General features: G+C 39.8%; 2 protein-coding genes across 2 annotated transcripts; both read right to left on the reverse strand.

The window, feature by feature from the left end:
* Nucleotides 1–8,118: 8,118 nt before the first annotated feature.
* On the reverse strand, nt 8,119–26,341 carry LOC139465094 (arrestin domain-containing protein 3-like). The gene is made up of 7 exons (XM_071246790.1): nt 25,999–26,341; nt 24,727–24,873; nt 20,902–21,128; nt 20,615–20,797; nt 10,299–10,481; nt 9,851–10,034; nt 8,119–8,657 (listed from the first exon to the last, which is right to left on the reverse strand). The coding sequence occupies exons 1-7, from the start codon at nt 26,114–26,116 to the stop codon at nt 8,506–8,508; spliced, it is 1,194 nt and encodes a 397-aa protein (XP_071102891.1). The 5' UTR covers nt 26,117–26,341; the 3' UTR covers nt 8,119–8,505.
* Nucleotides 26,342–33,720: 7,379 nt separating this feature from the next.
* LOC139465104 (arrestin domain-containing protein 3-like) lies at nt 33,721–56,922 on the reverse strand. Its single transcript, XM_071246798.1, has 7 exons — nt 56,716–56,922; nt 49,683–49,829; nt 41,464–41,690; nt 39,853–40,035; nt 38,900–39,082; nt 35,780–35,963; nt 33,721–34,008 (listed from the first exon to the last, which is right to left on the reverse strand). Exons 1-7 carry the CDS (start codon nt 56,831–56,833, stop codon nt 33,860–33,862), a joined length of 1,191 nt encoding a protein of 396 aa, XP_071102899.1. The 5' UTR covers nt 56,834–56,922; the 3' UTR covers nt 33,721–33,859.
* Nucleotides 56,923–72,089: the final 15,167 nt, after the last annotated feature.

Below are 72,089 nucleotides of genomic sequence, written 5' to 3' on the forward strand. Positions count from 1 at the left end.
TGGTAGAAGTGCGTAATCGAACCGCACAGCATTGGCCTTTGACTGGCTGTGGTGCCAAACAAACACATTCATGTACTTGAACTGAATGTTCATCTTAAATTGTTATGGGCAATCACAGAACAGGATGTCATTTGATAAGAATAAAGTGATAATAGGATTACCAGAAAACGGGGTGTAACACCCAAGCCAATAAGCTTAGCTCAGTAACACCAGAGTAAGTCAGTACAAGATTGAAAACTGCCCCATAATTAGGTATGACAGGCTAGTCGGGTAGTGCTACATGTATATGTGAAAACAAAGTTATGAAAATGAAGAGCAATACATTTGAAAGTTACCAATAAACGTGCATAAGTGTTATCTCGTCACTGCAAAAATAATGAGTGTTTGTCTTTAGTATTAACATTCAAATACGTGATGTCTCTATCAGCGATATTGTCTACGTTCCACCGGTGAGTAAGCGTTAGCCTTACTATCTCGTAGTATAAATATTTGCAAGAAATTGTATTTCTGAAGAAATCACAATTCAGTTTTTACGATGCATCACGTTTGCACTAGCGCTTGATAACATACTTGTGTTTGAGTGTTTCAGGAGTTTTAATTGCTGCTCTTGATATTGTTGACTAAACTTTGATACTTTGAACAATATAAGGTTATATGAGAGGATGACTTTAGAACGGTAACATGCGTTAATGTATATCTGATATATACACTCTTCACAAAAAGAAACGCACAGGTAGTATCTTGTCCACTGAACCTGACCACACAAATAAACGGTATATAAATTGTATATATGCTGTTGGAAAATGTTGATATTCGATATTCGACAAAAACGGCGCGTCAAAACGCAGCCAGTGTCGATTTGCAACGTCTTAAACGGCATTGTTTTCACACTTGATAAAAAATGTCATGGAGGTAAACAGTAAAGCAAAATGCACGTGCAAGGTTTGGCATTTGTAACTCGTGGTAGTGGCTATGAAAAGGGCAAGCATAAGCCAATAATTTGTCATTTAATTGTCAACATTTCTTTAGTTCGAAAATGCCGAGACTCAGCGCTGCCGATCGGAACATCGCCATAGGACGTATCCAAAGAGGGGAATCGCAGTCTTCTGTTGCACGCTACTTCAACGTCCACCATAGCACCTTTTGCCGCCTTTGTGAATGATAACCAGACGACCAAGAGTTACCACCCCTGCACCGGATCGCTACATTCGACTGTTCCACCTACGTCATCGCAATGCCGCAGCTACGGAGACTGCAGGATGCACCCCTTGTTTGAGGAGGATATCGGACCAGACTGTCAGGAACCATCTTCGCGAGGCTGGAATCTGGCCCAGAAGACCAGTTATCGTCCCTGTTGTGCAACAGATCCATCGACAGCGACGCTTGGGTTGGTGCAATACTTTACAGCCTTCATAATGCCAACATCAACGTCTAGCACTGGTCGTCGAGATCTCCAGATCTCAATCCAATCGAACACCTGTGGGATGAACTCGATGGGCGTGTACGTCAACGTCAGACACTCCCACAACTGGCCAACGCGTTACAATCAGAGTGGCGCAGATTTCCGCAGGACAGAATTCGTCCACTTATCCAGTCTGTGCCGAGGAGATGCAGAGCCGTGATTGCTGTCCGGGGCCGTCACACGAGATACTGAGTTCAGCGTGCCCTTATGGCCCCCTTATGTGACATGACAATAAACAGTTTTCAATGCTTTTGTACAACGACAACATGTGACTATCGAGCTCCAAAATTTCATATCATATTTGTATCTATGATATTGAATTAAATATATTGACTGTATTAGGTACAATAAATTTCCTCCAAATCTACCTGTGCGTTTCCTTTTTTGGAGAGTGTATATATGACATAAATAGAACACTGAGTAGTACGTCCAGAGTAGTGTTTAGGCAACATTTAATAATTAAATTCAACACATACCCTTTTGAATATTTTTTCCTGACTTAAAAGTAACACAATCGTGCGGAATAGATTGTATAATTCTGGTCCACTTCCATATGACTATAGAGCTTACAATAAGCTTTCCGTTCCGTTTGGATCAGTTTGGGTGGAGCCAAGATATCCATAGAATAGGTTTATCTCGGAATATCCCATATCACTGGGGCTCCTCTTCAATTTTAATGAAGTTACTTGATTCTATTACAATTATACAGTATTAGGGACTACGCATTTGAAACTAATCTGTTTACAGTAACAGAACAATGCTTAAATGTCATGTACAGATGAGAAAGTGGAATCGCGTCAATTAGGCGGACGAACTTTAAAACTATTAAGAAACATTAAAATAAGCAATATCGGAAAAATATATATGCATATAATATCTGACAATGTACACCAAAATCACATTCTACAAAAAATAAGTTTTAAAAACCGGTTGATATTCGTTTGTGTATTTGACGATTAAGTAAGTAAGTAAGTAAGTAAGTAAGTAAGTAAGTAAGTAAGTAAGTAAGTAAGTATATAATCCTTTTCCTATTCTCCTGAGCCTTGCGCTTTCCTAACTATTTTGACTAAAATTATTACCGTTATCATTGTATTAGTTAATCGGAAATGCGAGCCGATCAAGTACGTGCCATCAATTTTCAGCATTTCTTAAGCTCTTCGAGTACAGCGTCAAACTCGGGCTTGTAATCTAACACGGGAGAACTGACCAATGAAATCTGAGAAGTAGAAATACCGGTAGACGCTGTTGCTTGACAGTGTCAATCAAGAAAGGGAGGAGCTTGATGATATCGTTCTCTCCCAGTAAATTCCGATGTCAAATAACGACGTTATTTAGGCGGATAAACGATGGTTTGAAAACGTCCAAATAACGTCGTTTTTCCGTCCAATGACCATATTCGGAAAAAACCCGACGTTTTCGTGTTTGCAGTGTCTGTTCTTTAGAATGTACTTCCTCGTTAGTGAATTATTTTACGTTAGATTGTGCGGAATCATGTAACATCAAATGACAACTATCCATGTATATTTTCGTGGGAACTAACTTGCAAGCTTCGTCTTTGTATATGTGTCTAACACCACTAGTCGACAGAGGCGCTCACACGCCAGGGTGCTTTGAAGAAACATATATTTTATGTCCGTTTCAATGTGTTCATGGAAAGTGTAGTGGAAACATGAAATTGTTGATAAATGTTGATTCAGATATTTCTTTTGGTTTATAGGACCGATACGACACTTTACATCGGGTGTAATTAGAAATGTCAACACTCAGGGTCGGGGTTTATCCTTAACAAAGACAATGAAGGTCACGAACATTCAATTACAGATGTACCTTGAGGGGGCACCTGTTGGATTCTGCTGACACATTAACATCGCTTTCCCCATGAAGACCGTTTTGGTACAGTCACCGTAACTGCTGGCCGCTTCCGTCTGGACTTCCACCATCGGATGGTGGCTTTTTGGTGACTCGGAAAGAGAGACACGCAGATCAGCAGAGCCGACGAAGGCGAACGTCCTGCACAACCAACCAACCATGACCCAAAGCACATGACTTCAGTTCAAATCATGAACACCCCTTGACTGTACCACAATGACGTCCGTTGGCCATCAATCATTTTCCAATACAGCTCCTATCGTATATAACGATCGTCCATTTAGCATAAATGACTTTGACAATATGGACAGATTCAAATGTGCTGATCAGTAATCACATGATTACACCCCACCTGACTTGTAAGCTCGTGATTCTTCGGTCTTTGTGGGAAGGGGAATTTATAAACCTTTTTTATTGTTTATTTGTTTACTGCCGTGAACAGAAGTTTTGAAGTCTTGTTTGAGTTTTTCAGCTAAGAAGAGCATTTTATGGATAATAAATTCAAGTTTGTAATAGATTGTGTTTGTTTACTCATTTTGGCCAGATGTTGTCAACGTATTAATATATACTTGATGCTATATAAAGTGGATACTCTGTTGATAGGTAAACATCATTTATCATCCAAGTGTTCGTTCCAGCGATGCCCCCTGACTCTAACAGTCATCACACAAGCTCAATAACGGAGATATAATACGTTATGATTCGTAATGATTGATGATCTACCTGGAGCATGTAACTTGCCTGCATTTTGCACCAAACGATGATAATTTATATAATCACATATATATGTAATATTCATGTATATCGTAAATTAGTTATAATAGATAGTGCCGAGGGTATTGGTTCCCAAGTAGCCTAGATGCCAAAATTTGTAAGTGTCCATTTTCGCCCTTCTTACGTTTCTAATTTAGGATTGACAGCACCATACCCGTGCTCGTGGGTTTCACCAAACTAGTATATGATAAACTATGACCCGAATGATAATGGGCATTACTGCTATACCAAACTGACAGGCCGTAATATAACAGAAATACTTTTCAAAAGGTTGTTAAGCTGAACTCACTCACTTACCAAATATACTATATGTTTTTCACGGTTGAACATTTAAGCGGCATACGAAGACGACATCGCTTTTGTTACCATTTTGCAATCATTGGTAAATGACTAAGCGACTAAACCCTTTCCATGATCATAAGGAATCCAATCTATAAGCAGAGCTTACTGTGTGATTTCCACTATAGATTGGATTCCTTATGATCATGTACTGTGTTTTCGGGCGCCTAAGAAGTCTCTCTCATTACGTGTCCAATAACAATCGCAATGTATTAAAATTAAGTCTTACCTTTGAGAAAAAATTTTTTAAGTGGATATGAATACACAATGACATTTAGAAAGTGGTCAAATGTAACTGATGTTATATTTGGGATAACACTTTCTTAGTAAAGTACAGATTCTCGTATGTTTTTGGGTTGAGTACCCCTCTGACAAGTGTACTCAAGGGGTACTCAAAGTACGTGATCTAGACTACCAGTTGTCGGACTTTTATTTTTGTGGAAGCCTCGGTGGATGAGTGGGTTAGATCGCTGACTTTGTGTGCTGGCGATTAGGTGCCTCACTCTGGCACGTGTGGGTTCGAATCCCGGATGGGACTCAACCTAAAAAAGTACGAGAATCTGTACTTTACTAAGAAAGTGTTATCCCAAATATAACATCGGTTTCAAGTGGAAAGTCAAATGACAACATCTTGTCAATTAAATCATGATAATGCCTCCCCAAGCAAGACGGTTCAATCTGGCGCCATCTTGTTACCGTCACCTGATTTCGAGCCCCTCCATGTCAGTCAAGTTAAAAGCAGATGCACAACATGATCAGTCACATGACATTACACACAGGAAGTTTACAAACAGCCGATACGTCATCGGTGCATACGAGTGTTCTGATGCAAAATTATCATCAGCTCAAGTTTGATTAAAATGTACATAAGTGAAAAAGTAAGTTTGGAGTTATGTTTTCAATACTTATTGAATATCTTACCTCGTAGAGCTTAATTCGTAAAGAAACTTCAGCAACAAGTGGTGGACACTTCAGTGAGCCTTGAAGCGTCTACTTTGATTACGTCATTAAGCGCATGGTGACGTATCGTTTAAGGGCTCGAAAACATGTTACGTGGCGATACATCATTATCAACTGATGACGATATCAGGTCTTCGTGAAAAGGATTTTTCTGACAAATATACACTCCTAACAGGACGTATTCGTGATAATTAGGAAAAGTTTCGAGATTTAATACTCTCAACTTAATAGTAAATTGTATTTTACCAAAACTCACAAAACACGACAGACACCCTCTGGAAGAGAGTATTTCGCCTTGCTCTGAAATGATATCGGTTTTCGTTTCAATTAAGACAGGAATGAACAAAGTGTCAGCTACATGTTAGATAGCCACATGCAGTAACTGTTTCGTCTTCCTTGCATAACAGTGTTACACTAAAGCAACTGCTCGTAAAAAAACCTTTAATGTTAAATACTTATATTTCGTCGAAGATATGGTATAATCATAGCTCACTCTTTCATGCTTTCACTCTTTTATAAAACATTCGATACTCGGAAACGGAACCGACATACATATACACGTACACCGGTCTGTCTCACACGTAGCCGTCTTCAAAGCAGCTAATTCAATCTCATTCTCGTATCTCAAAGTGCTGGTGTGACATTGTTCAAAAAATGTGCCGATTGTATTGATATTCTGTTCTTAGCTCGTAATCCTATACTCATTTATCTTTGATGATTACTTCAAAATATCTTATTCGTCGAGCTAGTATATTTATACTAGTCATGCATACTCTCCAGATTTAGTTTGTTGACTGAACTTCCCATTTTTCTTTCAGATAACAAGCGCATTTACTGAGAAATGAACCCAAGCTTCCATCGAATGTATTGATTTTCTCACTTTTGCCAATTCAACTGAGAAAAATGTCTTGTGATTAATAAGCATTCGTGACAAACGTGGTCTATTTGTGCTTACGTTCGAGCGATAACTTTTGTTATAATAATTCACGATAATATGAACAACATAATTATTAACATAGTGAGTGAATGATTTTGGTTTTACGCCGCTTATAGCAATATTCCAGCAATATCACGGCGGGGAACACCAGAAATGGGCTTCACACATATTAACATAGAGAATCCATTAAGCCTGAATTCAACCTTGTCATATTGTCGAAAACCGTACGATCAGTTTGGTTTTGATTACGAAATCAATCCATGAACGTGTCCAGATATTTTTTCTTTACATTTTCACACACACGCACGCACGCACGCATGCACATGCTATTTCCCACTGATTATATGTGGCGGTGGAGGTGTTCCTTTTTGAGAACAAATCAAAGTGATATACAGACAGATGCATTGCCATCTGGCAACAGTGAAAGAAAATGTTTTTTCATCATACGATGTGCAGAATGAGTTTGTAACATCCGAAAAATATGTAAAACATATGTATGTATTAAGGGTTAATATGGAAACAATATTTGTACCTCAACTTGCACTTCGCATAAACAATCAGGTGTGAAAACACATCCAGTGCAAACATGTTTCTGGTATCCGATAATCCATCCACCAGAAGAATGCTTGATTCTGATTTGTCCAAATAACATTAAAATCCGGTATCTAATCCCATAAATACATCCCAAGTATTCAGGTTTTTCATTCTCAAAGAGAAATGATTTAGACAGTTTCGGTTGCCCATCATCAAACAAACCACCAGTTAACGTGACATTACAGATGTCCTTTTCTACATACTAGTAATGGTTTGGCGTGAAAAATAGAACTTTAATACCTTAATGTTTCTACTCACTCACGGCCTCAATTTCTACAAAAACAACAAAGCATAATGATTACTCACCGTAATAGGCAGGACTTGAAAAAACAAGAGATGAGTAATGTTGCTTTTAACCACTCTGCTCTACTGTTATTAATGTGTGTTGGAAAAATTGTAACTCACTCCTCTGTAGAACAGACAAATCTATTTTCATAATTGGATGTTCACTCAGACAATCTTACTTTTAACTTTACAAAGAGTAGTTGCTAGTAATTCATAAACATATCATATTCATAAAGTAAGTAGTGAGTAATAAGAAAAATGAGCGTATTCAATAATAATAATAATGCACAAAGGACATGATTGTGTAAAGCACATAAGATATACATATGCACAGAAACAAAAATAATCAAATGAAACTGTCAGGTTGTTATATTGAACATATATAGGGCCTACCACCTACCATCCCAGACACTCAGAAATTATGCAACACGTGGTGTAAATGGTATAAAACTATTTGCATACATATGAAAAATATAACTTCGTAATAAATATGTGTAAAATGGTAGCATTAGTGGTAGCATGCAAAGTAGTAGTGGATTCTCAGATCTTTGGCATTTGGTGCGTTGCTCGTGACACCAACCAGTGGTGTGTGGTCCAAATCCACTTACATTATTCTGTTTAAACACATTCCCTTTCAAGCTCTACGTTCCTCAAAACGCATTCGGATAACATGATACTAATCAATATCTACTCGATGTCACCTACCATATGGGAATGTGGTCAATGGTTTGCAAGGTAAACAAGCTTTCATTGTTGATGATATAGAAGTCACAGATGTCTTAAAATGATACAATGTAAGACTAAAGTTCAAATGAAGTCTGTCTATCGCAATCATATATATGAGAAAGTAAGACAGACATAATTGTATAATAAGAATCAACATAATTATACTGTATCATTACTGTGTTAAAATACTTATTAACCTAAGTCGCACGTGGTTGTGCTTTCGCATTAAAATCGTATGACAAATTAGTCCAATGGACATGTAAGTTCTACACCATCAGATGACATTGTTCCACTGTAATCGTTGTATAGTGTGACATATCAGAGCGTTTTCCGTAAAGTTTTCGTCTTCCGAAAATCATCAATAAACATCCTCATAGTTATCCCGAGGTCAAAACTGCCATCCCTTCACAAGTTGCGTCATTATTTACACTGTATTCAGTAAAGTGCGAAGCAAATTAACAAAAGAACAGAAATGACACAAAACTAAGGTAACCATATGGGCCAAGAAGGTCTGCGGCTGCCAACTGAATATTGTTCGATGTTGCTGAAGAGAGTGATGCTACTGTGGAGGTGCTGAAGGTTGAGTCATGTTTCCCCAGTTGTAATAGGTGTACATTGGTGTGTAGTTGGTATCTCCCTGGGTATGCTCGTTCTCATAGTCATCCTGGATGGTAACTGTGCCAAACGTGCATTCGGCATAGGATGGTTGAGCTACACGTTCAAACAAAATTATATTTTTCACAGGAGTAACATCATATTTACAAGTGAAAATTTAAAACCATTTATAAAAGATAAAATGTCCTATAGCATGCGTTAGAAGAATTGCAATGGTTATTAACATGAGTAGCGTGAGTTATAGGGAAGAATGGCGGAGCGGAGTAAAGCGGTCGTTGTGAAACAGAGCGACTGGGGAAAGATAAAACAAAGTTGCAAAGAGGATTGGAGCGGAAAGAGCGATTGGAGAGAAAAGCAACCGGAGATGAGAAGAGAAACGGGATCAGGAGGGGAGAAATATGTCAGGCATTGAGAAGACCATATGAGGGGAGAAGCGCATCAGTCACACAGAAGAGCAGAGCATGTGACTGGAGAAGCGCATCAGTCACAGAGAAGAGCATATGACGGGAGAAGCGCATCAGTCACAGAGAAGAGCATATGATGGGAGAAGCATGTCAGTCATTGAGAAGTGAATATGACAGGAGAAGCGCATCAGTCACAGAGAGCAGCATAGGGGACAAGTGCGTCAATCATTGAGAAGACAGCTCGATGGAGGAAGTGCAGTCATTGAGAAGAGCATATGAGGGGAGAAGCATGCCAGTCATTGAGAAGAGCATATGAGGGGAGAAGCATGTCAGTCATTGAGAAGAGCATATATATGAGGGGAGAAGCATGTCAGTCATTGAGAAGAGCATATGAGGGGAGAAGCGCACCCGTCACAGAGAAGAGCATATGAGAGGAGAAGCGCATCAGTAACAGGGGGGAGCATAGGGGACAAGCGCATCAGTCATTGAGAAGACAGCTCGATGGAGGAAGTGCAGTCATTGAAAAGAGCATATGAGGGGAGAAGCATGTCAGTCACAGAGAAGAGCATATGAGGGGGGAAGCGCATCAGTCACAGAGAGGAGCGTGGGAAGAAGACAGCTCGATTGAGGCTCGATGTAGGAAGTGCAGTCATTGAGAAGAGCTCGAGAGGGGAGAAGCTTGTTAGGCACTGAAAAGAGCAGTATGGCGGGAGAAGGGCGGCCAAAGCGGAAAAGAAAGACCGGAGCTGTGAAGAATGGCCTGATTTATTGGCGACTGACGCAGAGAAGAGTGACTCGCAAGTTGAGAAATGATGACGGATTGTGAACAGTGGATGTTTTAACTTTTAGGAAGTAGAAAGATGACAGGAAGAAAGTGAAACTCACGCATTCCCTCAATAGGTGGGGCATCAGCCTGCGCACCTTCTTGGAAAAGGTGATCCTGGTCAGAACCTTGGATCTGAGGCGAAGACCCAATCTGTTCGAGTGTGGACTTGAGTGGTATTGATCCAATGAGCACTTTCAGGGGTATTTCTAACTTCAACGCGGGACCAGCAGGTTCCACACAAAACTGAAATCGGTTAGAATACTTACGAAAATAAAACATTCTCTAATATATAAATGTAATGAAAGATAGCACAATTGTAAGTTTATTTGGAATTGATAGAAAACATCTTCCAAAAAAGGTTTATCTGCTTTATCTGCTTTGCATCATCTGCAATGATGTATAACACTTTCATTACATTTTTACCCGTGATATTCTACTAGGAAGACAGTTTCTTCAAACAGATGAAGATGAAGCGCCAATGGGTGACGTCAGTTTGCTAACACATACCTTCACATAGTAATCAATGACGATTATACTGCAGCCATTTAATTTGGATGGTGGAACTGGTGGTATCGGTAGCAGATCTCCGGTCCATATATCTGATTCTCCAGGAAGGATTTCACCGTGGGATATTTCGCCTAATTTCTTAGTGTTGGTTCGTGATTTTTTTGGTGCATGATAAGTCACAACCTAAAACATGGAATGTAGTTTCAGAAGCTAATGCTACGAGAACATTAATTAAAACACGGAACTACATATTATGTCAAAATTACAAGGGGTGGTGAAATGTCTCTGCGTGTTAGGTAGGGAGAAATTATACGGTTTCAAGGTTTTACAGTTGTACACAAAATGTATATAATAAAAAGGCTATTCCATGTGTCTCGTCTCATGTTTCTCTCATCAAGTGACGTAGAGAAGGAGAAAGCCACTCGTGAAAATATCTCCTTATCACCAGTTACTCATGATCAGATTTTCCAAGGTGATGCAACATTACAGGATGATATATTTTTTTCTTATTTTTTCAAAACTGCATGGTACACATGATCCGCTACCTAAATTAAAAATGTTCTATTTATTTTAATATATTTAACACTTACGTTAACGTTGACACTAGTCGGGGGGATTTGGATATCCAACACTGTGTTATCCCCAGTCATAGTAAAACGTCTTTAATTAGTTGTGTTCTATTAGTATAACAATAATTAACACGTCCCATTTTAATTCTGGAAACCCAAAAGTCCAGAATCCTACGGTCTTTTCCCAGTATCGGTCAAAGAGCGAAGATTGGTCCATGGGCAGGCCCATGGGCGAGAATATTTTCATTAACACCAAACTCATGTTTTTGTTTCTCAAATACTTAACTTGTATTCCATCAAGTATCATGACACAAAATTTAACTCATTTTAACTTAATTCAACGATTTTAGAGCGATATTGAAATATTTCGCCCATGGGCGACAAAAAGGTTTGGCCCATGGGCAAGCATATTTTCCTTTGCTCAACTGTTTTAGTTTCGCAAGTACATCAAGGGATTATAAGCATGAAACATGTTTCAACTCATTTTAACTTAATTCAACTAAGTTTTGGCGTTATTAAAATATTTCGCCCATGTTTTGTCAGTCCCTTTAAAGAATTAACTAATTGTTTACAAAGTATATTGTATCATGTGAAACACACTTTGTATCATTACATTACTATTCTAAAAGGGCCTTTGGTTTGATGTTTCTCGTGCAGAAATTTTACAAATTTCACCTTTTTTACTTATTGCAACGATCTTTAATGAACCTGGCCTTATCTCTCAAAACATTTTGACAGTTTATCATACAAATTCATGTGCGTGTACACCAATTTATTGGCATTATTTTTCAACAAATTAAAGTTTAGTTTGTTTCTTTTTCACTACCCTTTTTATGTCTCGTTAGTACATCACATTGGGAAATTAAGTGACAATAGATAATTAGGCAATATACAGGTACACGTGCGCGTATTTTAATGGGGAAAAACCCGATTCGTCTTTCATTGCATAACGTCTAGCTGAATATCTCACATTCTAACTAAATCTCGAAATAATTATTTCATTATATGCGGTGCGATGTTTAGAGGCGATTGAGTGAATATTATGACACTAAAGCAACTTTTTAAATGCATTGTCACTTTTGGTATGAAAATGGTAACAGTTCAGAAAAAAACAGCCTTCTTATGATAATTTTCATATTCTCATTAGTACGTTGTATCTAATTACAGTGTCGGCATTATTCACAGGTGATTCTACAATACCTGCTCTCAGTCAATTACGATCTACCACACCACGCGCGAATAAACAGTTATGCAGGTGTTGCTGTGGGCAAAACCTAGCCTGTATATGTATATTTTTTTGTTCGATACATATATTACATATTTTCGTTAATATGTGGATATATTAAGCACAAAGACAAAAAAAAGTTTATGAAAGATGAATTAGTGCCTTGATATATTCAACGAGATGTGTATCATCGTTTAATGGGTCATTCAATAAAAGTACGTTTGGAGGAGATATCAAAGGAGCCGCCCAATATACACAGTGTCGTCCGGTGAACTACCACCCCACTCTGTCCGTAAGAGTTATGTAATTGGTACACAAATATATTTGATGCGGTGTCAGTGTGGAAGGAGTTTGAATTACGTCCGCCACTGGCCACAGAGGTAATAATCAAAGTCATGTAACAATAAACAAGATCAATGCCTTACTAATTACCTAGTGACGCACGTAACAACGACTGTCAATCTGTCTGCTACAGCTACCATACCATCATCCCTGTCACAACTGGCATATCAACGGCTTATTCAAAATATTAATTGTAAAAACGTCGTTGAGAGATTACCGTATGTCCTATACAGTCCTCATATTTGATAAAAAAAAGAGTAAATACGTCAACTGGGAATTCAACTGGATGTTACCTTCCTTATATCAGCTGACAGCCCTGTTTGTGAAAATATGTACTAGACATAAGATTTATAGACTAATAAAATCAATTGTAAGACCGCATGGACCATAAACCGAATTAAATATGTCTTGGTATCATCTCTTGTGTATTAGATGATGGTAATGACCTGGCATTCCATATACTAATTGAACAGAGTTCACCTGTACATGTCCACATTAGTGAGACAGACTGTAACCAAAAATACAATGAGCTGTAGCTCCCAATCCCTTATAACAACGACAACAACAACCAGGGTGAGGGCACAGTATGGTTAAACCGTGTCCACCAGACAATCTCAGGTGGCTAACGCCATATCTCCCATCAAGTCAGTTCTATTTTTCAGCGGATAATTATTTTTTTACAATTTGAATAAAAGTGATTAAACAAATCATATTTAACAAACATACACATTACCAAATACAAAACTTTATAACCCTTTCTAGACTTCGTTCCAATTAACCTGGATCATATAACTCTCTCGCGAAGGTCGTATACGACTTTAAAGTGAATACATCTACAGTGTACAAGTAACGTTTAACTGTATCATATATACTCATGATAGGCAATTAATTCCTAATTCGAATGAGTACATTCTGGGGCTAAATCTGCAAAATATTTCATTATACAATGCAAACGATAGAAACGTAGCGGATGATAAAAGAGACAATGACTTAATAATCTGCAATGTATCATTTGTTCTCGTTTAATCTATTGTACATATTGAAGTGATTGTAAAGTTTCAAGGCGTACTTAAATGTTGTGGTATTATGAATGAATTTAGAATATCAATAGCGAAAAACAGTCACCATATGGGATGTACATGTAGGGATGCCTACTTTCTCCACTGTTATTCAACCTGTACATCAATGACCTCATAACTACGCTGAATGCCTTAGAAGTTGGTGTATCTGTTGACGATGAATGCATTTGTGTTCTGGCTTACGCTGACGACATCATTCTTCTGGCTGAGAGTGAACAGGACTTAAATATACTTCTTAACGGGCTTGGGCAGTGGTGTGCGACAAACAAGATGTCAATTAATCCCAACAAATCGAAGATTGTGCATTTTCGGAGCCAGGCAGTGACAAGAACGGATAGTTTATTCCAGTGTAGCGGCAATAATTTGGAAATAGTGGAGAGTTACTGTTACCTCGGTTTGTTACTAACAGAACATCTGGACTACACTCGGATGGGGAATGCCGGGACTTCTCATATCAAAGAGCAAGATTCTAGGAGGGATGGAGTACAAAACATTTACCAAGCTGTATGACTCCATGGTGTGGGCAACAATAGACTATGGAGCTGCGATATGGGGAGCTCATCACATTCCAGCTATCAGCACCATACAGGGCCATGAAGTATTTTATGGGGGTGAGGAAGTCAACCCCAAACAGCGCTGTATCAGGGGACATGGGATGGGAGCCACCGGTTGTACGGCTATGGAGAAGTGTAGTAAGGTATTACAAGCGATCATGCGACGTGAATCCGGACAGACTTATATTTAAAGTGTTCAAGTGGGCAGACTCAGCGGTGTCATTAGGCACACGTAACTGGAATCTCCGTGTCCACAAGAAACTACGAAGTTTACAGTTAGACCATTTTATCCCTATTGGAAACACTTTTTATATACACTTTTTAACGAGTACGGTTGGAGAGAAGATAAAGCAGAACTTCATACAGGAATGGAGTAAGTCAGTCAGACAGGAGGAAAGTAGACATGGAACAGGAAAGAACAAGCTCCGACTTTATCGACATTTTAAGACAAGTTTTGAAGTTGAACGGTATTTACAGTTTCCCCTACCCCGGTCTCACCGCCGTGCTATAGCTCTATTCCGCTGTGGTGTTGCCCCGCTCCGTGTTGAGACAGGTCGCTACAATGATATACCATTGAATGAACGGGTGTGTTTTAACTGTCATGAATGCGTGGAGGATGAAAGCCATGTTTTATTTCATTGTCCTTTATATAAAAACATTACTGATAGCCTTTTAACTACATGTGCGAATCTCTGTGCTACTTTTCAAGTTTTATCTGATGTTGATAAGTTCTCTTTTATTATGTCCAATGATGATTTGTTTTTTCTAACGGCCAAAACCTGCAAACTTTTACTCGAAAAACGCAAGAATATTTTATATAATGATTTACCTTCGTGATATATTTTACCACTTATAAATTCTAGTCTTGTATTTATTTTTATGTGACCTCGTCTCTCATAACTCATACTGAGTGGTTCTGTACTTTTATCTATGTTCTATGTATATATGTATGTAGTATGTTGTACAGAAGTGAGACGTAAATAAACAATTGTCTGTCTGTCTGTCTGTCTGTCTGTCTGTCTGTCTAACTTGTCTTCCAGCACCTAATCATCGGACAGACCAGTCAAATGTGACCAGTGTACCTCCTTACCTCCTAATTACTGAGCTGCCCAATACTGTCATACTGTGGACAGAATAAGCTGCTACAACTCGTTGAGTGATAGAGATTAACCAGATTATGATTGTGTTTGTAAGTTGCTTTTGATCTGTGTCGGGTTGCAGTTGTTTTATTAGGCAAGACCAGGGATATTTTTTTCAATGAAACCTTTCAACCGTTGAGTTTGTTTTGCATTCATTTCATTAAATACATTGTTAGGTAGAATAATAACACGTTATATAGATTAAACATCTCCCTAACTGAGTATAATCTCACATGTACTGTAAGTACCATATTATATTACTTTGAGGAGACATTGAGTGGGCATTGTATGCTATCGGAATGACTTTAGCAAATCCCTGCGTCAATGGACCCGTGAAGATCCGGGTTAGAACAGATCTTCAGAAAAACATTCTTGGCGTAAAAGGGCGACAGCGCTTGTCGTAAGAGGCCACTACCGAGATCGGGTGGTCAGGTTCGCTGACCTGGTTGATGCATGTCACCGTATCCCAATTGCGTGGATCGATGCACGTGATGTCAATCACTGGATGGTCTGGCCCAGACTCGATTATTTACAGACCGCCGTAATATAGCTGAAATATTGCTAAGTGCGGCGTTAAACAACTAACAAACAAACAAAACTTTGACGAATTCACAACAATCACTATGACGAGGTATGCATATCTTGCAATCAACCTGAATGCAGTTACTGGAATGTCAAACCCGGGCTTGGTTAAAACAAGAATTGCAGTTAGATCCGCTACATGTTGTAGATCTCCTGTAGTCAAGAGATGCAATACCGAGGCAGCAATGTCAATTTATGAGGGACAGACAACGACTCCAACATATATAAACAGAGCAGCCAAAGATAAAAATGAAATCATATCATGTACGAAAATAGAAATCATATCAACACAAATAGAGAAAGTGTATGAGTACTAAAACTTGCAATAGATATGTGTACCCTACGTACACACATGAGTCCCATTCGACAGTCTACAACACCCGAATAACTGTCAAACAAGTTTGGGTACCCCTTGTGTTCAGGCAAGTTATTTAATTCAATAATGCATGCATGTTTATGTGGCTACATCTTATTGCTCATGTTCCCAAGTATTATAAAACTCTTTAATGTCTCTCCTTCCTAATCTAACGCTAAAACATTTCAGGTCATTACCATCATCTAATACACAAGAGATGATACCAAGACATATTTAATTCGGTTTATGGTCCAAACAGGGCTGTCAGCTGATATAAGGAAGGTAACATCCAGTTGAATTCCCAGTTGACGTATTTACTCTTTTTTTTTATCAAATAAGCGGGGCAACACCACAGCGGAATAGAGCTATAGCACGGCGGTGAGACCGGGGTAGGGGAAACTGTAAATACCGTTCAACTTCAAAACTTGTCTTAAAATGTCGATAAAGTCGGAGCTTGTTCTTTCCTGTTCCATGTCTACTTTCCTCCTGTCTGACTGACTTACTCCATTCCTGTATGAAGTTCTGCTTTATCTTCTCTCCAACCGTACTCGTTAAAAAGTGTATATAAAAAGTGTTTCCAATAGGGATAAAATGGTCTAACTGTAAACTTCGTAGTTTCTTGTGGACACGGAGATTCCAGTTACGTGTGCCTAATGACACCGCTGAGTCTGCCCACTTGAACACTTTAAATATAAGTCTGTCCGGATTCACGTCGCATGATCGCTTGTAATACCTTACTACACTTCTCCATAGCCGTACAACCGGTGGCTCCCATCCCATGTCCCCTGATACAGCGCTGTTTGGGGTTGACTTCCTCACCCCCATAAAATACTTCATGGCCCTGTATGGTGCTGATAGCTGGAATGTGATGAGCTCCCCATATCGCAGCTCCATAGTCTATTGTTGCCCACACCATGGAGTCATACAGCTTGGTAAATGTTTTGTACTCCATCCCTCCTAGAATCTTGCTCTTTGATATGAGAAGTCCCGGCATTCCCCATCCGAGTGTAGTCCAGATGTTCTGTTAGTAACAAACCGAGGTAACAGTAACTCTCCACTATTTCCAAATTATTGCCGCTACACTGGAATAAACTATCCGTTCTTGTCACTGCCTGGCTCCGAAAATGCACAATCTTCGATTTGTTGGGATTAATTGACATCTTGTTTGTCGCACACCACTGCCCAAGCCCGTTAAGAAGTATATTTAAGTCCTGTTCACTCTCAGCCAGAAGAATGATGTCGTCAGCGTAAGCCAGAACACAAATGCATTCATCGTCAACAGATACACCAACTTCTAAGGCATTCAGCGTAGTTATGAGGTCATTGATGTACAGGTTGAATAACAGTGGAGAAAGTAGGCATCCCTACATGTACATCCCATATGGTGACTGTTTTTCGCTATTGATATTCTAAATTCATTCATAATACCACAACATTTAAGTACGCCTTGAAACTTTACAATCACTTCAATATGTACAATAGATTAAACGAGAACAAATGATACATTGCAGATTATTAAGTCATTGTCTCTTTTATCATCCGCTACGTTTCTATCGTTTGCATTGTATAATGAAATATTTTGCAGATTTAGCCCCAGAATGTACTCATTCGAATTAGGAATTAATTGCCTATCATGAGTATATATGATACAGTTAAACGTTACTTGTACACTGTAGATGTATTCACTTTAAAGTCGTATACGACCTTCGCGAGAGAGTTATATGATCCAGGTTAATTGGAACGAAGTCTAGAAAGGGTTATAAAGTTTTGTATTTGGTAATGTGTATGTTTGTTAAATATGATTTGTTTAATCACTTTTATTCAAATTGTAAAAAAATAATTATCCGCTGAAAAATAGAACTGACTTGATGGGAGATATGGCGTTAGCCACCTGAGATTGTCTGGTGGACACGGTTTAACCATACTGTGCCCTCACCCTGGTTGTTGTTGTCGTTGTTATAAGGGATTGGGAGCTACAGCTCATTGTATTTTTGGTTACAGTCTGTCTCACTAATGTGGACATGTACAGGTGAACTCTGTTCAATTAGTATATGGAATGCCAGGTCATTACCATCATCTAATACACAAGAGATGATACCAAGACATATTTAATTCGGTTTATGGTCCATGCGGTCTTACAATTGATTTTATTAGTCTATAAATCTTATGTCTAGTACATATTTTCACAAACAGGGCTGTCAGCTGATATAAGGAAGGTAACATCCAGTTGAATTCCCAGTTGACGTATTTACTCTTTTTTTTATCAAATATGAGGACTGTATAGGACATACGGTAATCTCTCAACGACGTTTTTACAATTAATATTTTGAATAAGCCGTTGATATGCCAGTTGTGACAGGGATGATGGTATGGTAGCTGTAGCAGACAGATTGACAGTCGTTGTTACGTGCGTCACTAGGTAATTAGTAAGGCATTGATCTTGTTTATCGTTACATGACTTTGACTATTACCTCTGTGGCCAGTGGCGGACGTAATTCAAACTCCTTCCACACTGACACCGCATCAAATATATTTGTGTACCAATTACATAACTCTTACGGACAGAGTGGGGTGGTAGTTCACCGGACGACACTGTGTATATTGGGCGGCTCCTTTGATATCTCCTCCAAACGTACTTTTATTGAATGACCCATTAAACGATGATACACATCTCGTTGAATATATCAAGGCACTAATTCATCTTTCATAAACTTTTTTTTGTCTTTGTGCTTAATATATCCACATATTAACGAAAATATGTAATATATGTATCGAACAAAAAAATATACATATACAGGCTAGGTTTTGCCCACAGCAACACCTGCATAACTGTTTATTCGCGCGTGGTGTGGTAGATCGTAATTGACTGAGAGCAGGTATTGTAGAATCACCTGTGAATAATGCCGACACTGTAATTAGATACAACGTACTAATGAGAATTATCATAAGAAGGCTGTTTTTTTCTGAACTGTTACCATTTTCATACCAAAAGTGACAATGCATTTAAAAAGTTGCTTTAGTGTCATAATATTCACTCAATCGCCTCTAAACATCGCACCGCATATAATGAAATAATTATTTCGAGATTTAGTTAGAATGTGAGATATTCAGCTAGACGTTATGCAATGAAAGACGAATCGGGTTTTTCCCCATTAAAATACGCGCACGTGTACCTGTATATTGCCTAATTATCTATTGTCACTTAATTTCCCAATGTGATGTACTAACGAGACATAAAAAAGGTAGTGAAAAAGAAACAAACTAAACTTTAATTTGTTGAAAAATAATGCCAATAAATTGGTGTACACGCACATGAATTTGTATGATAAACTATCAAAATGTTTTGAGAGATAAGGCCAGGTTCATTAAAGATCGTTGCAATATGTAAAAGGTGAAATTTGTAAAACTTCTGCACGGGAAACATCAAACCAAAGGCCCTTTTAAAATAGTAATGTAATGATATAATACAAAGTGTGTTTCACATGATACAATATACTTTGTAAACAATTAGTTAATTCTTTAAAGGGACTGACAAAACATGGGCGAAATATTTTAATAACGCCAAAACTTAGTTGAATTAAGTTAAAATGAGTTGAATCATGTTTCATGCTTATAATCCCTTGATGTACTTGCGAAACTAAAACAGTTGAGCAAAGGAAAATATGCTCGCCCATGGGCCAAACCTTTTTCACGCCCATGGGCGAAATATTTCAATATCGCTTTAAAATCGTTGAATTAAGTTAAAATGAGTTAAATTTTGTGTCATGATACTTGATGGAATACAAGTTAAGTATTTGCGAAACAAAAACATGAGTTTTGTGTAAAGGAAAATATTCTCGCCCATGGGCCAAGCCTTTTTCATGCCCATGGGCGAAATATTTCAATATCGCTTTAAAATCGTTGAATCAAGTTAAAATGAGTTAAATTTTGTGTCATGATACTTGATGGAATACAAGTTAACTATTTACGAAACAAAAACATGAGTTTTGTGTAAAGGAACATATTCTCACCCATGGGCCTGCCCATGGGCCAAGCCTTTTTCTCGCCCATGGGCGAAATATTTCAATATCGCTTTAAAATCGTTGAATTAAGTTAAATGAGTTAGATTTTGTGTCATGATACTTGATGGAATACAAGTTAAGTATTTGCGAAACAAAAACATGAGTTTTGTGTAAAGGAAAATATTCTCGCCCATGGGCCAGTCTTCGAGATGGTGTAAATATTGAGTTTTTAAACTTTTTGTTTTCATTTTTTCTTCCTTAGTATGTTCCCATGTAAACAGCATGCTTATTTTTGTAAATACCTTTGTCTGAGACTGGGAAAAGACCGTAGAGTTTCTGGACTTTTGGGTTTCCAGAATTAAAATGGGACGTGTTAATTGGTACTGGAAAACTGTATATAAGGTTATATTGTTAAGGCTCTTATCAAATGAAACATATTCAGATATAAAATGTATTAATTTCTTACAGACCATGTATAGTTCAGCGAATGATCTCTTCATTTTTCTGTTACTGCGGTTGATAATCTCAGCTTTGATAGGAATAGATTCCCCTGGAACAAAGCCACATCGGTCAATTTGAAACCTACAGCTGATAGGACCGGATGTACAGCACAGACAGCAGAGTGTCTCTTGGACTTCTCCTCGCAGACCCTGCTGCAAAGAATAATCACACGATGTATGTATTTCTGGGGATATCACTATTCTACACATGTGAATAATAATAATAATTGAATAATGACCTAGTTAACATCACCTACCATAGCTTCAGGTTCAGCGTTGAGGTCGAGTAGATTGACAACTGTAAATGCCCTTTTCGTTGTGTCGTCGAACTTCCATGGCTTCAGAATGGTGCCTTTGAGCCAATAGCGTACCCTCCCCACCGTACCTTCAAATGAGGAGGGTAGGTTGGGTGGTAGTTGGTACTGAAAGGGGTACGTGTAACGCCCCGCGGGCAGTGTAGGGGTATCACCATCTCCTCCCGTCGCTGAAATGACAATGCTAACTTTAATCGAAGAAGATTCACCAGAAGCAACAATTTCATCTTGTAATAATTGTTTAATTTGAAGTTTACACGATATACGTTTGTTCCATTGGAAGAGAGGCTGGTCACATGACCGCGAAACTGACGTTCATTAGCATATGTACGACACAATTTGACGTTCATACCATACTCATTGGAGTATGGACCTTCTATGGAGTGAGGGTCTATCATTGTATAAAGTCTTCTCAAGCAACAATGTTCACTCAAAGAAGGTTCATACTCCAATGAACTCACACAGAGTGAAAGTCAATTCTTAAATGTACTGTGCAGCTGAAAACGCCCGAGGCTTATCATCAATGTTCCTACCTTCACGAGTACCAAGTGTTATATGAAATGACATTCCGTCATAATCCTCAAGTTTTAACATAAGCATATATTCTACATTACGAATAACACGTGCACGCTATACAAGAACTATTGGCGGTATAGGCAATGAAGACGGTGTAACCAGTGACTAAATAGTGTGACATCACTGTGAATATTCTCAACAAGATTCGCTTTTTAAATTACAAAACACCACTTTGTACAATATCTTATATTATTAAATGCAGATTTTGAAGACATACTTAGTACATTAATGTAAGTAGCATATTGGTTGGACAAGAACTCTTTATGAGTGAGTGTGTATTGTTTGACACCGCTTTTAGCAATATCACGGCGGGGGACACCAGAAACGGGCTTCACACATTGTACCAATGTGGAGAATCAAACCCAGGCCTTCGGCGTGACGAGCGAACGCTTTAACCACTAGGCTACCCCATCGCCCCTGTTACTGTGAGTGTTGCTGTGAGTGTTACTATGTTGCTGTAAGTGTTACTGTGAGTGTTGCTCTGAGTGTTACTGTGTTGCTAAAAGTGTTACTGTGAGTGTTTCTGCGAGTGTTACTGTGTTGCTGTAAGTTCTGCTGTGAGTGTTACTGTGTTGCTGTAAAGTGTTATTGTGTTGCTGTAAGTGCTACTGTAAGTGTTACTGTGTTACTGTAAGTTCTGCTGTGAGTGTTACTGTGTTTCTGTAAGTGTTACTGTGTTGCTGTAAGTGCTGCTGTGAGTGTTACTGTGTTGCCGTGAGTGTTACTGTGAGTGTTGCTGTGAGTGTTACTGTGTGTGTTGCTGTAAGTGTTACTGTGTTGGTGTACATGTTGCCGTGAGTGTTGCCGTGAGTGTTACTGAGTTGTTGTAAGTGTTACTGTGACTGTTGCTGAGAGTATTACTGTGTTTCTGTAAGTGTTGCAGTGAGTGTAACTGTGTTGCCGTGAGTGTAACTGTGTTGCCGCGAGTGTTACTGTGTTGCCGTGAGTGTTACTGTGTTACTGTTAGTGTTGCTGCGAGTGTTACTGTGTTGCTGTAAGTGTTACTGTGTTGGTGTACATGTTGCTGTTAGTGTTGTCGTGAGTGTTACTGTGAGTGTTGCCGTGAGTGTTACTGTGTTGCTGTGAGTGTTACTGTGTTACTGTGAGTGTTGCTGCGAGTGTTACTGTGTTGCTGTAAGTGTTACTGTGTTGGTGTACATGTTGCTGTTAGTGTTGCCGTGAGTGTTATTGTGAGTATTGCTGCGAGTGTTACTGTGTTGCTGTAAGTGTTACTGTGTTGGTGTACATGTTGCTGTTAGTGTTGCCGTGAGTGTTACTGGTAGTGTTGCTGTGAGTGTTACTGTGTTGGTGTAAGTGTTGCTGTGTTGGTGTGAGTGTTGCTGTGAGTGTTACTGTGTTGGTGTAAGTGTTGCCGTGAGTGTTGCCGTGAGTGTTACTGTGTTGGTGTACATGTTGCTGTGAGTGTTGCTGTAAGAGTTACTGTGTGTGTTGCTGCGAGTGTTACTGTGTTGGTGTAAGTGTTACTGTGTTGCTGTGAGTGTTGCTGCGAGTGTTACTGTGTTGCTGTAAGTGTTGCCGTGAGTGTTGCCGTGAGTGTTACTGTGTTGCTGTAAGTGTTATTGTAAGTTTTACTGTGAGTGTTACAAGCACAGGTGGCCCAATCGTCTTCGTCACTCGATTCGCTGTGCAGAGTTGCGTCCCTTGATCGTGGGTTCGAATCGCGGTTCGCCCATATTATGTTTCTAGGTTTGTCAGCACCATACCCGTGCTCGTGGGTTTCACCGAAGTGGTAAACGTCTGTGACCTGCATCACTTCGGGCTTTCCTCCCACAGAAAGATGACGCGCCGCGCTATAACTGGAATACTGTTTAATGCTCACTCACTCAATTTCATAAGGTATCAGTGTTGTCCATGTACTTATATATGATGCATGAATGTAACTGCTACCAATCTCCACACAAACTATCCTGGTGAAATAGCCTCATTATATGCTGCAGAATCAAAACTGGGTCAAATTCCAATGTGCAATTTATCACTTCTCGACTGTCCTCCTGCGTTAAGTTGTTATCATCGCTGAACCGCCGACTGGATACAGAATGCATGTAATATACACATGTAATATACAGTAGCTTCTCGCAGACCACACTTGATATTTGTTTGTTCTACCTCAACCTGTCAAAATACATATGGGTTGCTGTTGTAATAGACACATATCTTCATCTATTATTGATGAAGAGCTTGGCACAAAAACATGAATGTCATTAGTTATGGTGTCTTTAGTTGCCCTTTACAGTGTCAAATAAGGTTAGCAAAAAAATATTGGACCAGGCGTGAGCATGTAGTATTTAGTATATAACGCACTTAATGTGAACGTTTAAAGTATTATAGCTCAAATGGATAGAATTATCATACTAATTGCCTGCATGTTATCAGAAACCTTGACAGCAGTCTGCTTTCCCCTAACGACGGACTGCTGTCTAGTCTATTGCTATGTGACGTCAATGGCGTTTCTTGTTTGTGACGTCATCCTGTATTATTTACTATGACGTTACTGTTTTTACTCAGTGACCTCCGTTGAAGCTTTTTTTCTCTGTAAGTCACAAAGGTGGTTTCTTTAAAAAGTAATGTATTTCCGCATCACAATTTATGATATTAAAACACAAACCGGTGTTGAATAACGACTTTCTGCGCCAGAATGTTCATGTGAAATATGTGAGGTGGGCGTTGGAAAATCCAAAATGCCTATTACTGACGGTGTACGGTCTCATATTATGTCAGTAACCACCATCTTGGATTTTACTGACGGTATGCGGTCTCATATTAGGTCAGTAACAACCATCTTGGATTTTACTGACGGTATACGGTCTCATATTAGGTCAGTAACAACCATCTTGGATTTTACTGACGGTATGCGGTCTCATATTAGGTCAGTAATAACCATCTTGGATTTTACTGACGGTATACGGTCTCATATTAGGTCAGTAACAACCATTTTGGATTTTACTGACGGTACAGGGAATCATACGGTGTTAGTAATTCTGCTCTCTGATTGGTCAATCTCACTGTGAGGCATAATAAGTATAACTTTATGTATATATGTCAGAATATAGGATGATGTACAAGATCCATCATCATTTAACATTATTCATGTACATAAAAATACCCTTCACATTATTAGGGCTTACAGGAAACGCATGATTGCTTGTAACGACTTAATGGGTCCATAAATACCTTTCCCAAACAGAACCAGTTCGTTGTTGAAGTAGGTATCTTTCGCCACATAATGCTTGGTGACAGTTCGCCTGGCCTTCCCAACTCCCTTCGGGCAGCTCTCGGACCATTTGACTCTGGCACCACCGTGCAGCTGAAGCTGTATGCCTGCAACAGATGTATCTCTGTCACAACGTTATTGCCACGTTATTGATATAATAGTACTTTACACTACACTAATCACAGTGATTTTCCGAGTGGGTCCCAAGTGCATTACTCCGGGTGCATTAGTGAGTGAGTTGTGTTTAACGCCGCTTTTAACATTATTCCAGTTATATCACGACGTGTCAGCTTAATGTGGGAAGGAAAGCCCGAAGTGATGCAGGTCTCAGACGTTTACCACTTCGGTGAAACCCAGGAGCACGGGTATGGTGCTGACAAACCTAGAAACATAATCTGGGCGAACCGGGATTCGAACCCACAATCATAGGTTTCTGGCGTGTCCAGGGGACGGAACTCTGCACAGCGAATCGCGGCGCCTTAGGCGACTGGGCCACCCTTGCCCCCTCCGGGTCCATTAAACTTGACACCCGTTTTTGTTAATAATAACATAAGTCCTTTATGTATTTTATCCCCTCAACAGCATGATCACTCTGTCCACAGTCTTGTTATATTATGCATATCGTTGTGATGTAGCTTTCTGTAGACCTGGGGGAGGGATAGCCTAGTGGTTAAAGAGTAGGCTTGTCACGCCGAAGACCTGGGTTCGATTCCCCACATGGGTACAATTTGTGAAGCTCATTTCCGGTGTCCCCCGCCGGGATATTGCTGGAATATTGCCATATTGCTATTCTGTAGATCTATGTCATGGGCATAAAACAAAATATTCACTTACTCACTTCGCTCCCAAGTTGTACACGGATGGGATCACTCACCCACAAACTTTATATTGAAGTTTGCACATACAAATAGACACAGTTACTTTGACGATATCGATTATATGGCGTGTCAGCCATCCAGTCGCTTATACGATAATACCTTAATCTTTCAGTCTCTTCAACTATGTACAAAACACTGGAATTCGGTTGTTGTTTTCATTTAAAACATATATTACTGTCTCATTTAAAGTCGAAATACTTTGAAATATTAATAAACACTACACTCAGCTTAAATCAGGGCGTAATGGTAAAAAAACATATTTAAAAAACGTATGTGCCTCTACAAAATCCCATGATAATATATGTGCACACAGTAACCTGTTTCTGAATGTTTATAATTACTGAAAGTACTTACCTCTCATTTTCATGTCCTCGTTTAGCTCCAATGTAAGGTGACCCTGTAGACACTGTCCCGGGGAATACACGCCCTGGGGGTTGTTTAAAGTTATTGTAAATACGTTCAGTTTTCCCATCTTTGAGAGATGGTGTTTCAAGAACAGCTTTCTAATGTGTTTTATATTTATGACACTGCATCCGATGTAAATAAGCACATTCACACAACAGACAGACTAGTGTCATACCCTTCTCCGTTTACAAAACAGATGCCCCACAGACCTTTATACTAATGTTTTTATGCCAGCGTCGACTGTTTTCGTAATGTCACAGTGTCCATGTCACAACAATGTCGTCCCGTTGCTTCGTCTGTGTCATGTATAGTTGTACGTTGCAGGTTGGCTGTCAACATCGAGAAACACCGAGCCCGAATTACCCCCAGCACTTTAGTAGACACGCTTACGATTGGCCATTGAGTGCACTCATGTAGTTATCTGCCACAGGTTAATAGCGATTGTTATTCGTACTCGCTCACAAATCACAAAAGCAGGTCGTGAGATGGTCCAACCGTTCTTTGAATGATATTGAACAGTCTTCATCAACGGGTTACGGAATAATAGTTTCGTGTCGTGATACTACCATGGCAACGAGATAAACATCCTGATCATTTAGAGGTATTTACATATCAGGGAGTATGATTGATTATAATTTTGCACTTCCAATGTGCATGTCGATACAAAATGTGTGCAGGAGCCGATATTTACACATTGACGTGTTGCTCTTGACGACATGCACGCCATCAGCTACCTTCGACAAATAAACTACAGTTATACACAAACCTCCGTCATCAAAACCATGTTGTAATGTGGCAGTTATCTACAAATCCAAGTTTGTTTGCACTAGACTTCCAAATATTTAAAGAGGTTTTAGAATTACCTGTCATGTGTTTCGTCTCCCATATTGGGGTGGGCTGGGGTGGAGTTGCCATTTAGTTCGAGATAGGATATTTTTGTTTTCGGGACCGCTAAAAACACACATTTGTTTTATGGAAGTAGGCGGAAAATTTAATTTCTTTTTACAACACATTTGTCATGATCCTAGACTTTATCATGTTCAGGGAACAGAGTTGTGTTGGTAAAACCGGTTGGGAAGAGTGTACGTGTTTGTGATATTTGATATATTGCATTTGAATATAATCTCTTTAAAAAAAAGAAACTTGACACTGACTTTCTAAATGTAATATAATGCGATTGTTTCAAAATAGGACACAGAAACCATAATTGAAACACTGTTTGAAGATCAATGTACACAATGTTCAAAACATTAATCGTGTCACCTAGACACGTTCACGATACAGTTAATGTCACAGGGGAACAGAAAATGTCAATATCGGTTGTGCCCACCACGTGCATCAATCACTGCTTGACACCGACGACCCATAAATGCAATCAAGTTGTCAATAACACGCTATTGGATGTGCTGCCATTCATGCTGCATCAAGTGCATCCAGAAGCGCCGGAAGTGTTTGGGGCGGCGGATTCCTTCTGCGAACGCGTCGATCCAACTCGTCCAAAAGATTCTCAATCGGGGACAAATCTGGTGACCGGGTCGGCCAAAGTTATGTCTGGATGTTGTTGTGCTGTAAGAACACAAACACGTGCAATATGCGGTCGAGCGTTGTCCTGCTGGAACTGTCCGCCATTAACGTTGACGTGAGGAAGAACGTAAGGCTGTAGGATCAAGTCTCTGTAACGCACACCTGTCAATGCACCTGCCACATGCAGGAGAGTCGTCCTACCACCGTGATGAATTCCGGGCCCATACCATGACACTCCCGCCGCCAAATGGGACAACCACACAGTTGGGGGCGTAACATTCACCCCGACGTCTGTAGTCACGTGCGCGCCCATCAGCACGTGTGAGTAGGAAACGGGACTCGTCAGTAAACAGTACATATCTCCACCTTGCACGTGCCCATCTAACCATCTGTTGGCACCAAAGCAGACGGTCTGCCAGATGACGTGGGGTCAATACATGACGTCGAACAGGTCTTCGTGCAAAAAGTCCAGCCTCCCTGTTGCGTACAGTTTGATCTGATATTCTGCGTACCCCAGGGATCTGTGTGGTTGTAGACGTGGCTGTGGTAGTGCGGTCTCAGAGGTGTCGCAGCTGGGTGTATTGACCTTGGTCTGTCGTCAACTCTGTTGGTGTTGTTGTATCGGGTCCACAGTGCGGAGATTGTCTGTCTGGATACGCCAAAGTGCCTGGCCACTTCTTGCTGAGTTGCTCCAGCTTGTAATCTCCCAATGTCGTTGTTCCGTTGAGCTGCATTCAGTCTTGGCATTCTGTAACCGCCTCTACTGCCGTTATAAGGACTGTATGAACAGCCGTTGGTGTGGATTTTTATACCCTAAATGCCTTGGATGAAGCTGTAAAATTGATGTTTATGTGCTTTGCATGTTTTCGCGAATTATAGACACATCATCATACTGTTTGACTTAATTGGTTCTTATTTAATGTAATCATTTTAGATATTTGGCAAAAAGTGGTTTTACATCTATGTCAAGTTTCTTTTTTTGAAGAGTATATATAGTAGCAAGTGATACCCGTTTGCTTGTGTAATTCCACCTTTCTATGTGCTACCTGTATATGTACGATTTCAATACGAGTGCCTCATATAAGGTTCAGTGGCCAGGCTATAATGAATGACTGGGATTCGTTTTTCATGGATTGACGGTTTGCATGCAATGGTATACGTAGCTACCATGCTTACACGGAGTGTGACAGCCTTAAGCTCCAGTGGATAGATCGTCTGCCCGGAGAGCGGAAGGTATGTGGTTTGAATCCCTGACCGCGTCAGGTCCCAAGTCCTACGTAGGAGATACTTAGACAAAAACAATTTTCACCGTGGCTCTACTACGCTTCCGTAGCATACTAAGTCCAGAGGAGGAGATTGTGATTCTAGGCCATACTAAGTCCTACGTAAGAGACAGTAAGTCCTACGTAAGAGCTAATAAGTCCTAAGTAGGAGATACTAAGTCCTACGTAGAAGATACTAAGTCCTACGTAGGAGACAGTAAGTCCTACGTAAGGGATAATAAGTCCTACGTAGGAGATACTAAGTCCATGGTAGACATGTGGAACATTTTCAGATTTGACGCAACAGTTACCAAATGTGATGTCCGATACAAATCCATATTTCCACTCGTACCATTATGTTCCAGTCTTGATTTGCCTTTGTATGTGTTTGTGACGGCTCCAGAAGTTACTAAAAATAACACAATGTTGCAAAGGGTCTATTTATGATCATTTATTAGAAAATAGATATTTGTATTAGAATGGAATCCTATTTACATTTCCAAATATATGTGAAAGGTATTTAAATAGTAAGTACTTCATTAAATGTATTACATATGCACAATTTAAAGGGTGAAATAAGAAAACGTACAATTTTATGAATAACAACTTCTGGTTTGTTGCATATAGCGACTTACACCGTTATCAAGCTACATCGAAACGTCGCCATATGCAGTTAGCCAGAAGTTGTTATCCCTAAAATTGTTTTCTTATTTACTCACCAACTTATAGAATCCCAATCAAACAGTTAATATGAGAACACTGAGATGATATGTGATGTTAAAATTTAAGGTCGCATCATCAATTTATCAAAACTGGCTCCCACAGGAGATATCGCTTGGATGCAATGAAATTACATCACAATGCTTTGCAGATCATTGTGACGTCACTGGTTACCATGACGTCACAATCAAATGACATCACTAATGGCTCTTTTGTTATCAAATATATCAACACTCGTTGATAAAAGTGTCAAAAATCCTCGGCAAGCATCGGAATTTTTCCACTTTTATCAACTCGTGTTGATATATTTGATATCAAAAGACACTCGGGTGAGATTCTCTATGTGTCAGACATATATACCGTATTGCATTACAATGCAGAAAAACCTGTTATATCCAGTAAATATAAAAGAACATATCACAGATATATATGCACATGAATGTGTGAATGAGTTTATTGCCACTTTAAACAGTATTTCGTCATCGCAGCTTCACGAGCTTCACGAGCACTGCAGGTACATTTGGTGCTGATGGACAAAGGATAAAAATAAGGGGGAACCCGTTATCAGCGGATCTTTACACGACTAAAGGCGCAAGTCTGCAAATCGAAATTCTTAGAGGTTAAAGATGGTAAATGGAATGACTGATTGCATTTGTTACGTAATACAGTATTCAAGAATTGACCGATCAAGTAACATATCACTGGTACATGTTATACAATTCGTTGATAATTAAAAATTGTCAGGAATTTACAAGAATAAACATATAGTTAATGCAAAATTAAATGTGAAACTAGAGTGACAAAGCGTTCAGAATTTTAGAATTCCTGGCGCACTTAAAGCTCCACACATACGCGATTGCAACAGTGACAATGACAGGGCGTTTACTATGATTTTAGCAGTATTTTAGCAATTTAATTACGAGGGTCATCACTTATTAAAACCTGTGGGGTATAGTACTCGGATTTAATTACTAGGATATCCCACCGCCGTCTGATATAAGAGATGGTTGGAAGGTTCTGGGCCTACCAGTGATGGACTACGTTGATGGTTGCAAATCAGCCGAAGCAATCAGCCTGAACACGTGTTCTGCGCCGACAAATAATTTTCCTTCTTAAAAGTTAGATGTTTCCACTACTTTTTCACTTTTGTTTAGTCTCTGGCTGATAGTAGTGAACCAATGACTCAACAACTAGACCGTCATATAGTAGTGCGGTGTTAAACAAGCAAACAACAGTCTTAACAGAGGAAAATGAAGGCGCATCATCATCCCCTAAAGTCGACACCACGCACGCAAAGATACCTCAGTCCGTTTGACTCCAAATGAGAACGATGAATTGCAAATAACTCGAAATCCAGAAAAGTGTATGAAACATCAATACAGTACTTGACCATGAATACCCTGTACCTAACAAAATCTGAATTTTGTTAATTTTAGGACCCATGACGGATGAAGTTCTTTCAGAAACTATCATGTAATTTTGTATAGAAATGTGTACATGACACGTAGGGGGGACAAACCGTGGAAGGCACAGCGCAAGCGCGCATGCACTGCACGTTCTGTGGTAGGGGAAATGACAGAGCGTTAGAGGGGCCGTCTCATGATAATTTCAGTCGCAATCTGACTCGCTCATGCCATAGATCTCGTCGTCGGAACTGCTGGTGCCTGAACCGACTGCCACTATTATAGGTTGGACTGTTGCTGGCCGTGACCAATAACGTGGCTCTATCTCGTCAACGCCTCCATGTTTCTACTGTTACCCGACCAAGGGATTCCTTTACGAGTTGTTCAACGTCTCGTAATTTGAACGTTGTGTTCGATCGTCCAACGTCACCCTTGACGATGCCCCATACCAATTCGATTGGATTCAGGTCGCAGTGATAAGTGGCAGTCGTAAGACAGCGTGACCCTGACCCTTGATGTTACTGTCAACTTTATACACGGGGTCAGGTTTCATAGTTTGGATGATTTCATAGAGCTGTGGTTTCGTCGCTCGAGAATGAAAGGTAATGTTCCTCCGTTGCAGCCAAGTAACTATGTCTCCTTTACGGTTATTAGAGGTTGGAGTCTTGCTTTCTGGATCCTGCACACTATGATACGGTGAATTGTCCATGACAATGAGAGACTTGGTAGGCAAAGCAGGGACTAATTTATCTTTCACCCACTCCAGAAATACATTGCCGTTCATTTTTGTGTGGTAGTCCCTGTTGTCTTTGGCCTTGGCTCTAAAGACGAGGTCACAGTCTGGGAGAAAACCCTGACTAGCAGAACCAGCATGGAGAACTATGAGTCTTTCACCCTTTCCAATTGGTAACTTTCTACCAGACTCCTTACAGTCACCACTGGGTACCCACTGACTGCTGGCTGTGTGTGACGCATTTACCCAGGTCTCATCTAAGAAGACGGGCTCATATCCTTCTTCACGTTTCTGCTTGATGGTACGAAGGCAATGATTTCGGAGACGAACAATGTCAGACCGTTCACACAACACTGCCCTATTTTCTCCAGTTATCTTTTTGTATTTGTAACCAAATGTATGCAACAGCTGCCATAGTTTGTACTTTGTAACACGTAAATCATGGTCAGTTTCAAGGTGTTTCTTCAAAATTCTTAGGGACAGGTACATATTTTCTGAGTGCAGTTTAACAATTGCACGTCTGACTTGATCCCTCTGAAAACTGTCTAATTTTTCAACCATGTTCCCTACCTCCTTGGCCTGACTTTTTGTCGACTAACAACATTTTTAAGTTTCTGAGGGGACATACCAAGAGCTTTTGAAGCTCGTTTCAAGAATTGATTAATTGCATAAAAAGGCTTTGCACTTTCTGATTCACTTCTGAAGAAATCATACACATTCAACATCAACTGTTTAACATCTGCTGAGTAGCGCATCTTGTCATTGAATGAACACGGTCACTGTGTAGCACTTGCAGACCGTGCTTGCGCTGTTCCTTCAACGGTTTGTCCCCCTACGTGTCATGTACACATTTATATACAAGATTACATGATAGTTTCTTAAAGAACTTCATCCGTCATGGGTCTTAAATTAAACAAAATTCAGATTTTGTTAGGTACAAGGTATTCATGGTCAAGTACCGTATTGATGTTTCATACACTTTTCTGGATTTCGAGTTATTTTGCAATTCATCATTTCCATTTGGAGTCAAACGGACTGTAGTACCCGATGGTGAGTGGGTGAGTGAGTGAGTATGGTTTTATCAAAATCAGGATGAATCTGGCATTTGAACCGATGATTATATGATCTTTATGCGACTATGAGACGTAACATTGTACACAGGATCAGCCGTGCTTACTGTCCGGCAGAAAGAAAGTACACACCCTTTTTGGTAGTGTCTTAAAAGAAATAAACAAGTGATGGTTATTCGATGGTGATGTATTTGATACGGGCATCATAGTTGTATTGTGGACCTTATGTCTACAAGGTTTCGCTGACCAGTAACGTTTTCATAAAATTTGTATTGTTTGGTCAAATCCAATTTTCAAGTGTATACTTTCTTTTGCCAGGTATAGTTTAGTATTGCAATCAGATAAATGTAATCACATAACATTAATTACATTTAAACATATTTACGTAGTCAAATTATTCAGCAGTTAATGTTACGTCAACATATTTGTGTATATCAGCGCATGGAGTAATACATTTTCAATTTATAGGTAGAAAAAGGTTGATTCTGGTGTACAGTTATTCAAGAGTAGCACCATCATCATCAAATTTCGATATTTTATCACAGTTTACAGAAATAGTGACAAACCAAGGCACCTCAAACGTAACATATGCATGTAACACCTGTCGCTACACCTTTCATAGCAATAATACTGTACAGATAGACTAGGGATACTGCACCCACTGGCCACAGTATGCCGTAAAAGAAGGCACGATCAAGTTTCACGAAATAGTATCAAGTCGGGGTTGTATGCCAACCACGCAAGACTGCATGTGCATTACGTTTCATGTGTTTGATTTAAGGCGTGAGTTTGAGTCAAACGCAGCCCTAAACAGTAATTTAGTTTAGTGTGGGTGTCAGCATGACGTGGGAGGTAAGCTCGAAGTGATGCAGGTCATTTACCACTTAAGTGAAAACCCACCAGCTGGGGGATGGTGCTGGCAAACCTTGAAACTTAATCGGGAGATTGGAATAATATTCATAAGTTCCTGACACTCCTAAGGGACGCAACTGAGCAGTAATTAGCTGGTTACGGCTATCATCACGTGTTTAGTGAAAGTTGAGAGGAGATTATGTGAGGTGTTTCCTTTTGTTTCAGATGCTGCCAATGGGGATGTCACTATGGTGGAGGTGCTGAAGGCTGAGCTGTTTCTCCCCAGTTGTAAAAAGTATACACTGGAGTGAAGTTCATGTTGCCTTTGGTATGCTCGGAGTCATCGTCATCCTTGATGTTCACTGCGCCAAACACGCTTTCTGCGTATGATGGAGCTGAAACGTCGAAAATGAACGTTTTAATATGAGCAGAAATGCAGATTACTATTATGTTATTAGTATATTTCTACATTCGATTTGAATTAAAGCAACATTTAGCAATACCCCAAGGTATTTATGGTAAAGAGAATCAACGTTTATTGGAAACATAGACAATGTTTCCTCACAATGATTCAGTTGAGGTAATGTTTAATACAATGAATATTGCACAGTCCCAGTATGCTAAAACTGTGTAAAAGGATAACGTTATTCGGTATTAAATTGTTCTACTTCTGGTAAGGTAATAATGACATATATTGTCACACAAAAAACAACATATTACCTCTAGCTATATCCATTTGCATGTTTGACTTTTTTTACTAATGTAAACATCCCGATTTGATCTAGGCTTTTATTCAAGTTGTCATACACGTGCATATGATGTCAGAAGTTACCGAATATATTATTACATACGTGTAGATTCAGCGCTTCAACATACCCGCTCATACAGAAAAGTCCCTGACAGCCATTCGCTATAGTACAGCTCTACTTCAAGAAAACATCCCAACCTATTTATAAGCGCTGCCATGTTATTTCAAAACTGCGTGCCACACCTAGGCCATCGATTTATTTGATGTGTAAATTCAAATGTCGGTTCATTGTTTTCATTGACTGTTGTTGCACTTGTTTAGCTGGGGTTTCTTCTTGCGTATATATCGTATTGAAACACTTAATGCACCCTTTCAGCTTGTGACTGTTCAGACTGATAATTTTCGTTTTTTATCATTGACAAGAATTATGGTGGTCATAGATTTTCGCATAGTTCAATATGCGAAAAAATGCTGCCTCAGGAAAGCAATCGATTTTAATATTGATTGGAGTCGGTGCCTTTCGTACAATATGTTTACCCCGTCCAGTCATTTTATTTGCGCGCAGAGCATACAACCTTTCCACGGCGTTGGCGAAATGAAAGATATTCGAAAATAGTTAATGAATACACAAATTCAATCAAACTGGAGAATGACAAATTATTTCACCACATAAAGGTTTTCAATGCAAATCAATGTTTGACTTAGACTGAGACAGTCATATTAGGCAGTCATATTGCCCTTATTGGAAAACCTTCTAATGGCCATTTAGCACTAATTTTAACAAATCCTTCAGTTTAGTATATGGATAGCTTGTAATTGGACTCATTATATTTTAATACATGACATTATGTGACATTTGCACTTTGACCAGCGTTCATTGTCTAAATAGTCTGTACAGTGACACTCATTCTTCTATGAAACAGTTCAAATGTCACATCTTCTCAACAATGACGAATTTTATTAAGGTCGCTATCAATGTATTCATATTTATTAATTAATGAAAGTTACATGTTTTGAGAATAATTTCAATAGTGATATTGGTAATATTTTCACGCCAATATAAACATGACTACATCTAAAAGAACCCCTTATGGGACCATTACCATAAGTATTTAATCATGATAAGTTGCACCTTTTATGCCTACCCGTCAGCAGAACGAAGAGTAAGTGGCTGGTTTTGTCTAGACTGTACCTTAAGTGGTATAAATGATTCACAATTCAATTATACTGTAACTTTCTTTTTATGTATTTCACAGTATTGACGGAGCTTTGTGTATATTCTTAATTACTTGAAATTGGCCGGTTGGTCATGGTTAAACTAACAAGTAATAATTACTGTAAGTTCTTAACGTGTTTTTTGTACCGTTAATCTAATTGTTAATCACTATGTGTTTTATCTGAAGGTAGATGTAACGCACGCATGTGTGGTAGCGGTGATGCTGAAGATTGCCGACTGTCCTGATAAAGCTGAGACTGGTGTGGGCCCTCGGTTCGAGGAGCCAACCCGTATTGTTCTAGTGCGTATCTGAGCGGTATGGATCCGATGATCACGCTGAGAGGTATTTCTAGTTGAAACCCGGGTCCAGCAGGTTCAACACATAGCTGAAATAATGATGAAATGGGTAAAAGTAAAATTAATAGATTGAGATGGAGGGACATTCAACTAAGAGATATATAATTCAGTTAATGAGCTCCTTCACTTATCCAGTGTATTATGTTGATTGTGATGTACACAGTGTATTCTTCACGAAAATACAATATCAAGTATTTTGGAGTGGTTTATTTTACACCGATGGTATGTATCTATTAAAAATGCAAATGTGACACGTGTAAGATGTAATTAGTGAGGGGAAACATCCAATGCCGTCCAGACACAGTAAGATGGGTAAACAAGTTCTTCACTTGCCATAGATACACTTTTGAGATCTGTAGCATGTTGTAGAAATACGTCAACAATACATATTTTCAGCGCCAGGTGCTGAGCTCGTATTCCGCGAGTCACCTGTTGTTAATCAGCCTCTGTACCAACAATGTGTACAGGTCTTTACGGTGTTGTCAATACCGCTACTGAACAGTACTAATACCATGTGCCACAAAAGAACCATCTCATCCGTAGGCAGACCACACGATGTGGAAACACGAATACGTACATACTCCCGAAAGCGTCATACACGAGTGGTCTCATCCTGGGCAAGTGACTTAGTTCAAATGTGTCTCTGTTCACCCAGCAGGGAATGGGTACCTAGTATGTAAGGTGGGTGTAGAAAATAGCGAAAGCAAGGATTGTGTACTGTCCTGAGAGTTGAAAATGATAACTTGAATGCAAACGTAAACACTGATCGGGGAACAAATATGTCTGGATTAGTGCGATATAATATGCAATGTTATAACCAGCCACCACGCCTTTACCCTAAACCTCTATGGAGATAAGGTGAAATGGCGTTTAACGTCGCGTCCAAGATTATTGTTCCTATGTTGGAACGTGCATGCACGTGTGTGTGTGCTTGAACTAGTCCGGATTAATGGCGATTTTATCATGCCCGCCCACTGAGATACCATGCAAAGGTTTAACATGTATACCCCATTCAGACACAGTATACTGACTCCGAGCGAACGGTCCTTATTTTAGACCCTTAGTGCCGAGCGCCTGGCAGGGTAACAACAAGTACCATCTTTTAACATATTTTGGTATGACGAGGCCGGACATCGAAACCCGGACCTTTGGGTCTCGGGAGAACACCGTACCAATAGACCACGAAGGCGGTCTAACTTCTATGTAAGTTCTGGCAACATCTACATGACATTGATCTCATTGAATAAATGCATAACATACACATATCACCGTGAACATTCAATAACAGAGCACTGGATGCTTCAAGTCTTTGGATGGCATTTAGAAGTGATGCACATATGAGAGAGAATTTATGGATGTCAACTTCTTTATTATGAGGAACACAACGTTTAGGAGTATATGTTTACTCTTTCAACAGGTGAAACGTTGTGTTCCTCATAATAAAAAAGTTCGCTTTGTCCTTGTGGATAGACGCAATTACTGCTTCATGATCACAATGTCATCATATGAGGACCAAAAAACAGAGAAACAAACTATAGATAGGATAGTTACATAACCGTTGTACGAAATTTGCCATTACCGGCATTGCAACACTTCAAGAACATTTTCTTCGTTTCAGAACATTACAGGATATGGTTTAGAAAACCTGACTTGGATATATAGTAGCGGAAAAAAAGTAAAAAAAGTAACTGTGCTTCATATCAAGTGGTCTAAATGTAATGTTATTGAAAATAATATTTGTTCATTCGTCAGATCAATGGTTTATCATAAGAAATTCATTGACAAAATCCACACCTTGTAACAGGAGACAAACAACACATTAACCAATGTCAATTTCGGGCGTGACAGGTGAGGCAGCAGCAGAGCATTGAAGACACGAGATGATTGAAAACAGTCTGGGGGATGTCGTTCCAAATGTCAACCAAAGATTGGTCCAATTGAGCTAACCTAACAGGTCGGTTCTGGTCCTGTTGTTGGCGTCGTTTCATCCTATCCAAAACCTGTCCTACGGGGGAGAGGTCTGGTGAAATAGCCGGTCAGTGCAGTACAGCGATGTTATGCTGTCTCAAATAGTCTGTTACAACACGAGTAACATGAGGAATAGCATCATCCTACTTCAACGTGACGTCACGTCCCTGTATGTGCACAAAGGGGAGAACATGATCTCGATCGCAATGATTGAGTTGTGTTCTCCCTTGTGTTGTGATGCCACCCAATACAATTACACTTCCACGCCAAAACTGATGACGTTTAGTAACGCAAGCGTCGCTGAAAGGTTCTTCCGGACGCCTGTTGACCATTGCACGACCACCAGTGCTGTCCAGCTGAAACCTGGACTAATCTGTGAACAGTATACTGTCTTGTCTTGCGTACGGCTCTGCCACTAATTGGTCTCTACTCAGGAATTGTCCGACATGTCAATGTCGCAGTTTGGTATCGATTTCGTAAATGCAACGAAAATGAATGCAAATGTGGCCACGGCAAGGGTGGAAACTGGACATTTACAGTCAGTTAACTCGCTTGCCTCGGGAAGATGCAACCAAATATGATTGCATTATAGATGTGACGTCACACGTGACAAATCGTCCTGGCAAATCATGTTGGAGATAACGTCTCGAAAGAAATAATAATTGTGTTTTGATAAACATTAAAATGTCTGGAAACTTTGTTTTGCGTCATTCCTGTCTGTCAGCAAGACGTGGCATTGAGCAAACGTTATAATCTAAGGCCATCCAAAAGTGTTTTCATGAGAACTTTACATATAACCAGTCACTGTGTGCTGTACCTTACGACGAAGATATATATTTGAATGTGTATTCAAAGATGCATTATTTTATTTCAAAATAAATTTATTTTTGGTGAAGTATATATGAAGCACGGTTACATGTTTACTACTTAGTATATGTTGAGGTGATGACATGTTATTCCAGGTGAAAGTGTGACCACTGATTAAAGGCACATCTACCTTTATAAAGTACTCGAGGGCTATTATTCTGCACCCAGGTAACTTGGAGGGCGGCACTGGCGGTATTAAAAGCGGGTCTCCGTTCCAGACATCCGTGTCACCAGGGAGGATTGCGCCACGTGAGATTTCCGCTATTTTCTGGATGTCACTTCTCGACTTCCGTGTTGCGTGGTAATACCTCACCTGGACATGACATAATGCCATAGACTAGCATTGGATTAAATCCTGACTACTGGTGTGGTGTTCTCTCACCACTAAAATTATCTTTGTGATGACACACAAAAAATGTATTGGTCTTGCTTGTTGTTATTGGGAAATTCAAAATTCATAAAGTTGATTTCGTCGTTATGAACCGTTAATACAAAGGCTATCACATATAGCGGATAGCATACCCAGTTTATATACTGCGCGGCGATACTAAATAGAGACTTTGAAGTTTCAGGGTATTGATCTATCAAAAACAGCATACTTAATCCAACAGAGCCACTTGTGTTTGGACTAAAATAGTTTTTCGGACAAATTTCAACATGTTTTCCTCATTAATGTGGTTAAGAATCAGCCAGTCACACAAGAAGATAAAAAACCTTTAATATCAGTCATTGCTTTATCCCACCGTCTCTCAAACTTTATACACACCAAACACAAATACACAAAGGAAGGGGGATAACTCGCACAAAGGAGCAGATTTCCCACGTGTCGCCGACCATAACTGTATGAAACATCCGTCAGGTTTTCCAACAACTCTGCGAATATTCTTATTTGGCAACAAACACTTTTATTAAGTTGTCCTCTTACACCATATTATAAGAAAGAATTGAAAGATTTCAAAGAAGCAATATATTTTGGGTAACAAAATGCTAGATCAAGCACGGAATATACGGAATTCCTATAATTGAAGTTGTTCCTTAATATCATGTACCTTAATCCCTCAAGGATTGTTACATTGTACTGACCATGTATAACTGAGCGTAGGATCTCTTCATTCTCCGATTGCTGTGGTTGATGATCTCGCCCTTTATAGGTATGGCTTCCCCCGGGACATAACCACAGCGGTCAATCTGAAACGTGCAGCTGATTGGTCCAGATTTGCAGCACAGGCAACATAGTGTCTTTTGACCCTCACCTCGTATTCCATCCTGCAATAAAGATATAGATTGCAGGGTGCCGTCGTGTTGTTTTGTACTTTTTGTTAAAATGACTCCTTTTTTACGTCTGTTGTTTGTTTGTTGTGTAAAGCCGCCCTTATCAATATCCCAGCTTTATGACGATTGACGAAGCAGTAACATGCTCTCTTGACGTTTGTTTATAAGCGTTCATTTAGGAATCGTCCGTAAGACGGAGTTTCCAGACTAACGAGGGTTCACTGTATGCCCAAAGTGATGACACGGCTGACCAAAACAGTTTGTTGAACCCGCAGATTTCAAACCAAATGCGCATATGTCCTTCTTAAAAGGGCACTGGGGCGCAGCTTTTTAGAAAAGGGGAATACACTTACAGTTATTCAATACCAAATGATAAATTATTAATATTCCAAACTTGTAAGTATGTCTTAAAGGAGGGGTGCGCTCACCTGCAAACCTATTGGATTCGCGTGTGCATGCTATACAGCATATAATTACATGCAACTATGGACAACTCCAATTGCAGACGGGTCCCATCGTGGTATACCAAGACTAAGATCTCAGTCAAAAATATTATTATAATATAACATCCCCACAATCATTAAAATCAGATCTTAGTTCTCGCTACCGCTAAACAAAGATCTGAGGACATCCCATTACGGGTCACGTCAGACCGACCTTGCTCGAACTTTGACCGACTAATGGAATGACCAATCAGGAGGAAGCTTTCTCGTGCTTTAAGGCACTAATTTCAAACTGGCGACTACTCTTCGAAACATATTTTGACAAATTCTCGATTACAAATTTGAAAGCTAAACAAATGAACATTCTGGAATGACTAATAGATTACAACAATGTTGTGAATATCAATGTACTCAATTATGTCAGTGAGTGGGTTGGTGCAAGATTACGCCCCTTTAAAATTGTTACACGGCGTGTCGGTTTAATGTAGGGGTAATGCCAAAATTCCACAGCAAATTTTGAAAATACTCGATTCTGATACATCAATCAGGTTTCAAATCGCAATATCAACGGACGGCCAAATCCCCGCGAAAGGAAATATTTTCCATTGTTGGTAGGTATTTTTTTGTAATAAAAATATGTACATTTATATACGTTCCCATTCAAACAATCGAATCTGGACCAGGCAAACCACTGACTGAACGCATGAGCAACGATGACGCCATCGGGTACTTGACACACACGCATCGTGACAGTTAAACAATGCAATGCAATTCTCAATATCAAAACGTTATTACAAGAAAAAACTGTCAACAATTGTAAAAAGCCTTTTAATAAACAAATAGAAATAATTACTTGTGAATGTTATCTTATCTTGATCTCTAATAATGGAGGTTTCACCAGACCAACCGATGGTTGACAGCATGTCAACACTTTACGATATTCGACGCAGAATTATCAAGTTCATACAAGTCAACCCACCATACTCCCAGGTTCAGTGTTGAGATCCAGTAGATTAATCACCGTGAAGGCTTTCTTTGTTGTGTGGTCGAATTTCCATGGCTTGTCAATGGTACCACAGAGCCAATACCGTACCCTCCCAAATGTACCCTCAAATGAAGAGGGAATGCCGACTGGGAGGTGGTATTGAAAAGGGTATGTGTAGCGGCCTGCGGGTAGAGTAGGGTTGTCTCCCTCTAGGTGTGGTGCTGGAAGTAAGAATGACAAATCATCACCAACGTATACATGTATGTAATCAAATATCTATCGGTAAGCGTACAGAAACTTTACAGCTGCACATGTACAATTGATCTGAAATAGAGATCCGCAGTAGTTCAAATTGAAGAGGGGGCATGATTGGTGCAGTCGTCTAAGGCGTCGCGATTCGCTGTGCAGACTAGTGTCCCTTGGACACGCCAGAAACTTATTTTTGTGGGTTCGAATCCCGGTTCGCCCCGATTATGTTTCTAGGTTTGTCCGCACCATGCCATTGCTCGTGGGTTTCACCGAAGTGGTAAACGTCCAAGACCTGCACTTCGGGACCTTCACTTCGGGACCTTCACTTCGGGCTTTCCTCCCACATTCAGCTGACACGCCGTGATATAACTGGAATACTGTTAAAGCAGCGTTAAACCAAACTCACTCACTCACTCAAAGTAAAATGACGCGTACGTACAGGTTGAATAGTTTTACGTTTGCACGTTTAACATACATGGTTAATTATTTCTACTACAAAACGTGAAGTGTGTTGATGAAAGCTTTTAAATTAAAGTCAGTGATATACGTGAAAATTGAGCTTAACACTGAATTGCTAAAAGCTGGTACAGTTCAAACGTTCACAACAATCCTAATGAAAACCAACTGGACGTCTTTGTTGATGGGAGAATCTAGCCGTCAACTATACAGTGGCGAAACAGATTATATCATATATATTTGTTATTGTTCGAAAGAATAAAGCTAACATGGAGAAGAATGAAACAATTCCCAATACATGTACGAAAATGTCTTTTCGTAAATTTTACTTCATCTGTTGTGTTAATGAAACAATCGGAATAATAAATGTGTCGACTGATTGTTTTGGCAACGAAAAAATAACAGACAAAATATGTTATTTGTAGCATTTGAGAACAAAAATCATTTTCACAGGCTATTGAAAGCTTATTCAAAGGGAGATAACTCTGATATGTTTGGATAGGTCATCTGCGCCAAGCGTCCTTTTCTGTCCAGTTTTGCAAGCGAGGTGCAGCAGACCACACTGCCGCGTAACATGAGCAACATGACCAACAAAAGGATACTGGGAGATCCATGAGAGCAAGGGACTGGACGAAAACTGTTGGGACGTGACAGTGACGAGGGACCCAGACCACCGATCAGGTCGCCGCAAGGAACCGGTTCCAGCCGTCTGCTCCCGTCCAAAATGGCGCCATGTCAGGTTATGTTACATAATTTGAATTAGTCCCACTCAAACCGAGGTATGTACACACTCAGTTAGACCACCTCGCAAACTTAAGGACATATACGTACCAGTCACGCTTCGTTACGGACACTTTCAGTCACCCCCCATTCACAGCGACATCCACACAACATACTGTCTTTGATATGAGCCAAATATGTATTCCAGCAGCTGAAAACGAATCGGTGGATATTGTCCAACAACATATTAAAGTACTAATTGTAATCATGAGAATGTGGATTTACCCATATTAATTAACACAACTAAAGAATCATCACTGATAGTTGATTAGTAGGTGTAAAGGACACTCTGGAAATGGAAAAAACCCGCAGCCCAAGATTATTAAAGTAGAAGATTGACATCGTCTTCTTAAATAGTTGTCACCTGAATGTTCACAGTTGTTGAAGTACATTGCCTATCATAGGCTGAAGGGGATGACTAGAAACACAAAAATAGTATTATCAGCAATTTAGATTGCGTCTGTCGCGTTAACCCTGTTCCCGTGCTCTAAAGTTAACCATGATTTACTATTGATATTCATGAAATCGATTGCTATTCATGAAATCGTACACCTCAAGAGTACAAATCATCATAGAAATCAAGATCTTTATTGCACGTCGTGTACATGTACACCGGCATTGGCACAAGCCAAATCGGAACATGCTTTGATTTCAATTGTCCACAGGTCGATTGTGCAAGTATGCACATATTTGTACAACTCATCCAGCGAAGGTCTGCAAGTCACAATTGTCACAGCAAGCAAAAACCGAGTCCCCAAACTGGTTGAACTGGTAACAACCCAAGCTAAATTTTGGGGTGATGGGTAGCCTAGTGGTTAAAGCGTTCGATCGTCACATCTAAGGCCAGGGTTTGATCCCCAACATAGGTACAATGTGTGAAAGACATTTCTGGTGCCCTACTCTGTGATAATGGTAGAATATTGCTAACGGCGGCGTATAACCCGACTCTGGACTTATACTTGTGTGAGAGCAGGGCGAAACTAGCGTACGTGCGTATTTCATAATTGAAAAGATACTTTCTCGCGGCACGGTTTGTTGGTGACATTGTAGATTATAGAACACACCTAGACATGTTTGCTGATTCGATACAAAATGACTAACTACATATATTAAACTAATGAATTTTAATATTATGTTTTATTCAATTAATAATCCATATATATGTGTTGACCATGGCAGTCCTGAAAATATCAACTTCATCAGCTCACTCAATGAGAAAAACATGATATTTGTTGAGAAAATACCAATATAATCTAGTTCTATTTATTATTAATAAACGATAAACGGTTATTAATGAAACTATCTCTATTATTAGAAGTCAATGATGTTTTGCTAGAGGTCAAAGAAGCCGTCAATAGAGTAAAATAATAATGGCCTGAAAAATGTCCTCTTTTAATTTTCCCATTCCCTGTGATCTAACGTATCTTTGGTAACACTGTTCTTTCATTTCTGTCTATCAATACGGTACATCCACTGCAACATCGATCAATGATTGAACATTATTCCCTTGGACGAAATATGGCAGGTGGATGTCAGCCGTCTCTGACGCCGCGTATATTATCTCAACATCAGCGGTAGAAACTAACAGTTTTAGGCCACTAGTCCTTACAATGATAACATATAGCAAGACCCTTAAAATGGCAAATTTCTACTAGTCCTTATGATACCTTAACTATTGGACAGTTTGGCAAGGACTACAGGACTAGTGCCAATTTCTAACGCTGAACATATACAAACCAGCGTTGGTGCCCCATGAATGATTCTGTCTCTGACCACAGGGATGACAAATACGTCAAAAGTATCATTTCCGCATATTCACCTATTGCTCGGCGTTGGGGATCTAGCAACATACTGCAGTCAAACAAAACGACAGCTGTTCACGTGGTCGTCCTTCACCATGTTTTGTCCAACGGAGACACCATTTTTATTACGTATGCGTCGTCATGTTTTAACTATAATAGCTCAAGGCAAAAACTATACTTTATTACACTGCACATGGGGAATCGCAAATTATATTCCTTTACATTGATAAATATATATTTAACATATAAAACAGTCTCTCTTATTTAAAACACTATATTGAATGAATACATGTACAGGTCGGATCAACATTAATTTTGAACTTAAGTGAGTGAGTTAGTTTGGTTTAACGCCGCTTTTAACATTATTCCAGTTATATCACGGTGTGTCAGCTTAATGTGGGAGGAAAGCCCGAAGTGATGCAGGTCTCAGACGTTTACCACTTCGGTGAAACCCACGAGCACGGGTATGGTGCTGACAAACCTAGAAACATAATCGAGGCGAACCGGGATTCGAACCCACAATCATAGGTTTCTGGCGTGTCCAAGGGACGCAACTCTGAACAGCGAATCGCGGCGCCTTAGACGACTGGGCCACCCGTGCCCCCTTTGAACTTAAGGCTGACCTTTATGTTGTTTCATGAAAGAGAACGTCAACCAAATCCACGGTCTCAGGTTAACGTCTAACAACTTTCGATCACCTAAGCGCCAAATGTGCTTGCGCAACGTGGCCCAGTCCCTACAGTAAAACCTACTACAACATATCTCATATTTGTGACAACCATAAGATAAGGGACCTTATGGGTGAAATATCACATTTTGATTTCTTATTATGTTTTTTTAAACTACAGTATCGTAGGACCACAAAAACATAATTCATAAGCTTCAATTCATATTTATTACAGAGATGTGTGACATCAAACATTTGAACTCATTTTCTACAAAGTCGACGTATACATTTTCCGACGTATACCTGTTTATGTAAGGGTTGCAGATTTTAGAAATAGTGTCTGCTTAATTAAACGTAAACATGTATGCAGAAATGTTTTGAAATGTTTTTATTACATTACGAACGAAAGAGAAAAAATAGGCTATTATTGTACAGTCCGCACACATGGCAATTTAAATGAAGTAAGTTAATGTTGTTGTTGTTGTTGCATTAGGTGTTTAAGAGGTTGCCTTCTGCCTAGGCAATTTCGGCTGACCTGTCCCTCTTTGGGACTCCTGTGTGTGAGAAGGGTTCACATATCTATTGTGAGTTCGGTGTTCACATAATTTCTGTTTTTGCATTGATATGATTTCTTTTTTCATATATTGATATGATTTCATTTTTATCCTTGGCTGCTCTGTTTATATACGTTCGAGCAGCTGTCCATCTCTCAGAAATAGAGTTAGTTTGGCCTTCGCTATTGCATCTCTTGGCTTTAGGAGATCTATGACAGATAGCGGATCTAACTGCAATTCTTGTTTTAACCTAGCCCGGGCTGGGGCATGGTCTTGACATTCTAGTAACAGGTGGTCAATGGTTTCAGCCTGATTGCAAGATGAACAAACCTTGTCATAGTGCTTTTTGTGACCAAGTCTGAGGCGTGAGATAGCAGTTTCAATTTTCCTTTCATTTGAGTATGAGTTTGGCTTTTGTTGGACCTTGGGTTGAATTTTGTATAGCCATCTGCCGATCTTACTTGCATCCCATTGGGCTTGCCATCTTTTTGCTATGGAGGCTTTGATTTTGCTTTTTATCTCTAGTTTACTAAAGGGAATAGGCTCTATATCCGCTTTGTCTAGAGCTAGCTTCGCCAGTGAGTCTGCTTTTTCATTTCCATGAATATCTATGTGAGAGGGGATCCAACACAGCTCCACCTGTTGCCCTTGGTCCGATAGTTTTGTATATTCGTATAGAATATTGTTGACTGTGTTTGGCCTGGAGTTTGAGTTTCTCCCACTGATGGCCTGAAGTGCACTTAGCGAGTCTGATAGGACGACTGCCTTTGCTTCCGGGAGTTCCGGTATGAGTTTGAGTGCATGATGAATTGCCTCCAATTCAGCCGTGAATACTGACTGACCATCAGGCAAGCGAAAGTAAGTTGACATAAATAGTTTTTCTTTATAACGTCACAACACAATTGTATCCTAGCAACTATACGGCCCCTTTTCTCCTGGTGGGTCACGTGTCTCTACACAGCAAAGGTCATTCAACTGCATCACTACACACAGCAGCAATCTATTAGTGTCACAAATTAAAGAGACTTTCAGATACCGCAGATCACTTCACACTTAGACAATTGTTGCTCAACATGCGGAATGTCAAAAAGCAAACCAAATTCTCGTGCTCCGATTACTTTGGACATAAAGTATAACTGCAAAAGGAAAGCACGTCAAAAAAACATATTTGCAACTTTTATTATGAAGCTATCCTATTCAAGGTTTTCGTCGCATTTCTACGGATCGGAGAACTGCCTTTAGGATTGACGATAATCCTTATATGCACAGAAAGTATTTGAAACAAGTGGAATCAATACCATGTGGATTATAAAAAAACAAAACAACCACAAATGATATGCTGGAAGTTTTGCAATTTTAGAAAAGAATCAAGTTTAATTATGTCAAAACATTTTATTTTGCCATTTTGTACACCACTATCCTACACGACAAACTTCATTCCTTGGTCAATGGAACATTTGTCACTAACCGCCGTGACCATCTATATTGTTATATCTCTATCTTCAAAGGTTCAGGACAATTTGTTAAGAACAAGCAAATGTAATCTGACTTCTTCATTGATAACATGCATGTATATGTGAAAAGTGGCATTTGTGCAAGTAAAAGGAATCCCCATGGTCACCAATTGTGCCCCCCCCCCCCCCCCCCTCTTGCTGATCTGTTTCTTTATGTATATGACATGTACCATATGTTCCCTTGTTTTTTTTCAGGTGAACTGTTGACTTGCCTTCACTTGCGTTTGTGTCATCGGTGGGGCAGGATAGCCACTTTTCGCGAACACCTGGTATCATCACTCTTTGATAGTGATTCATAACGAATTGCTCAAGATATAGTCAGAATGGTACAATGTACTCTGCCTTTAGTGGAAATTTCTTATGACAATGGAAATGTTTTTTGTCGTTTGTATTTGTAATAACGGGGCTGTTGGTCATGGTTTACATTTAGTAGATATAAAGACACAAACACAGCTCAATATTTGCACCAAGTAGCAACTGATTGAAAACAATAACGGATTAACCAATCAGTGACGGCAGGATCTATCAAATGGGAGGTGCTAGGATCAAGCACCAGATCAAGGCCATGTATGAATGCCTGTACTTTGAAGTCATCACTTATCTGCCCGAGAGTGGCTCTGCCTTTTGTCTCAATGCCTTTCAGAATAACTCTGTAATAGCCAACGTTAGTACAATTTGGTGGCAGTGATCCCATATAGAATCAGTGACAGGATCCTTGGGGATGTTTGCTCCTGTTGAAGGGGATGTTCCGATGACGTGTCGGAGGATATTTGCTTGATTTAAAACAACATACGTGTATTCATAACAAAACTAAGGCAGAACCCCGCCCCGCCCCGCCCCGCCCCCAACCCGGGATATGAGGTATAGAGTATGAAGGTATAACACAATTTAGCACGGGGCTTGTCTAGTGTTATAGTGTTATATGACGGCTTGTCGACAGGGACAGGGAGGGGAGTTACGTGGGCCAACAGAATGCGTATTTGCGTCAAACACTTTGATTTAACTTAATAAGAATCACAAAGTATTATATTACAAAAACACACAAAAACACGAAATCGTTTAGATAACATGAAGAAGACCTCAACATATTTTATATTCATTTAGGTGCAAGAATACATTTCACCTGAAAAATAACGATGGGAACGAGAAAAGAAAAGACCTTAAGCTGACACCTTCATTTCTGAAGCATGAAATACTCGTTCAATAAAAAAGCAGTAGATTAACATAATAGAATGTTACAAAGATTCAAAATCATAGAACTAAATCTGTTTAAGCCATTTCAGAGCCTATCTAAATTATTTGCCAGATGAAGAGACCAAATCTAAAGCTGTCCGTTCAACGGAGCCATACATGATTTTGAGGCTCATCATCAGCTCACGGCCCTTGCTCGACACGCAGCCTAGACAGCGAATGGAAGTACTGCCTAGTCAAACTAGAGAATGTGAAGACTCCCCAACACTGCAGCCTTTTGCATTACCTAGATTGTCAGAAGGGCTGTAATCCTGGTAGCAAACCCGGGTACTCTCCCAGTGCAAGTCAACAGATTGGGAAAACCATAAAATGATCGAGCCACGCCATCATGTTGCTTAAGATACTGTGTTTGTGCCATCCACTGACAACGTGTTGGACAGTCTCACTAAATTAATTACATAATCTATATTTATCATTATTTTCACACCGCAGGGATCCCGGTACTCGTGTCTGCTCAAATACGATGTTATTTGCTCCAGGTGATCCGTTTGCATTCAAGTTAGCATTCTCGACTCCCTGGGGAGTATACAACCTAAGCTGCCTACAGGCACTAGAGGGTTTTCATATCGACCTCACATATCGGGTACCCATTCCCTGCTGGGTGAACAGTGGCACATTTGAACCAAGTCATTTGCCCAGGTTGACACCATACGTTTTGACACTTGTACTTCGGACGTATGTACGTATTCGGGTTTCCACTATCTGGTCATCTACCATCGGACAAGTTGGTTCTTTTGAGAGCACAGGATGAATGTACAACACTGTAAAGGCTGAATAAGAACCCGGTTACTAGTGGGATGCGATCTCAGCAACTAGGGTTTGAACATCATTTTTTCCATCATATAATTCCAGAGTCAAATGCTTTCAACATCCTTGGATGATTTGTATGAACATATGCTTACCATACAGCATATTTCAAAACATCCATTCATCAACATACCTTTTCCAAACAATACCAGCTCGTAGTTGATGTAGGTCTCTGTGGCTGAATATATCTTCGTGACATTCTTCCTGTTCTTTCCTGTTCCTGAGGTGTGGTTTTCACTCCATCTTACGTCAGCACCCCCATACAAGTGAAGCCGTATTGCTGCGAAAATAGACACCAATTCAAAATGACTGTGCACTAGGCTATGGTATATTAACATTTCGCCAGTGCGTTTTTTTATCTGTATATATCCAATTGCACAAGTATACTTTTCTGATTGATGTATTCCACACCATGAAGTGAATGTATAATTTATACACTGGAAATATGCTAAACTCGATACTATATATACTAATCCACCGTGATGCTTTTGGAGACAGTTTTAAATGACAATGATTGGCAAAGGAACACTGTGTGTTCTTCAAGATGGATACAAGTAGGGCTTCCCATTAAATGATATAAGGAAGCAGGGTAGTCGAAAACTCAAATAACTATTGTCATGATAGTGCAAATGTTATTGGATAATCGGTTTCGGTTAATGTATTTCAGAATGACTGAATGTCAGTTTATGAAGTAAATGTGTTTCGTCAGCAATGAAATACAGTATACGGTGTAAAGTGAGTAAGTGAGTATGATTTTACGCCGCTTTTTAAAAATATTCCAGCAAAACCACGACGGGGGACACGAAATGTGCTTCACTCATTGGTACCCATGTGGAAAATCGAACGCGTGCCTCGGCGTGATGAACAAACGCTTTACCCACTAAGCTACCGCACCGCTCCCATATGATTTTAAAGCATTTCATGATAAAAAAATATATCGGCGCTTAACTATTCTGCTGGTACCGGGTTATTGGTATAATTATATAACATACATGTATTAAAAATACTAAAAAGTGTATAAAATTCCTGACATTTGACTGCACAAATATTTATCACATTCGTAAAAACATGTCATTCATTTTCAATGACAAAATGGCGCTTCACACACATGGTTCTGTGTATAATGTCCATGCATAGGCTGCAAATAACACCATACCGTGGAGTGAACTTCATGTTTTGCGGGAAGGAGTCAAGAATACCTGTATCCGTATGAATCTTACAATATTGTTTACGTGCGGAACAGTTTCGCTCCCTAACACGAACCGCCAAAATCAGGAGTTAAAACACATTCAGACGTTTAAGGTCCTTTTAGTTAGTTAACCTTATATCATCAGTCTTCAATTTAAATATCAAATTACCATTAAATACTTGTGGGTGTGGCCAAGTTTAAACAATCGATTTCAGACTTTGTCTTATAAAATATCTCAGATGACAGTAGTCTACTGTTTCAGTAGCAAGTAACATCAAATAATCGTTTGATTTGGTTTTGTGGACAAGGCAAAGGTAAACAAACAGTGCTTTCATATCGACTAATAGTTTCGATTCGAAAGAAACAATACCTGAGTGCTAAACATCAAGTTATTGATTCTTTTCCGAGGGATTGTATTGATGCAGACAATGTTGGATAGTATATGCATTATCAGAACAAACATGATTTTTACACGAACACTTTAGATCAAATTGACCTACAATATTCAAAAGGCGTATAGGTTCTCTAGTGCCTGGCGGAGGATGTGTGTACTTGTCTCTGTGTGTGTGTGTGGTGTTGGTGTTGGGTGTGTGTGTGTGTAGTGTGTGTGGATGTGTGTGGTGTGTGTGTGTGTGTGTGGGGGGGGGGGGGGGGGGGGGGGGGGCGGGTTGGTTAGTGGCGGTGGTGGTGTGGCAGTGTTTGGAGCCTTGTACCGTTTTGATAAGTTACATCACATTTTGTTAAGTGCGTGCCGTATGTTTTGTTCGTACACTTGCCGATATTGAGAAAAATATGTTATGGGTAAGAGAATGTGCAGTATACAAATGTGTATCGAGCAACAATTGTGAAGGGTCATGAGTGTAACCAACTGGTTAGTGTTATGTGATAGTAAAGTGAACTAGTGTAACTAGTAAATCCAGTTCCATGATTGTTCAACTATTTGCAGAAAAAAAAGGGAGCAGAAAATAAACATCGAAATTGAACACGTTGCTCAATTTTAGTTTGCATTCTTATTTGGACGTTTAAATTTCATATCATCAGTAATCTAACTGCGTCAAATAATATGCCGTGACATATTTTACCCTTGTCAGGGACACGGGTGGCCCAGTCGTCTGAGGCGCCGCGATTCTCTGCGCAGATGTGCGTCCCTTGGGCATGCCAGAAACCTATGATTGTTGGTTCGAATCCCGGTTCGCCCAGATTATGTTTCAAGGTTTGTCAGCACAATACCCGTGCTCGTGGGTTTCACCGAAGTGGTAAACGTCTGAGACTTGCATCACTTCGGTTTTCCTCCCACATTAAGCTGACACGCCGTGATATAATACTGTAAAAAGCGGCGTTAAACCAAACTCACACACTCACTCACTCACTATTACCCTTGTCGATTGTCTTTAAATAAAGTGCATTGCGAGGATGAAGTAACTGGGCCCACATCAAGAGCTGATGTAATCATTGTTGAGTGAGTTATTAGGTGGTTTCCGTTTGGGCTGTGACATGTTTCTTACACTGCAGATATAGTTTGACAAATGACACCCAACGACTCCTGCAAGATCAGCCTCGAGCTACAGGGGAGTCAGTGGCAGTGACACTCATTTGACGTGACAAATAGGCCATGAAACAGCTGTGATCAAACCTCTGCTGGAACACAAGCTAAATCCATGCAGACCGGCTGACCCATTTGTGCAAATAATCAAGACATTGGGCGTGTACCTGTCACTAATGTCAATTTCCAATCGTAATAAAATGACCGGAAGTGTTTGTGCTTTATGACATCCCAACCATTCTGATTGTCATGACAACGCTGGCGGTAGGATAAACTGGCAGTGTTTTATAACTGCATTATGTCTAACTGCATTATTTCTGGTGCTTTTAGGAGGGATAATTCAAACATCAAGTCAACGAATAGCATTCATGATAACAGTTATGTGTGATTTATTGAGCAGGCTCTCCTGATACGGATTGTACGAACGACATACGTATGCGCAGGTGATACATATTTGACTCAAAAGTTATAATCAGGGGCAAAAGAAAGTATAGCGTGTTCGTTTTTATGTATTTGAAGATTGAAAAACACCCAACTGTTACGTGATTATGTCTATTTGACAATTACTCATTCCTGCAACAGTTAAAATCTGTGGCTGGGTTATTTTGTGTAAAACACAAATAGGTTCAGTGAAGACTGGAGTAAAAATGAATTTGCAACCACATAACCCCTACCATGTTCGAAATATATATTTGTGCAGATTTATTGAATTTCAAAGATAGAATGTCTAAGATACCCATCAGCAGTTGATATATATTGCGGTGTTTTCTTCAACTGTTTAACAGTTTTAACAAATTATATACAAAACTTAAACAATGTAGAAGTATTCTTTGTATGTTGAATAAGCACCAGTACGGTTCGTTCTTTGTAATATAATATGCTTACTTAAGCTATTTTCACTTGAAAATCAAACAACAGTATATATTCGACAGTTAGATACAATGAAGGTGTAGTGATTGGCTTCTTTTCTGTTAATCTCAACGGCTTCGTCATTACATTTTCATTAACTTCAACCTGAAACCTCCACGTACTTACTTATTTTATTGAATGACACGTGTACAGTTCACAGTTACACAAAGCGCTTGAACACAAAGCAGTACAGCACCTCCAACCATACCTCGCGATTTATCGAAATCCCTGACAAGGGACTTGGCACTTACTACAGAATCTGGACCATTTCTTGCTTTTAGAGTTGCATCATTCAACCTAAATGCCAACTACATAAAGGGCTCAAAATTACCCCCGATATTGATAAGCTGAATAAAAGACCAGAATCCCTAAACCATGGAATGGATATTCTACCGATCTCTCCTTCTTCACCTCACACCAAGGATACAGTAAGCCTGTGGAGCAGGCACGCCACAACGAAATCTAAGTTGTCACCCTCGACAGAGGAAAACAATGTCATACTTAAAAGGAAAAGAATCAACATGCCTTCCTATCTGCCACAAAGGGATGATGCCACCCAAACACCTCAGCCACCTTCCTCCTGCCCGGAGTTCAAATCTAGGCTAACATGGAACCCCCAACGACAATTCACAACTTCCCCCTTACAATGGAGCCAATAGCCAGTGGGAAGCCACTTATAGAATGACTTCAGCCTACCAAGTTCTCAATAGCCAATACTTACTCCTAGTCCATACTTCCTCCAAGATCGAGGAATCAAAGTATATAGAACTTCCCAAACAGTGGTCCAATATTTGGGAAACGAAAGACTCAATCATGAGAACACAAGCTTTCAGGACTTAAATTCTACCCAAACAGAAATACAAGACCAAGGGGTTAAATTAACAGAACATTTCACCAGTAATACCACACCAAACAACATCAAGAAACACTATACCCTCATCACAGCATGGGGAAGAAATTACGCAAAAATCTTCTGGCTGGAAAAAAATAATCTTAGACGCTATTTTTAATTCTAAGGATATCGATTTATCCTTTTTTATCATATTTTCTATTATAAAACCAGCTTAAATGTTTTCACCTTTCACCATGCTTTTCTCTTAACGGTTAAAATAATATTTCTACATTATTCTTATTCAATAATTATTTTCTGAACCTAAATTTTAACCCCCTAAGTTATATTTCGGAGAGAAGTTGTTTTTTGCCACGCCAGTAATGGACGTAAAAACCCCAAATGATGATCATGACTTATTCAGTATACACCTGATGAAGGGGCAAGAAGAAGCTCCGAAACGTCGTTACAAAGAATAAAAAAAGGTTTTTATCCATAAAAGTGTCATGTTTTCATGTTCTTCCAACTTTTAAATGCCTATCTGAGACAACGTACGGGTAAATGCATATTTATGTTGATTGAAAGGTACGGGTAAATGTATATTTATGTTGATTACTCAATAATGTAATCAATGACACTTGCCCAAGCATTGCCAACAAATGTAAAGTCACCTTTCCCGAAATCACTTTCACAGAGGCCATTCATAAATTTTAAACAGAACATAGATCAATAAAACTTTTTCCAAAAGTAATAAGAGCTGTATCATATGAATATATACACAGATTAAATTTGCCCAAGAGAAAATTCCAGTATGAAGTAACCTGACCATGGGGTGTTCAAGTACATCCTCCTCCACATAACCTAGCTCTTAAACAGTCCCTGCATCAAGGTCGCCTCCCTCCCCCCTAAAATGAACGAAACGTCGCTAACGCTAGATCCTTCTTCGTAAATATACACACAGCAGTATCACGTTGATGACCAAACTGTGACTTGTCAAGTACACCACTTTCTGTGATCCATGAATGTTTTACATGATCCATAAGATTAATTATATCATGAGAACACAAATTTCACCTGAAGGTTTTTCCAAAATTTCCAATTTGTCTGCTTTTTTTTATAAAGTTGGTACATCCGCAGAGCGTATCTTCAAAATTCGGTTTCTGGATTTCATTTTGTATAAAAAGATGTTAGTTGCCTGACGCCGTACACAAGTTCTCCTGCCATACGACGGCAATCTGTCAACACATCAGACAATCCGGTGATGGACCCGGTTATCTAGTGACACGATAGCGCATTCACTGATTTTGTTGAAAATATAAACGATATGTTAATTTTTAATTACGTCTGCTGTGTACAAGTGTTTAGATTCTGTTACACATAAGCATACTAATGAAAAACATTCAAGAAACACGTTCCTTTTGCAACCCAGTGGGGGCAATTTTTATGCATCGATTCAAACATTTCTGTTGTAGTTCTTTTGTTTGTTTGTTAGTTTGTTGTTTAACGTCGCACGCAGCAATATTCCTACTATATGTCGGCGGTCTGTAAGTATTCGAGTCTGGACTAGACAATCCAGTGATTGATATCATGAGCATCGATACACGCAATTGGGATACGAGTGTTGTAGTTGACTCAGCATACCAGTAATTGATAAATGCTACTTTATCTTTATTTACTTAATTTATGATGAAACTCATCGAAACATCGACCCATTTAAAGTAAATGAAAAACGATTTGCCAACGAAACAGTTTTCATTGGGCGAGAGAGGCAAAATAGTGGTAAAAAGTATATGAATGGACCACTGAAAATCAGTGATGACAACTGGTGTTCGCGAAAAAGGGAAGCATATAAAGTAACGGGTACATGTATGTTGATTGAAAGGTGCGGGTGTACGTATGTTGATTGAAAGTCACGGGTATATCTATGTACGGGTATGTATATTGATAAAAAGGTGCATTTGTTGATCAATAAAAGGCACGGATCAACGCATGCTTATTCAGGGGATCCAAGATTTCACTTACACGATCCGCTACCCCTTAATCACGATTACGATCAGACAAATCACTGGATCTCTGCATCCACGTACGTATGTATTACGGCTTCATCGTCTTCCAGCACGGATACTTAAACCAACTGAAAACCTTGTTTTGTGAAACTGATCAAGGACAAATTGAGCGAACACGGTAATATTCGTAACATTTCGAGTCTCAACCCAACTTCTACAAAAAGTGCATCTATCCAAATGCGTGTTACGAGGGAACACTTCTGCTGGTGAATGTTAAGAGTGAACACTGTTGCTAATGCAACGTTGTCACGGAGTAAAAACATATTAAAACATATATAATATGGATATTATAGTACTAATATAACATTAGGAGATTGTCGAACGACTGCTATGTGTTGGTGATTGATTTGGGTTTAACGCCGCCTTGGAAAGGTTTTCAGTTATATCAGTGTGTCAACTTGGTGTGAAAGCCTTATATGATGGAGGTATTTGACGATTACCACTTTGGTAAAACCTGGGTAGGACGCTGACAAGAGTAGATACATAGTCATGGTTAACCGGGACTCGATGACTGTGCCACCGTTTACCAACAACACACAAAACCCTCCAAAACTAAATACCCTCCGATTGCCATTACATCGTTAGTTCTAAGAAGCAGTATTAATGCGAAATGGTTCTATTGGCACTTACCTCTCATAGTCATTTCCTTATTCAAGTCCAGCACGACATGCCCCTCTAAGAACTGGCCGGGGTTATACACACCTTGAGGGTTGTTTAACGTTATTTCAAATATGTTCAGTTTACCCATAGTTGAAAAAAATATATTTGTCAGGAACGCTGTTCTGTCTGGACCGTTAAAGTTCTACACATCCCTTCCGAGTCTGACAACACGCTGGACCTTCCACCAAGCGCGATATCACACAAGTGAACACACGTTTATGTCAGTTCGGTAATATCACCGCCTGTTTTAATTCACAACTGCGTTGCCCAAGCTTCGCCAATGACAATGGTTGCATTCGATATGACTGGAATTGAGTTACAGAACAGGTGTCAGACAGTTTTCTGCTCACTGATCAGTGGAGCGCATTTGCGCGAAACAGACCGTGTAAATGTCAGTCGTGTTGTGAGCTCAAACCAATAATTGTTTATGCCAGCTTGCGACTCAGATCTTATTATTCTATTACTATCGAACGGTACATCCATTTCTTTGAACACAAATCATCTTTTTGTATGTTGTTGTTTGTAACAATGGGAAAGTCGTCTTGAGGCTGTGGCTGATGAACACAAGAATTCACTTCCTCGTTGTCATGGTAACTAGATCAACATCCTGACACGTGGGAATTATATCTCGTCGTATTGACAGCGTCGAGGATTGCAGCCTTGTCGTCTAGCTGTAAATGTATACACAGTCACAACGCGTTGTCATATCGCCCATCGATGCATACTCGTCAAGGATCATCAAAGACATGAACATGTTAGACCGGAAGCATAGTTACACCCTCTCCGTTTATATAATAACTAAACATTGATTTTTAGCATATCTTCTCTATGTCTGTCAAAAGTCATTATTAATGCCGAAGAACACAATTGTTATCACAAAAGTTCAGTGAATAAGAAATACCTTGTGATTATTTTTCTGACTAGTGACGTGCAATCGTTCCGGAAGTCAATTCTTGCTATTTAAGACATTAATAACCACTTTAAATTCTGCCTAGTCAGACAGCCTTCATAATGAGATACGGCGGTGGGGAAATCTAATGGGTAAAGTGTTCGCTCGTCATGCCGAAGACATGGGTTCGATTGCCCACATTGGTACAATCTGCGAAACCCATTTCTGGTGTCCTCCGCCTTGACACCGCTAGAATATTGGTAAAGGCGGCGTAAAACCATACTCACTGAGTCACAAGAGATAGTTAATGTTTGTCCACTCACACTGATCATAACGAGAAATAATAAAAGGATCAGAGATGTAATGATCATCTTTAATTGACTTGCCTTTGCATGTGTTTGTGATGGTTGCCACCGGTGGGACAGGACACGCTCACCTTTTCGCGAACACCTGGTATCATCACTATTTGATAATCATTGAATTTCATAAACACATGCTAATGATAAAGTCGTACAATCGACTCTGTTTTTGGCAGAGATTCCTATTAAACATTGATAGGGTTTTGTCGCTTAAATTTACACTGACTGACTCTCAACAGTTATCGTATTGTCGTTATATCGGACACGGCAGCTTTATGTGGGAGAGAAGATCAAGTGGTGCGGAAGGTTAACACTTACAGCTGATGAAGTTTGGGTGATGCTCAGGGATGCTAACAAGTTACGAGACGTACTCTGTACATCGAATTGCTTCGCCTCAAACCACACAAATACAAGGGTCATCACCAGTCGGATACACTCGGTTTATTCCGCTCGATACATAATACCTCGGACAGCAATGACGTGGCGACCTTGTATGAATTCTCTGTAAACCATTGTTACGTCAGATCGCGACGCACATACATGCAGTTCTTACACCACGACGGAAAGTTTTGATGACGGGCTGTTCTGTGGTAAACAGAAATAAGAACTACAAATGGAACTGAAGACAAACACGAACTGAAATTATGGAAGCATATTAGCGCAACAGTCTAAAACAATAACATCTTAAAGCAGCAAGTCAGGGTATCGTGGTCGTGTTCATTTCCTAGTGATTATTCCTGTACCAGATAATTGAAAAATATAACAGGAGGTGTAGATATAATGTATATAGTGAAGAATCTTTATATTTTAATGATATAAAAATTTAACCATTCTGTTTTCGTTAGATGCACACCAAAATTGATTAAGACTTCAGATTAATACAGAATATGTAAATGTTAATGATAGTGTCTGACTCGACTCAAGTCTTTTATTCGTGTGTGGCCACTGGTCCATATACAGATAAAGTGCACATGTGCATATTAGAATGGTACATGGATTCATAGGTAACTTATATCATAGCATTCTAGTGTTTGCAAAACTTTGTCTCATTTCATACGTTTGACATTACATAAGTTTCTTGGTAACCTTACATCGCGTGAATACAGAAGCGTTCTAAATTTATACATATCCGGAATATGGCAACAAATTTTAGGCAGATAGAGTGGCTTATGTTCGTCTAGGAGTTACATATTAATATATAGAGGTTATCACGCGAGTGTGTTTGGGGATTGTAAATATCCTGCATTAGGAATAAACATTGTATTTAGCGAGCCTTGGCGAGCTAAATACATAGTGTTTATTCCTAATGCAGGATATTTACCATCCCCAAACACACAAGCGTGATAACCTCTTTATCATATAATGTCATTCTTTAATTCTGTGCTTCAAAATCGCTTTCCCTCTCTCACAAACATTACCGAAACATTGCGAGTTTTCCTGGAATGCGCGCATTAATATATATTACGTCATAGGGTAAGTGATGCGTCAGTCGGACAGTGACAGTAGCCAATATAGTTCCAACTGAAATCCGTTTCTTATACAGTGGCGAAGCAACATATACGCAAAAAACAATGGTTTATATTTTCCTTTCGCGGCAATCCATCGGTCTGTCCGCTAGAGTAACTGCCCTTTGTCAAAGGGAAGCTACTCTAACCCTAGTCTATGAGACGTCACAGCCACGGTCAGACGTGGTTGACAGTCGGTCTGTCATAACGTTAAGAAGTGTAGTCAGATGTACACACAGCGACAAAACGAAACAAGGTAACAATTCAAACATATTTGGTTCCAAATCCAACTATTTTAATTTGTAGAGAAGGTTTCAAGCCGCAGAGGTCTACAAGCACAGATATGGCTACTGATCCCGCTTGGCTAGGCCTCGTGCCCTCGCAAAATTGTTTCGAAATTTATATCTCCAAAGTTGCCAAAACTTATAAAATGCCTTAGCTACGTCACAGTTAGACACTGATTTTCAGCATATTAGACTGTTCTTTTGATAATGATAGCAATTATCCCTGTAGTTTATCCAGATTCCCGATGGTTAACTGACTCGATCGCCAGATGACGAGGGCGAGGCCATGATTGTTTATAAACAGTGAAAGTAGTCCCTACTTGACCTTTGATATTTGCAGCTTTATCCGCATATGACCCCAACGGACATCGTTTTTATCCGTTGGCTTTATCCTGCCGAGAAACCTACCCATTATATGATAAAAAATTATATTCATCTTCTATCCCAAGATTACAAAGAGGACATAAACGTGAACGTAATCAATCCCCGACGATCTCCCTTTCTTAACGCTCAACATCAACAACCCCGTTCTCAGTCTTACGAACCTATTACGTTGTTTTCTGTCTGTTAAAAGGATGAAATACTTATCAGGTTCGTTCAGGCTTTTAAACTCTTTATATGTGTTATATCTTAAATATGTTCTGTAATTCTTTCCATGATTGATGATACATAGCAATTGCAAGCTGTTTATACAGTCTAAGAAAAGCAAATGTATCTCCAACACACTGAGCAATCCATTCAAATCCTCATTCATGACCAGGGCACAGGAAATACACCACAATCAAATAGCGTGTTAAGTATAATTATTAAGAATGGAAATGTGACATTTCAATGTCCAGAGGACTTGTCATTCTCTAACTGGTTAGTTGCTGTCTGAATCTCTTGATCCATGATGGGCGACTCCAGAATGCTTTGATCAATAAAATCTAGGTCTTCTGCAACCCATGCTTGCCATAAAATGCGACTATGCTTGTAAGAGGCAACTAACGGGATCGGGTGTCAGGCTCTCTGACTTGGTTGATGCATGTCATCGTATCCCAATTGCGTAGATCGATGCTCTTTATGTCAATCACTGGATTGTCTGGTCGATTATTTACAGACCGCCGTCATATAGGTGGATTATTGCTGAGTACGGCGTTAAACAACAAACAAACAATACAATCTAAAGAAGATTTTACATGGTCTCATTACCCCGGTCGCACTGGCTTGATACACTTCTCTGTTCTTCCAATAATAGATGAGTCCTTGATACATGATTGAAGTTTTGTTTGTTTCATATGCCGATAATTGGATGTTGATACTTTGCATAATTATATGTTTTTGTATTTGTTTCTCATGTGACAATAAATTCGTTTACTTTCCATTGACACTTTGTGGTGGAATCTTCTCGGATGAAGTGTAGCTTGTCGTTTAGCTTGTACAGAGTTCAAATTATAAAATCCAGTTTGTGGCTTGTTTCTGTTAACTACACTGTCAGGTTTCTGCATACATTCAGCTGCATGGAGAATATTATCTACAAACATTTCTAAACCAACAGTCATAATAGTTTCGAATACATTTGTCACTTCTTTAATAGAGGGGTAAGAATTATTAAGAGTATATGAAACATTGTATTCTTGTTCACATCCCATGTGTATTTACACGATTTTTCTGGATTCTCGACATTTAAGCTTGGATGTACATTTTGTTCGGAATTATGGTCAGAGGGAAGTTTTAAGAATAGAGTCAGTGGCATATGTTCGGAATCGACCACACTGCACCATTGTTGAGATATATAGGTGTACCTTCTTCCTATATCTCCACATGATCTACTATAATTAAATATATGTACAAATTATAGGGCAATACATAACTCGAGTAGCTTACGCCCGAAAGCCTTAACAACATTATCGTGGGATTGTCTATGATTTGCAGGAGCTGACTATTCATCGGGAAAAGCTGTGTATCGAGGCCTGGTTCAGATTTCCGTAAATGATGACCTCACAGTCGTGGACGGCATGCACAGTCAGCTACTGATGTCACTGATATAAATATATAATAATAACAATTGCTCATGGTTTTCTTTTTCCTTTTGAGAATTGATTTCGAGTTCAGTTTGCTTGTACTTCAGTTCGCTTTTTAGTTCAGCTTTGGCAAGAAACTGAAGGGCGGTCTTCATGTCACATCGTAGGTGATCTTTCAGTCGCATGATTCTAACTGCAACCAAGTGGCCCTTAAGTGTTAATAGATTGCGTCAATAACTCATAAATGTTTGGGTGTGGTTTTGCAGTTCTCCCCTTAAAACGTCCACGGAAGCCTTCAAAATGGTTGTTGGTTCGAAGACCAACGATGTCATGCCGTTACGAGCAGACAACCGGTCGTCGTAGTCTACCCAAGTAAGCTTACATAATCAGTGGAGAGGGGGATCTGCTGGTGGTCTGGTCTCTCGTCAAAGATTTCCATCCAGTTATCCCGAACTTGGTCTAAGGAGAAAAGGTTAGGGCTGCGGCTCGTCAGACGAGGGCTTTAATCTGGGCACCACCTTGTAGGCTTCAGCTAATCCTTTGGCCACTTCATGTCGTCAAATATTCTGTAAGTAGTGTAAGAATTCCTTCAACGAGTCTCAGCGTCGGGAAACACTTCCTCTAAGGCAGAAATAGCGGCAGCAGCTTCAAAGTCCTTCTGAGTACATTCTGGTGTTTGTTCTACATCAGCTGTTTGCTGTTTGGCAACTGTCAACTGTTTGTCCAAAGGCTTGAACAGGCGCACAAAGCGAAGGTTGCATTGGATCTGTTGGCAAGAGACAGTATACAACATAATACATCTAGCAGACAGTGGATAACATACAACTGTTGCCACAAGCTGCCTTCTACTTTAACCATGTTGTTTTGTTGAATAGATATCTTCACATGTAACGACAACAATCAAACAAAAATATGAATAAAATGAAAACTCAGCCAAGACAGCAATTGAAAACTATCTCCGTTCAAGGAACGCATTATATGTTCCTCCAGCACTCCACAGTCATTGTTCTAAATGGTGGACGTACAACCGAGTGCCATTCTCCTTGAGGCGATTTGAATGTTGTGCGAAATGGGATGTTGGCGAATAGGTACCAAACCGGTATGTTGTTTATTTGTTAGCCTCTATCCTGTAAACCCGTGGTTGACAGTATAACAACGATCTTTACAGTCAACGCACGATACCATACCATTGTGACCATCCGATTCTCATTTCAGTCAGCTCTGACGAAAAGCATGGCATGGCATGTATGGACAGCCAGTTGAAAGGTTACATTCACAATGCTTACAGGCCAAGGCATTCCATTATTCATCAGAATTGTTTTTTAACGACTGCACAATGTAGATAATATTTTGCATGTAATATATATGCAATTTTTATTCGGATTGAATTAAAGTCAAAAATTCAGTTTTAACAATACTTCACTTCAAGTTGTTTTTAATGGAACCTCGTATGTATTAAACTGCTTAAGCCCAGGCTTTCGACAGCATTCAATTCAAAGTTCATTGTTGCAGAGCTATTCAAGTATCCTTTTGCATTTCAAAGACATTCATCCAAAACTATGGGAAGAGACGAGTTAGACACCTGCAAACAATATTCATTGTGGCTACGCAGTGAAAAGGTTATAGAGACCAGAGTTACCATACAGTTCGCCATTGTAATCGTAAACATTGATCTATTAATGGTTGTCACGGCACATGTGTAACGAGTCACTAATCTAATACCGGTCTCTGGATCATGGTCGGTGGAACATTTCTTTTATTCATGCAATTAACCAGAAAAGATTATGGCACACTCAAGGAATGAGCACAGAAAATATACAGAAATATTTGCAGGTGTCCATGGCGGAAATCCCACTGGCTTTCAAACTGTACCTGTACCTGTTAATCATCGCGATGGAGACTGTTTCATATTTTAGTCCGCCTTTAAACAATGCACAATGTCCACGTGTGATAGCCTCTGACAATAACACTGACGATAATCACCTGTTTCAACTGTCACAATTATTTTTTTACTTCTACTAGGCTATTGCAGGCGATTTACTGTCAGCCTCTTTTTGGATTTCACCCTTTGCTGTTTTCGGGTCAATGAGTGGTCTCAAGCACCCAGTGCTGGTCGAAGGACGTTGCTTAATAGTTCGGGTGGTCAGATACGGTGACTTGGTTGATTGCGTGCAGGTTGCTCACGAAATCACTCACTGGTTTGTTTGATCTATCTTCGATTACGTACAGGATGGCGACATATTGCAGGAATATTGCTGTGTCTGGCGTTTAACGAAAAATAACTTCTAAAAAAACCATGTTAAAGTAAGAATACATGGCCTCATATTTACAGTTGAGTGACGGTCTTGTAATCATTTTCTTGTGCAGTGTTATCTTGTTTGACACGCGGCTTGAGTTTCGTTTTTAATATGAACATGCATTGTTTAGTTTCACATGCATATTTCATCTTCTAGTCGGGTCAATCTAAAAGAAATAATGTAGATCGATATCAAAGCACTTTGTTTGTTTGTTTGTAGTTGCTAGGAGCAATGTTTTTTGTGCTTCAAGGAACCACTGCATAACGACTTCAACAACATCTTAACGCCGTTGCTATAGGATATGCTAAAGTCTGCCTCGGCACACTTATATCATGCTGAATGTTATTGATGTGTACACGTGTAGCTTGAAAGTCACACTACTGTAGTATATATCGGTATTTTCTGCTCATCGCTACAAATAGATTATTTTCCATCAGTGTTGATTTACTGATCAAATACGACATGAGGTCTTAAAGCCGTCCAACGCATAAAACATAAATAGCAAGGTTTTGGTTTCCCACTATAGCCTTTCATTTTTCTGATAAAATAACGTTCTTGTCATAACGTTTCTCCACCATGTCTCAGAATAATCACACCGATGACTGTTCAAACATATTTCACTCATTAAGTTGTGCAATTACTGTAATTCTGAATGCTGAATGATATGACGTAACATTGTTTAATTATTCAGAACAGTGTGTCATGACTTCATCCATTGGTCATGACGTTACACAAATGAATAACATTACGTCATCTCCCGCGTGAATTTCGGGCGGACCCACACAACCGAATATGTTGATTACAAGAGGCGACTGAAATGTTCGGTGGTCAGCATAGGTGACATGATGGCACAGAATATCAAGTACTAGTGGGGGCACGGGTGGCCCAGTCATCTAAGGCGCCGCGAGTTGCGTCCCTTGGGAATGCCAGAAACCTATGATTGTGGGTTCGAATTCCGTTCCGCCCCCATTATGTTTCTAGGTTTGTCAGCACCATACCCGTCTGAGAACTGCATCACTTCGGGCGTTCCTTCCACATTAAGGTGACACGCCGTGATAGAACTGGAATACTGTTCAAAGCGGCGTTAATTCAAAGTCACTAGTGTGTCTGGTCCAGATTCGATAATTCACAAGTGGCCGAATGTCTTAGTTGGAACAAAAATACATATGTGTTATGCATATTTCGTCATTTCTATTCTAAGAATGACGATTACTACATTTAGAATAGACCGCCTCTGTGGTCTAGTGGTAGAGCGTCCGCCCGAAGAGCGGAAGGTACGGGGTTCGATACCCGCCCGCGTCATACCAAAAGACGTTAAAAGATGGTACTTGTTGTCACCCTGTCTGGCGCTCGGCATTAAGGGGCATAAACAAGGACTGGTAGGCTCGAAGTCAGTATACTGTGTCTGAGTGGGGTATTCTTGTTAAACTGCGGCATGGTATCTCAGTGATCTAGCACTATAAATCGGCATCAGTCCGGACTAGTACAAGCAGCCACACAAACGTCCATGCAAGTTGCTATATAAGTGCAATAATCTTGGACGCGACGTTAAACACCATTTCACCTCACCTCACCACATTTAGAATAATCCCTTTTGATTCAGCCTTGCAAGTCCTTCGTCAAAGGCTCGACATTTACTGTAACATCATTTCTTCCCTTGTGGCAGACACGCCGTAATTCCTCCTATGTCTTGGGTAACTCTCTAAATACAGCCTTTGAATAAGATAAACCAATGAGCGATTGCATGAGCACTGCACCGCATCATCGGGGCCAATGATACAATCAGCAAGGGAGTTTTTTTCCTCGGGTTGTCACCAGTGTCACCAGGTGATCACCACGATGACAAATACATCACTGGGACGCTCGATACTGATCATGGGGCACGGGTGTTCTGGTATGACTAAGGCGTGGTAACTGGCTGAACGATGTCTGCCAGAATCTCCGATTTGCCCCGAATATGAAGCTTGCTTTGTCAGCACCATAACCTTGCTGCATGGCTTCACCAAAGCGGGGATCCATGAAAATAGTGTTTGAAACGGCGATAGTTGCAAGCTACACTCACTTGGTCACTATCCCGTGAGGAGGTTTGTAGTTTAACGCCACACTTAGCAATATTCCACCTATATGACGGCGGTCATATATGCGGTCATATATGTAAATAATCGAGTCTGGACCAGACAATCCAGTGACTAACATCGCTAGCATCGGTCTACACAAGTGGAATACGATGCATCAGCTAAGTCAGCGAGCCTGACCACCCGATCCCGTTAGTCGCCTCTTCCGACAAGCGTAGTTGCCAACCACCTTGATCTGGTAATCTCGGTGACCTGGTTGGTTGTATGTCATCGTAACCCGCTGTGTGGATCGTTCCTCACAATATCACTCACTGGATTGTCTGGTCCAGACGCGATTATTTACAAGCCGCCGCCATGATAATAGTGCGGCGTTAAACAACAAACACGCATTCACTTGGTGCCATACGTGAGTCTAAATCGGAATCAACTCAGTCGTTCACCTCAGTTGCGAACGTGCCGTGAAATGACTGAAATACGTTTCGCGTTAAACTTATTCAGTCGATAATTCCCCACCAGAAAAACACCACAACAATCTGAACGTGAAGTGTTCATGTTTTTTCTTAAAGGTCGGGTTCATTATACGCTATTATAAATGCTAAAGCATAATGACTGCTATTGGTAATATGCTTTTGAACGTGAAGTATTAATATTACGTTTCAAAGGTCGGGTTCATTATACACCATGGTTAATGTTAAAGCATAATGACTGCTATTGGTAATATGCTTTTGAACGCGAAGTATTAGTTTTATGTTTCAAAGGTGGGGTACATTATACAGGACTGTTCGTATTATTGGCTAATTACTACTATTGTTAAGGTGCTTTTTAACATTACGTGGTAATATTATGTTTCATACATGTTGGTCAATATATAATACATTATTGTTTACTGATAACTGTTGTGGTTAATAGGCGTCTCAGGAAACTCGTGCGGGTGACTAACTGATGGACGTCGTCAATACACTCTTGTAGATTTCCCTCCTCTCTAATGGAAATCTTTATTGCTCTGCTTTCATGTATTATGATTATATTGATTAATCGTTGCAAATCGCTTTATCAAGAAAACAACGAACAGAAATGAATATTTCATGAGACAACAAGGCCCTGAAATTGACAAAACTACCATTTATTTGGTTTCAGTACTGATCACTATGATAGTACGGAGCGACAGTTGCCACAGTTACAGCACAGTGTATTGAAAGAGTCTGAAACTTGCACCTTCGTGTATGAACAGGAATGAATGGTTGTGTTTACAGAAGCTCTCTTAGCTGTCGTTATGTTTGACTTGGCATGGTTTGTTTTCCGAAACTGCACATGTGTAGGGATACGTTAATAAATGATATTTATATATGATAAACTACTTTTATGTCATCGGATACTTATTTTGTTTTGGCCAGCGTGTAATGAGAAGCGCATTTTAGGTGTGTTATTGTTTTTTTCTGTTTTTGTTGTTTGTTTTTTTGGGTTTTTTTGGTGTGTGTGTTTGTTTTTTTTTGGGGGGGGGGGGGGGGGGATGGGTGCATAATCGTCCTGTACAAAAAAATAGTCCGGACCAAACAATCAGCGATTCATATTATGGGTCGTAATCCTCGGTGTGCGATGACAACCCAATCAACCAAGTGATTAAGTTTACTTATTCGGTTCAGTCGCCTCGTACGACAAGAATAGAGTGCAGGGGACCACTTCCAACCCAGAATCACCACAGGGTCTTCTCCAAAACTGGCAATGTGTCGCCTGTAATATCTTTTTAAGTTAAGTTAAATGGACGAAATTGCTCAAATGGTACATGCAGAGCAATACCGAATACAAGTTACGATGCACTGTGAAATAAGGTACAACCAGGATGGAGACATTAGCAGAAACTGAAAGTGATCATCTTGTTGTCATCGTCTCATTTGAAGCGTTTTTGATATTGTATTAAGCAAAATCACATACATGTACACACATGTATATTGTTAGTTTATTAAAGGACAAGCGATTTACTGTTAATTTGTTTGGGCAATGCTTTTCCTTCAACAAACTGCCACTCTTGTCGTCTCCAAGGCAAAGTATGTACTACATGTATGTATGAATGGTCACTGATACAAATCACATATTTTGCAACATATATTTTGCAGTTCCACGGGCCCAATCTTTGTGTCTTTCGGATATATTAATTAAATTAGTTATTCGCAAGGTATGCAAACGAGGTACAATATTGTTTAACGTCGCGCTCAAAATTACTGCGCATGTGTGTGAGTGTGTGTGTGTGTGTGTGTGTGTGTGTGATTTATGCCAGTTTTATAAAAAAAAGATGAGGGCTAACCTACTGAGATACCTTGTCAGACTACTCAGACACTGTATACTGACTCCGAGCCCACCAGATCTGTTGTATCCCCTTATTGCTGAGCACCAGGCAGGGTAACAACAAATACCCTCTTTTAACGCCTTTTGGTTTTTGGTATGATGCGCCCTGGGATCGAACCACTAACGTTCTGCTCTCCGTATTATACATTAGACGCCAGGGGCGGTCAGATCGGCCATAACTGACACACACCATGGTCAAACCAACTGATAGCAACATGTGTTCATCGCCAATAAAGGGTTGTTCTTCTGTACATCATGTTCTATATGTGCTTCTCCCCAGGCAGACAGTCCTCCCGCAAGACCACGGAAGCGGTCCCTATGGATGCTATCCAGTTTGTGTCCCTCTATGTCAAACTATGTAGATGACTATTGAGGATGTAGAATCAAAATCATGTAATTTACATCTACATTTTATGTTAAGTGGATATCTGCCTCGTGCTTAAAGGACCAGGGTTTCGTTGTTTAAAACAACCTTAGCTCTACGGCTGTTGTGAGTCTATATTAAGGTACGATAACTAAGGGCTAAAATTGCTTTGTACAACGGCACCCAGGTTCGATTGCCACATGAATATGAAACCCATTTCGAGCCCCGCTCCGTGATGTTGGAATATTGCTAAAGGCGGCGTAAATCTATACTCATTCACTTCCTCACCCACATCAGCGAGGAATATTTTATTAGCTGCTATAACGTGGCCGATGGCCTACTAAAATTTGTTTCAGCACTTTTTTTTATATTGTGACAGTATTCTGTTCCCCATGTCTCCGAACCAACACGATCTAACAACATTTTCCCTTCATATAATATAATTTATTAGAAGTGCCCTAACAGTTATTTAGCAACCAAACGCTTTGAAGGACAGACGAAGAACTGTACATAATGATCCGCCGTCCGAAGTTTGTATTTCTCTTCAAAGCACCATCGATCAATGAAACCAAAACGTTTATTCAAATAACTGGAATCCGAAGCGAGCTGCGATCTTCAAGTTAGGAAATCCTATTTGATTTAATGACTGGCCCATTTTGTTATTCGGCGGTGCAGGTGGGTGGTTGCTGAGTAACCTCGGGTTGCAGACAGTTCATTTTTTGTTCCTCCTTTCAGAGAAATACATTTATTTGTTTGTTGTTTAACGCCGAACCTAGCAATATTGCAGCTATATGACGGCGGTCTGTAAATAATCGAGTCTGGACCAGACAATCCAGTGATTGTTGAGGCGTTGAGTCGTGCCACAGATAACGACCTTACTCTGAATCATGTGGAATTGCAAGGCGTCTCACCTTGGATGTGCCGAGAGTCGGAAGGTTTATGGCTGGTTGGTTGGTAGGTTGGTTTGTTGTTTAACGCCGTACTCATCAATATTCCAGCGATATGACGGCGGCCTGTAAATAATCGAGTCTGGACCATATAATCCAGTGATTAACAACATGCTCATCGATCTACGCAATTGGGATACGGTGACATGCAACAACCAAGTCAGAGAGCCTGACCGCCCGATCCCGTTAGTCGCCCCAGGTCAGAGAAAAAAGTATTATTTGAAGGAGTGACTGCAAACATATTAATTTTACATCTATTGCTGTTTTACGACGTAGTCATATACGCGTACTGCCGTCACTAGAACAGGGATTCTGGGTCAAATTGGTTTATATCTTTATCTACATAATACATAGGGCAGCAATGGAGTAGTGTTATTGCTTAGTTTTATTGTAAAAGGGGTACGACTGATGCTTCCGCATATAGGTCGTCAAGCAACATTTATAAATGCGTGTTGTATAATTTGATCGACGCGTGGACTAGTGAAACTAGAAAAACCAGTTTCAGGATGGATTAATCCCATTGCTGGCTGAGATGACATGGGATTGAAGTGAGCCGTGTGCAATGCTATCAACTCCTTATCTGCCTGGCCCAGACCCGTTTCTTTTCGGGCTGCCGTGAAATAGCTGCTGACTGCGGCGTAAAACAACATACGTTCACAACGACCGCTCAAAAACCTCTGTGTTGACTTGTACGGGAATCCAATACTTGGGATGAACAGTGTGTATGTGGGGCAGTCATTATACAACAACAATCATCACCTCTAACACTAAATGTAAGCGACAAATATAAAATGACACTTTGTACCGATGGTAGCAACACGTGTGGAATACACTCACTTAGATTTGGAGCATCAATGCTATTTGGCTCCTGGGATATTTACACTCGTCATTCTGTGAAATAGAAAAGAACGAATAAAACACTAAAGCGCTTGCCAGCTCACCTTTGGGATTTTATGGTCGCTTCTTACGACTTTTTTCTGGCGAAGAGCAGATTAGTGAGTGAGTATACTTTTACACCGCCTTTAGCAATATTCCAGCAAGGAGGTGGACAGAATTTGGCTTCACACATTGTACCCATGTTGGGAATCGAACCCGGGTCGATCGGCGTAACCAGAGAACGCTTTAAACACTAGGCTACCGCGCCGCAGTTTCTATACCTCTCGCACAAAACATAAAACAAGCAACGCAAATTACTTTATGAATATATTTATCAACGCAAGCTGAAACTGATGTTATAGCATACTGCAATGCACTGATATGCTCCAACGTGGCAGAAAGGGTAACTGTATGATATCATGGTGAGAAGCGCCCGAATAAAACAAAACTTAAAACACTTATGACAATAGTGTATTCGCCATACATGTAAATGAGGTGAGGTGAAGTAGGATCTGACGTTGCGTTCAAGATTATTGCGCTTATATATAAAAGAACGTGTGTGTGAATGAATGAGTGTACTGGTCTGGACTTATGCCCCCTGAGATACCATGCCTCAGTTCATCCCCTCTCAGTATATACAAATATACAAGCTGATTAGCTAAGCTACTGTATAACAGTAATAAAAAGAGAGTAGTTAAATCAACACTTTGACAAGATACTTACAAGTAAGTCGCGATCGGCTGCGACCAATTAACACCTGAGCGTTAATTAACTCAACTCTCTCACACAGGCACATACTCTTATGTGGCCAGACACAACTACCTTTAACTGATGCTCGATAACAGCAAACTGCAACTATATGCACTCCTGGAAGGGAAAAGCACAAAGGATACTGACATACATAGATGTATATATAAAGACATTTGCACGTTAAGGATGTATGAAACTTATGTATACATCATTTGGTACTAAATTAATAATGTCCTTGTTGGGACCATCAAAACATCAAGTGTTAATATATGAATTGAATATAACTTTACACAATATTGTCCAATCATCGTTACTGCAAGGTAAAGCTTGCGAGAAGTAGCGACGTTTGATTATGCCTTTAGCTGCAAATGTGACAGTCAACATGTTTCTACCTCAGCTGTCAGTTTGTTTGTGTACTAACATGACTCGTGTGTATGGTGTTCATGGGATCCTTCATTGCCTTAACGGTACATGTACTTCTGTTATGTAACAGCTTTATGCGTGAGAGAAGCCCAAAGTGGTGAGTGTCATAATTGTTAACTTTAGGGACACGCACGACAAACCAAGGACTCGGGATTCAAACGAAAACCCAGCTGATCCTGGCACAACGAAGGTGGCAAATCTCCAGCTGGAAGGGCTATTGAAATAAAGG

This window comes from Haliotis cracherodii, unplaced genomic scaffold (genome assembly GCF_022045235.1).
Source record: "Haliotis cracherodii isolate W230 unplaced genomic scaffold, xgHalCrac1.p SCAF_1, whole genome shotgun sequence".
Lineage (NCBI taxonomy): Eukaryota > Metazoa > Mollusca > Gastropoda > Lepetellida > Haliotidae > Haliotis > Haliotis cracherodii.

Excerpts from the sequence above, each read along its gene's own strand:
- LOC139465094 (XM_071246790.1), bottom strand. The coding sequence starts at position 26,116 with ATGGGAAAACTGAACGTATTTACAATAACTTTAAACAACCCCCAGGGC. Across the intron at positions 20,798-20,901 it reads ACGCTGAACCTGAAGCTATG|CAGGGTCTGCGAGGAGAAGT; the intron begins GTAGGTGATGTT and ends TATTCTTTGCAG. Across the intron at positions 10,035-10,298 it reads TCATTGATTACTATGTGAAG|TTTTGTGTGGAACCTGCTGG; the intron begins GTATGTGTTAGC and ends AACCGATTTCAG.
- LOC139465104 (XM_071246798.1), bottom strand. The coding sequence starts at position 56,833 with ATGGGTAAACTGAACATATTTGAAATAACGTTAAACAACCCTCAAGGT. Across the intron at positions 41,691-49,682 it reads GCTGGTATTGTTTGGAAAAG|CACCACACCTAGAGGGAGAC; the intron begins GTATGTTGATGA and ends TCTTACTTCCAG. Across the intron at positions 40,036-41,463 it reads ACACTGAACCTGGGAGTATG|GATGGAATACGAGGTGAGGG; the intron begins GTGGGTTGACTT and ends TCTTTATTGCAG.